Consider the following 72,089-nt stretch of genomic DNA (forward strand, 5'->3'; position numbering starts at 1 on the left):
GAAGAAGGATGCGTGTGTGTTGGGCAATGTATTAAAAGGCGAAGGCCTAGGCGTTCACCTCACTGTATCTAAAATTTTAGGCTAAATTGGATTAATGATTCCATGGTGATTGGTTAATAGGAAGATAACCCCCGTGGTGAAAAAATTCGGATTTAAACCCTTGTGGTAAAGTTTCATTAGGATTTAAACTCAAAATTAACATATCCGTTAACCCACTCCGTCTTTTTTCTAGATTACCCTATTAACATTTCTGAATAGTTAATTTACCCTGCAATTAACTATTAATCCAATTCAGTAAATTAATCATTAATTTGTTGGCTGGTTTTGTTAGATTAACATTTCTTGATTGGTTTTGTTGGCTGTAGAAATGATGAAATCTAAACCAATCGATGGGTCGGACTAATTCATTGAGAATCACACACCAATCAAGCAAAACAAAACCCAAGAAACATGAAAAGAGGAGTAGCAAGCAGACCTCATCATCATCCACTGAAGAATTATCTTTGTTTGAGGTTTGATTATTTTATCTCAAAAGAAAAAAAAATAATAACGAAGGGAAATTGAAGAGAGAGAGGAGAGAAAGGAACAGGACTTCTGAGGCATGTATGAAGAGAACAAACAGTGTTATGTTAAGCACGACATTTTCAGTCGGCTCCAGAATAGAGAGAGGTTGTGTACTTCTGTGACTTCGATCAGTAAAACTACAGCTACAATGTGGGCTCAACGCCCTCATAAATCTTTATTTCTCAGACTAATTATTTAAATTTGCTATTAATTTCTTTTATTTTGGAGCTGAAAAATATTAGTTAATTAACTTATATGTTCCATAACTATAACTATGACTGTATGATTTGGGTGCTAGGATGCAGATAAATATCCATTGGTTTGCTCCAGGCCGAAAATCTGGAGAGAAAATGAGATAGAGAGAGATGGGATGCTAAGAACCAGGCGGGGAGAGGCAGAATCAAAGAACCAAGGTGGAAATGTTAACAGAAGTTGACATCAATGTTAATTTTGGGCTTGGATCCTAACAGAACTTCACCACAAGGGTTTAAATCTGAATTTTTTCATCACAGGGTTATCATCCGATTAACTTATCACCACATAGACCATTAATTCCATTTAGCCAAAATTTTAATAAATATTGTATATAATTATATTTATAAAATAGAATACTTTGTAAAACAAATATAATTATAACTAAATCAAAGATAATAACATCTTCTTCATAATTAAGTCTAGTTATACTTAGAAACTATGTCATATAGTCTTAAAATGTTGTAATTATTTATTTTATTGTAAGTAATTATAGAGAACTTCAAGAGAAATAAGGCTGAGTGACCATAATTATAGGAAATTTCAATGAAAATAAAGGCGAAAATTCACAATTACAGGCAATTCAAAGGAAATAAATCTTAAGTGGAGCAATTATAGGGATTTTAAAATGAAATAAAGGTTGAGTGAAGCAATTATAGGAAATTTAAAATGAAATAAAGGCTGAGTGGAGCAATTATAGGGAATTTAAAATGAAGTAAATGCTTAATGAAGCAATTATTTGAAGGAATAGAATGACTGAATGGAGCAGTTATAGGGAATTTGAAGAGAAATAAAAGAGAAATATGATTATATGATGTTTAATTTTTTTTTTGTTGGACTGTTATGAGAATATCCATAAAAATATGCTTATCTATAAATAATAAACACAAAAAGATGCTTATCTATCTATCTAATAAATAATATAAAAAAATAAAAGTGAATAAAAAAACGATAGTGGGGTAATAAATATTAGCAAAGTGGGGACTATTTAAATTTTAAAGAGAACAAAATTATTGAAAAACAAAAAGTCAGGAGAAAAGAAAACTTCATCGTCTGTCTTCTTCATCTTTTCCCCTGGTATGGTTTTGCAACTTAGGTTCATAGTTGGGCATGGCTTTGGTTTTGGTATTTTTACAATAAAAAAAAGGAAAAAATGGGAAAATACAATGCTTGGACGCCCTAAGGCGCACTCTGACGATGCCTTACGCCACACCTGGAAAGCAAAGGCGGCAAGCTACCCACCCAGCCTTCAAGGTCGCCTAAGCGAGCCTTATAAAACATTGGTGTTGGGTTTACATACTAATTAGATTGGGATTTTTTGTAATTTTTCAATAATGTTTGTTGTTTTGTCTTTCTGTTTAAGATTAAAATAGGACTAGTATTATTAAAAAGTGTTGTTATTTTCATTCCAATGTCTTATTTTTTTACTCACTTTTTAATGAAATTTCAATTACAAGTTGACTGATAAGGACCTTAAAACATATATAATAATAATAATAGGTTGGCGCGAAAAGGTAACTAGAGCTTAGACTTATATTGGGTTGTGAAAAGAATGAAAAATGTAACTCAGATTCGCAAGAAATACATAAAGAATGGAGATAGAAGGAATTATAAAACGAAAATGTGTGGATGTCCCTTCACAATTAAAAGGTAAGAAGTGGTGGAGTTAGAAATTTACAATAATGGGGTCACGAACAAGAAACTTTTGAAAACTAAATATACTTCCATTTATAATTGGCAACAGCATGTTCTCACATTTTAGTAACGTCATATCGCAATCAATAGAATCAAATACATTTTTCATTGTATATAACCAAGTTATCATCCAATCATTAATTTCCACTCATTTTTATTGTACACAACCAAGTTATCATTCAACCATTGATTTCCACTCATTTTTATTGTACACAACCAAGTTATCATTCAACCATTGATTTCTTATATAATATGAATTGATCATTAGAAAAAGTCTCCCTATTTTGGAAAGGTTAGCGTTTTGTTATGTTTAATTAAAAAGAGATTAATAAATGGTCTGTCTATTATGCTTGCCTCAGCTATTATAAGGGTCATATATAAAATTTAAAGGGAAGATATTTGAAGTTGGGGTCAGTGGCAGCTATTATAATAGGATTTATGCTATGTAGAATTTGTGAGTTAAAGCATCGAAATTAATTTAGAAGCAATTAGGGTTTTTTAAACCCTAGAATTGAGAAAGAAGAAGAAAAAAACCTGGGATTTTTTTGCGGCCAAGCCGGGACCACACGCCACTCCGTTGCTGGCCATAATCCGAGTTGGCTGGCCTGCAGCCATGCCACTGCCTTGAGACGGCGTCGTTTTGACACCATGGACCACCGTGCAGTAGCTTCGTGGGCTTGCTGCTCTTGCACAGACAACCAGGCTTCGGCCTGGGTTGGGTCTTCCACGGGCCTAAAGCCTTGAGCCCACCAGCAGCCTTGTTGGACCGTGAAACTACCCAAAATGGGTTCAAGAAGTCTCTGGAAAAAACTACCCAAAATAGGTTCAAGATGTGAAGCTTTATCTTACTACAAAGAGTCTTAGAGCTACTATCGAGGAACCTATCAACAATGAACCCGTCGAAGAAGCTCAAAAAGCTACTGCTATGATCTTCATCAGTAGACATATCCATGATGCACTGCAGACCGAGTACCTCGTAAAGGAGGATCCACGTACCCTCTGGCTCACTCTGGACGATGGCTTTGATCACAAGAAATACATTTACTTTCCTGAAGCAAGACACGACTGGCAACATTTACACTTCCAAGACTTTAAGTCTGTGAATGAATACAACTCTGAAGTTTGTAGAATCCGATCACTACTTAAGTTCTATAAAGAGGACTTAACCAAACAGGATCTCCTGGAAAAGACATATTCTTCGACCTTTAATGCCACCAATATTGTCCTGCAACAATAATATAGGACATATAAGTTCACCAAATTTTCGGATTTGATATTTGTTTTACTTCTCGGTGAAAAGTAGAACCAACTTTTGATGAAGAATCATCAAGCTCTCTATTGGCTCAAACACTACGCCTGAAGTGCATGTGACCAATTCTAACAGCCATAACCAACGGAAACCTCATCGTGGCAGTGGAAATGGGAGACAAGCCCCACCACGGGCCTAAGGTCAACAAAACAAAGGCCCACCCAAAGGAGGAAATTTGACCCAAAAGCACCAACCTTTGCCCCTAAAGCCCCAAATCTCAAGAACAAGGAAAAAGATACTGTTCAATCGGCTTCTATTGAAATGGACATGTTTTATCGTTGTGGATCAAAGGATCACTGGTCATGCATATGCTAAGCTACCCCCGAGTCTATTGCCAAGTATCATTCCCGTCGTGAGTCTAACTTTGCGCTTGTAGAAAATTCTAAAGATACTACAACAACTTTGGAGGTTTCAGATTTTCAGAAGGCATCCACTCCTGTGGAAGAATAAAGTTTTATTTTTCTAAGACATGTTAGGGCGTTTTACACCCCTAGTGACCGAACCCCCCTTAAATTTTAGGACAATGGTTTAATTTTCGGACCATTTTTCTAAGACTTTGGAATTATTTGTTTGGTTTTGGTTTGTTTTGAATTATGGATATTATTTCTCGAATTGTTTAATTGAATGAATGGAATTATATTTACGTAAGTGACCGATTCAATTAATTTATTTCTAGGTATGACTAGTGGATAAGTTAGTTGCCTGGCTGATAGTGTCATCACACATACCATATTGCATGAGAAACACTATTTTACTAACTTCGTACGTAAAAATGCACCTCTGATAACCCTTTTAGGCCCATCCAATCTGATAGAAGGATACAGAAAGGCCCGTATTATGTTGTCCAATGGTACCGAATTAACCATTAAAGAGGCACTATATTCTCAACGTTCTAGAAGAATGTTGCTGAGTTTTAGAGATATTCGAGATAATCAATATCATGTTGAAACCACTGAAGAGAATGGTTCTGAATTTCTTTGTATCACTTCTTACGAATATGGCCAAAAGTGTATTCACAAGAAGTTGGAACATCTTATGAGTGGGTTATACATAATAACCATTCACGCCATTTTGACCCATCACGTGGCCGGCCCTATAGCTGGGTTTCAGAGCACTCTTCCGCTTTGGCATGATTGAATGGGACACCCCAGACGAGATATGATGTGCCGTATCCTTAAAGTATCACATGTGCATCACTTGAAATCTTATCCCGGTTATCCGCTTTGCAAAGCTTACTCATTAGGGAAGTTGAATATTCAATCCTCACTTACATAGATTATTCACGACCACCCTAAGTTTCTTCAGAGGATTCAAGGGGATATTTGTGGACCTATCCAACCAACATGCAAATCATTTAGATACTTTATAGTGTTGGTTAATGCATCGATGTGATGGTCACATGCTTGCTTATTATCCACAAGCAATGCTACATTTGCGAAACTCATAGCATAAATTATTAAGCTAAGGACTTACCATCATGATTATCCGATCAAGTCGATTCGACTGGATAATGCTGGAGAGTTTATGTCACAAAACTTCTGTTATGATTGAAGTTGAACATCCTGTACCCCACGTTCACACCCAAAATGGCTTGGCAGAAACTTTCATAAAGCGCATTCAAACGATAGCTCAGACTTTGGTTATGCGAACCAATTTGCCGGTATCTGCCTGGGGCCATGCAATATTGCATGCAGCTATGTTAATCTGCCTGAGGCCCACCGTTACCCCACCTCATTCACCATTACAGTTGGTTACTGGATACGAGCTTGACATCTCGCATTTATATGTGTTTGGGTGCGTAGTCTATGTACCAATAGAGCCGCCACTACGTACCAAAATGGATCCTTAAAGAAAAATGATAATCTATGTCGATTATGATTCGCCATCCATTATTTGCTACTTAGAGCCCTTGATAGGAGATCTCTTTACCGCACGTTTTGAGGATTGTCACTTCGATGAGACAATCTTCCCGTCGTTAGAGGGAGATAGGATCACTAACGTTCATGTAAAATGCCGCCAATTATCGTGGATTACTTCCATTATGTCTCATTTAGATCCCGGCACCCCTTCAGTCTGAAACTGAAGTACGACATACTCTAGATTTTCAAAGCATCACTCAAAGCATGCCGGACGCTTTTACTGATCTAGTAAAGGTGATAAGATCACATATACTCGTTGCAAACGCACCTGCAAGGATGGACGTACTTAACGTACGCCGTAACACCGCCTTAGAAGGCTGAACAGTCCCAGAAGGTGGAGCGGCCGCACTTCCCACGCGACCCGGTGCACTAGCGGCTAACCAATCACCTGCTCTTACCCTGAAGCGTGGTAGGCCCCTTGGTTCAAAGGATTCACAACCCCAAAAGAGGAAAATGGCATAAACTAGTGACCCTAGTCTGAATTAGACCATTGCTTACTCATTTGTTCCAACACATGAGGTTATTCTAGATTACCATGATGTCTTAGATGAGACATACCGGCCTCCCGAGAGTCGTGAGATTTCAGTCCATTACACAGTATTGGATAAGGTTTGGAATCGGAATGAGATCATTATTGATGATGCATTCGTGTATACCGTTGCTTTTGACATCATGCTTAGTAATGACATTGAACCACGTTCAATTGATGAATGTCGACATAGAGTGGATTGGTTAAACTGAAAATAAGCAATCCAGGTCGAACTCGATTCATTCGCGAATCGTAAGGTGTTTAGGCCTGTAGCTCCTACTCCACCACATGTAAAGCCCGTGGGCTACAAGTGAGTTTTCGTGACGAAGTGTAATGAGAAAAATGAAACAGTGTAATACAAAGCACGCCTCGTAGTGCAAGGCTTCCCTTAACGCCTTGGGATTAATTACGAGGAGACATATTCCCCAGTAATGGACGTTATAACGTTCCACTACCTTATCAATTTGGTAGTTTATGAAAAACTGAATATGCAGCTTATGAATGTGGTAATCGCGTATCCCTATGGGGATCTAGATACGGAAATGTACATAAAAGTTCCAGAAGGACTTCCATTGACTGGTTCAAATAGTTCTAAACCATGGAACACTCTCTCGATTAGATTAAGGAGATCACTTTACGAATTGAAACAATCTAGGCGGATGTGGTATAACTGTCTGAGTGAATATTTGATAAGTCAGGGTTATGTGAACAACAAATTATGCCCATGCGTGTTCATAAAGAAGTCACATTCCAAATTTTCGATCGTTGCAATTTATGTTGATGACATAAACCTCATCGGAACTCTCGCAGAGCTTGAGGAAATTATCGTTCACTTGAAATTGGAATTTGAGATGAAAGATCTTGGGAAAACTCGTTATTGTCTCAGCCTAGAGATCGAGCATTGTTCAGATAGAATCCTAGTACTTCAATCGAACTACACCCAGAAGGTGTTGCGACGTTTTAATAAGGATAAAGCAAAGCCTTCAAGTACTCCTCTGGTCATTTGAACTCTAGATGCTAAACTAGATCCATTCCATCCCAATGAGGATGAGGAAGAGATTTTGGAGCGTGAAGTTCCATACCTAAGTGCAATTGGTGCTTTATTGTACTTGACTCAATGCACTAGACCCGACATTTCATTCGCTGTTAATCTTTTGGCTATATTCAACAAAGCGCCTATAAGCAGACACTTGAATGGTGTTAAAGACATTTTTTCACTACCTCAAAGGTACGACAGATTTGGGCTTGTTTTACACCCATGAATCCTCGAGAGGAACCGCCGCCACCCTCAGTCATCAGGTTTGTTTATACCATATTTAGGGCCTCGTATATTTGGGCCTTGGGCCTTGTATTTGGGCCTCACACTAAAGCCCATACTTTGTAAAAGAGGAGGAGCCCCTTATTCTATAAAAGGGGACTCCTCCCCTCATTCTAGGGAGGCCTCACTCTCACTCTCAGAGGCCATTTCTGAAGCCTCTCACCCCCTCTCAAAGCTCCTCACATCCCCTAAGCTCTCTCTCCCTCTTCAACAGAGAAATATAATACAATCAGTGTGGACGTAGCCCAAACCTTGGGGTGAACCACGATAAATCTTGTGTCATTTACATTACTTGCAGATTCACGGTCGGATTTACGTTGTACCAAGACCATCCGGTTTTGTGCATCAACATTTGGCGCCGTCTGTGGGAATCGATACGAAAAGTTGTGTCGGTTCTCTTTCATTTTTTCACCTTCATCGTGAATCTGCAAAACCCGCATAGAAACACAAACTTTACACACTGTGTTATTTACTCTGCACGCCCATTCGATATCTTCACCGACAAGATCATCCACGCCGTCCTTGACCACCTAGACGACGACTCATTTACCATAAAGTTTTTCCCTCTCATCAGAGTCCGAGCGCATGGAAGCAGTTGCCCTAAAGTCTCATCCGCCGGAGTCTACCATCTCCGTCGAGATAGCTGGAAATTTACCGGAGCTCACTGACGAGCCTTTGCTGGAGTTTCCCATTAAAGAATAGTTGATTGAGGAGGTCACGCAAGAGCCCTACACGGAGATAACAACTACTTCTGATTGCTGCGCCAAAACATCTTCACCGGCAGCGACATTTCCGACGCCGTCTCTAGTGGTCGAGATGGGAAGAGCGAGAGCTGCAAGGCATCCGTTTCTGACCGGGCGTCAACAGTGATGGTCGGCGTCCAAAATACAGAAGACATGGCGACAGCCACGGTCTGTCTCTCTCCGTCTCAGAGATTGAAATTCAGATTCACACCAGGCGTCAACAGTGATGGCTTGCCTTCACCTCTTCCTCCTCCTCTCCTTCTTCCTACCCTCAATCTGCTCCACATCTTCTGCTCCCACCTTCACCGTTAATCAGTCCAAAGTCAAACAGATCTCATAGAACCCTGGTGCTTTCGTGTACGAAGATCTGCTGACAGACACCGAATGCTATCTTTTGATCTCTATCGCGAAATCGGAGCTGAAGAGATCTGTTGTCGTTGGTAACTTGTTCGGTCAGAGCAAGCTCATCGAAGTCCGGACCAGCTCCGGAATGTTCGTCCCTAAGGATAGAGATCCCATTGTTGCTGGTATTGAGGATAAGCTCGACAACAAGGGACTGATAAGATAGCTGTGCAACGGGTTCTCAACTCTGATGAGCGCTTCAGGTGTGAGCAGGATTGCAGGAGGGTTCTCGTTGAAGCCTAGGTTTCGCCAGCTATTGATCAGTGCACGCTGCTCGTTTTTTTTCTCTAGAATGACAGCTGTTTGGACAGACACCACCCTTTTTCTTTTATCTCTCTACTCCGAAATTATTACATCCACTTTCTGCAGGATAACATCCTCCATTGAGCCCTCAATCATCTCATCCACTTTCTCCCTCTGCTTTTCAGTCTCTCACTTCCTCCAAATTTCAGAAAAGCATTGATAAAGCTTATGAGGCCTGTGAAGACATAGTGGGATGTCGGCATTTAAATACAGCATTTCTAGCTCCTGATTATTTTAAACACCTTTCTCCTATCTGGGCCCGGTTTTACACTAGCACATGGTGGGACTCGGGGGAAGACATGGACCACTCCACGTGACATTGCGCTGGAGCCGAGTTGTTTGTCCCAAAATCCGGACCAAAAACTGCACCAAGCTTTGGATGGAAAAGTCCCAGAGCAGTCCTCCAGCTCGAGACTAATCAAACAGACCAACTGATTCCCGCGATTAGAGACGAGCATAATGTCCCAGAGTAGAGACGAGTAAGCAGTGTGGTGCTAACGTCATCCATGTCCCTCCAACGACGACCCATCCTCTGGTCCGTACGTCCTGGCGTCACTGGATGTTCCAGGAAAATGTTTTCTTTCGCTTCAAAAATTGAAGTTTCTCGGGACAGTGACGGAATTGGAAAAACCCAAGTGGTTAAACTGGAAGAGCAACCGACCTGCGATAGGGGTTTGGATTTGGATAGAAGATTGAGCGTTTTCGGTCAGAGAAACTGGAAATTAAATAATAGCTTATCTTCCTCCGCACTCGCGGCTCCCGGAATTCATCAAGACGCTTAAGCTCTCAGCACATTTTTATGTGTCCAGATGATATTATGACGGGTCAAAAGAGGTCTGCAAGCGATGCTCATGACGAGTCAAAAGAGGTCTGCAAACAACGTCAAATGTTCAGACAATCAATTGCTGTTCAAACCACTTGAAATGAAAAGCTGTCCATCAACAGAAAAGAAAAAGCAATGTCTGGAGAAAGAAAAATAAAAAATAAGATGCAGTGGGAGCAAAAGTAGAAAAGAAAAAGGGAAAGGAGGAAAGGGTCTGAAGAAGTTTGTGGAGATGGCATGCGCCAATTGCACACCAGTGAAGCAATCCAGCCATCATGTCACTAAGAAAGCAAAAGTAGAAAAGAAAAAGAAAAATGGAGGCTTTCCTCGAGAGCACATGGGGACAATGCAAAAGAAAAAGAAAAAAATGAGATCTTACTAAAGCCAAAAAAGATGCTCACACTTTCATCATGCATGTTCCTATTTTCTGAGAAAGCTACGGAAATACCTAGAAGGAAGATAAAGGTTTCCTTACATTAAAGTGATGTAATTTATTTTTCTTATCTTTCGGAGACATCTGTATAAACCCCATCAGAGGGTAATATATATAAACCCCATCAGAGGGTCAAAAAAAAAAAAAAAAAAAAAAAAAAAAAAAAAAAAAAAAAAGGCTGACATGTTGTGGAGAGCAAAGGCCTATAAGCCCAAAATAGCACCAACCAGGTCATCAAAAGTACGCCTAGTACTCCAAATTATACATGAACACTACTCATGTCATTCATACATAAACATTCATGAGCATCACTCATGACAATCATACATAAACATTCATGACCATCATTCATGTCAACATTCATGAGCATCACTCATGTTAACATTCATGAGCATCACTCATGACAACATCCATGAGCATCACTCATGTCAATCAACATAAACATTCATGAGCATCACTCATGTCAATCAGCTTCAAAAGCTTTATTTACAAAAGCTCCAACTTTGAAAGCTTCATTTATAGAGCTCCAGCTTCAAAGCTTCACTTGCAAAGCTTCACCTACAAAGCTTCAGTGCAGGGTATACAAATACCGCCTCCGAACAACCGCCACTTCGGCCCATACATGGATTCAATTTGAAGTCTCCAGCCAACAGACTCTATTGACCGAAGACTTGGGGGACTACTTATGTACCATATATTGGGCCTCAACTGGGCCTCATAAAAAATACTTGGGAGACTCTAGCCCATCACTTATGTATTGAGGAGTGAGCCCTTATTCTATAAAAGGGAATCCCTCACTTTCATTAGAGAGCACCCATTATTCATGTACTGAGGAGCGAGCCCTTATTCTATAAAAGGGACTCCCTTACCTTCATTAGAGAGCAACGCCGCCAGCTGAGCAACCGCCTTGCTGCAAACATCACTCCTAGCCCATCACTTATGTATTGAGGAGCGAGCCCTTATTCTATAAATGGACTCCTTCACCTTCAAACGCCACAAGCCGAGCCAACCAAGGGAATATAAGCCACAAGCCGAGCAACCTCGCAACATGTGACAGTTGAGCATCATTTCAGATTGAGCACCGCCTCATATCGAGCATCAATTACTTCGGCCCACACATGGACTGAATTTCAAGTCTCCAGCCAAAAGACTCTCTTGACTGAAGACTTGGGGGACTACTGTTTATACCATATTTAGGGCCTCGTATATTTGGGCCTTGGGCCTTGTATTTGGGCCTCACACTAAAGCCCATACTTTATAAAAGAGGAGGAGCCCCTTATTCTATAAAAGGGGACTCCTCCCCTCATTCTAGGGAGGCCTCACTCTCACTCTCAGAGGCCATTTCTGAAGCCTCTCACCCCCTCTCAAAGCTCCTCACATCCCCTAAGCTCTCTCTCCCTCTTCAACAGAGAAATATAATACAATCAGTGTGGACGTAGCCCAAACCTTGGGGTGAACCACGATAAATCTTGTGTCATTTACATTACTTGCAGATTCACGGTCGGATTTACGTTGTTCCAAGACCATCCGGTTTTGTGCATCAACAAGGTTAATTCTTGCCTCGTTGGTTATGCAGATGCTGGTTATCAGCCTGACCCACATTGGGCACATTCACAAAAGGGCTATGTCTTTACCGTTGAAGACACCGCTATATCTTGGACATATACCAAGCAAATGTTAGTTGCTACTTCTTCAAACCATGCTGAGATTCTTTCCCTGCGTGAAGCATCGCGTGGGTGCTTTTGGTTGAGAGCAGTCATGGAACATATTCGAAGCACTAGTGGTCTTACTTTCGTCATTAACCTTCCTACAACGATCTTTGAAAACAATGCAGCATGTATCAAGCAGTTAAGTAAGGGATACATTAAATGAGACAACATCAAGCACATAGTGCCGAAGTTCTTTTATTTTCACCTACAACAACAATATCAGAACATTGAAGTTAAGCAAATCCATTCCCAGGACAACCTAGCCGATCTCTTCACTAAGTCATTGCCCAATTTTACTTTCAGAAGCTCATCCAAGAAATCAGTATGCGTAAATTATCTGAGTTGAATTACTTGTAGTTCTCTTTTTTGTAAGTTATGTCTAACTCAGGAGGAGTATCCTGAAGCATATTCACTTGATCTTAATGTACTCTTTTTTCTATGATTAGGAGCATTTTTCCTACTGGACTTTTGCTACCGAACGAGGTTTTAATGAGGCACCCATCCTGAGATGATCATACTCCGTTGAGTTTACTACTTTCATCCTTTTTGACATTTGTTTTAGACATTATGCATACTTCTCACTTTTCTCCTTAGTTTATGAGTTTTTACCCACCTTAGGTTTTACCATAGCGAGATTTTGTGAGTTTTACTACTCATGCATACTTTCTTTTAAATTTGAGACTCATATTCACCCGTTGTGCTCTTCATCAACTGTTCTACCTTATCAGCTGAAGATCTTATGCGAAGATCTGATGCGATGCTTTGTTTGAGTATTTACACATTCAAGGGGGAGTGTTGTAGTTTATTAGATTAGGAATGTGATTGTGTAAATCCTAGTGTATCTAGGAGTATCTTGTATATTCCCTTTAGTAGTTTAATTCCTATTAGAGTTGTAATCCTAATAGGGTAAGGATTTAACCTTTCATACTGCTATAAATTAAGGCACAATTGGGTGATACAATACACACCTCATAATTACATCTCTCTCTTCTCTCTATGTTGTCGCCGGCCCCTCTCCCTCTCTGTCCTAAATACAGTTCAAGCAAATAGCCCTACAACACATTTTAATTTTTTAAGTTTTTATGGTGAGTGAGATAATAACATGAGTAAGGTGGGTCTAGCAGAGCTTTATTAAAATATGAATCTCACTTAATTAAAGTTTGGTGTCAATAAAAAGACTTAAATCAATACATATGAGATTGCTCACGTATTGTGATTTATACGTTACAGTTGATTGATTAAAAAAATTTATTTTAAATTAAACATTTGCAACATTAATTTTACAAAATAAATTATAAAATCTACAGTTGGATCGTAAACACAAAATCTCTGAATCTGTCAAAATATCTAAAGATTCCTCAAAATAACAATATAGGCCTCGTTACACTGCACGGCAACACCCGCCATCTTTAGTTCTTACCCGCTTCAAGCCGTCCCGTTTCAACAGCGTCGCAATCTACACAATCGTCGCAATCGTCGCAACGCTAATATGTTCCAACGTCCCAGGCCATCAGATTGATTCTCGGATTGGCTGAAGAAGAAGGACCTCAAACAGGTAAACCTAATTTCGACCCCTAATCCAATTCGCTCTCCGTTTACCACATTTCATCTTTAAATTATACGTTTTGTTCTGTTTGGCTGCTGGGAAAACCCTCAGGAATGAAAAGATTGGGTATTCCAATAACAATAAATTTTCCAGGAAAAGGGTTTCTCTCTATTTGAATGGATATGCGAAAGATGCGTCTTTGAATAAAAATTGGGTTTTGCACATAGGAGAAATGGACATAACATTTGAATTGCACTTTCTGGGTGCTTATAGTTTCTTCCTTGATAATTAAGGTTGTGTTTGTTGGACATGATTGGTTTGGATGAGATAAATCACTAGACTCGAAGCATGGTGGAGTAAATGGATGTCTAACTTCTGAATTTGGTCCTAGTTGAAGGTAGAAGATGAGTAATCATGAAGGTAAATTGTCCTTCCTAATCCCCATTGAAAATGGTAGGATGAGGACCGATAAATTTCATGAAACTTCCGTCTTCTACCTTCAACTTGGACGAATTTTGGAAGTTCGTCATCCGTTTATTCCATTAGTATGCCTGAATCTAGTGAATTCTCCCATCCAAGCTAATCAACAAAGGCAGCCGAAGGGTGCTGGCAATTGGGAATCTGAAGTAAACCTTCTTGTGGGATTTAAAGCTCCTCAATTGTATGAAATCGTGTTAGTCTCTGATGAACCAGAGAGTCGTTACTATTTAGTCTTTACTTGGTAATTGTTGGTAACTTAAAAACATGTTGGGTCTACATGGTGTTAGAAAAATATCCAATTAGTCACGTTGCCATATTAGAAGTCTAGAACAGGCATTTTGATGCCCCACAATAGCGAAATCAGTCCGGTTGTAAATTTTTATCCCAAAATTAAGAGGATATGATGAAGCACCGCACTGCAGTCCCTATTAGCCGTTTGAAGAACATTCATGTCGAAAGTCAAATAGTAAAAATCGTTTGAGCATCTGCTTGCAAAGTTGTATGTTGATCTTTAAGGGTTTGCTTGGTTTAACATGATATTCGTAAGTTCATAGATTTGCTGGTCTACTTATAAGATTTGTCATATGCACTGTTTTGTCTGATAGGAATAAAAGTATATGATCATAATGTGTGATTTCATGAGCCAAGAGACCATTGTTTTCTCAACATTTTTCTTTGCTTACATCCTCTTTTCTGTTTACTATTTCTCGCTTCTTTTTTTAACTTTATATTCGCATGTTTCAGAGTGAAAAGCGTACATCTGATCAAAGTTGCATTTGACTCATTACCCAAGAGAATGGCATCATTAGCTCAACCTCCATTCATGATGTCTGCCAATATTGTTCGCAGAGTCCACCCTGCAATGCAGAAATCAGTGAAAACACCAAATACAATACATATGCCCACCTTGTCTCACATTTGGATAAAACTTTCCCCTGTTTGCTGCACAAAACTGACTCGCTTGGAGCCCTCATCTGCCTCATACGCCCCCACGGAGAGTGCTGGTGACAACTTCTTGAATAAAACCTCCAACATATTTGAAACCCTTTCTTCTATTAGCAATGATGAAGCACCAGAAACCAACAGTGAAACGCATACTGATGCAAGTAATCAGACAAAAACGGAGTTTCAGGTCCTCAAATGGCCAATGTGGCTCTTGGGCCCTTCTCTTCTCCTCATCACCGGCATGGTGCCAACTTTGTGGCTACCAATATCTTCCATATTCCTAGGCCCCAACATAGCCAGCCTGCTTTCCTTGGTCGGACTTGATTGTATATATAATCTTGGCGCAACCCTTTTTCTACTCATGGCCGATTCTTGTGCTCGGCCTAAACAGCCAGAACAAGCCTGTAAAAGCAAGCCCCCATTTAGCTACCAGTTTTGGAATATAGTTGCAACCGTGTCTGGATTTATCGTTCCCCTAATAATGGCTTTTGGATCCCAAAAGGGTTTCCTCCAACCCCAGCTGCCCTTCATCTCATTTGCAGTTCTATTGGGTCCCTACCTTCTGCTTATTTCAGTACAGATTCTGACAGAGATGCTGACTTGGCATTGGCAGTCACCGGTTTGGCTTGTGACCCCTGTAGTGTACGAGTCTTACCGGCTGTTGCAGCTGATGAGGGGATTGAAGCTTGGAACTGAGCTCAGTGCACCAGCATGGATGATGCATACGATCAGAGGACTAGTGTCGTGGTGGGTACTGATTCTTGGCATGCAGCTGATGAGAGTTGCTTGGTTTGCTGGTTTCAGCGCTCGAACTCGTAAGCAGGAGCCGCCTTCTGCTGATGACTAGTTTCTGGTGATGTATACCCCATCTCGGAGAAGAAATGACTCTGGCCTTCAATATTGTTTTGTGTTGTAAGTGAAGGAATATTTGGTTTATCACCTTATCCTTTGCTTTGTTCATATTAATGTTATCAAACGTTAAAAATGAGATCATTTTTATTCCATGACATGACTGTATTCGCAAACCAAACGAATGTTATTTTGGACATACAGAAATAGTACGAATGTGATGTGTGCATAAAAAAAATAGCATGAATGATGTGTTTAATATCGATTTATTTCTCTGATTCTTATTGTAAATTTGTAAAACGTTGTACAAAAATAAATCTCTTCCCGTGAAAGTTCTGGCACAAGAATCATAAAGCGAAAATGCACATGAAAGGAAGGACGATTTTTTTCCTTGGGTATGAATTGATAGATTTACATATTTAAGGGTGCATGCATATCAAGTTACCATCTAGTTCTTGGTCTAGTAGTACTTTTTTTTTTAATGTTAAAATAGGCCCCCAATTTGAATCTCTATTTCATCAATAAGAAAAGAAGATTCAATTAGGGCTTTGGAAGAATTTTAGAAGAATGTAATCAGTTAGGATTTTAAAAGATAGTCTGAATTTTAAATGGGATAATGTTAGAGACTAAATTTTTAAATCAAATTTTGTAAACCAAATTATATGAATGTTGATGATTGAATTATTACGTAAATATTGATTGACGCGTTTATTTTTTATTAGTGACACATCATTTAATTTATAAGTTTAGTTTAAAATTTTGAGCTCCTAACATTATCCTTTTGAATGAGTTTCATATACTTGACAAAGACTTTTTTCTCATAGTTTTCAGGAGTGAGGTGCTTAAAAAAAAGCATCCATGAAAAAAAGCTGTGAGGGTTTTAGGTGTTTGGTAAACTACAAAAAAAAAGACTTATTTTGAAAGCTGCTGTGAGAATAAGCTAAAATCAAAGGAAAAAGCTGAAGCTGCTATTTGCAGCTTTGGAAAATTGGTTTTTTTTCAAAACACATGGAGCTACAATGCTCATTTACTGAAAAGACCCACTATCAGACTGCTTTTTTTTCCAAAAGCACTTTTACAAAAAAGTTTACCAAACATTCTGCTGATTTATTTCACAACCGCTTATTTTCACAGCACAACCGCTTATTCTCACATCAACTTTTTTTCAAAACACAACAATACCAAACCAACCTTCAGTGGAGTTGGTTTAATTTTATCAAAGAGTTTGATAAATTTTTGTAGATTTTTGTGGATTCGTACAACTTTTTAGTGGTGCATTTAATAATGGGCATTTTTATTAATTTTAGTAATTGAAATGTCGGGTGGGCCAGCATGTCATTTGTGCTGTTAATTGTGACCAAGGAAGAAAATATCGGTAATATCGGAAATATCAGTAGTCCGAAAACACGGAAATATCGATGGAAATATCGGGATAATATCGATATCGATAAAAATTACATGGAAACCACGGAAATTGTAAGAAAAACTTGGAAATTTTTAATGAAACTTTGTAGGATGTTTATTTAGTCAATTATCTATTAGAGCAAGTCCAACGGGACTTGCTTTGCCCAGCCCCCAGCACAAAAAACAGCCTGGCCCTCAGTGAAATTGCTCCAGCCCACAAAGTTGCCTAGCACCCAGCCCATGCCAGGCAACAGCCCAGCCCAATTTTGACAGACCAAGAAGCTGGCCTATTTGGCTGGCGCGTGCACGACAAGCGCGCCTGGGCGCGAGTAGCCGACAGGTTGCAGAGGGGCTGTCAGCCCACTTGTGTTCCGGATCCCATCAGCGACGTGGCATGCTCATAGCCGTTGGATTTCCAACGGTAAAAAAAATTTAAATTTTACTTTTAAAATAGACCGTCCGATCATAGATCAACGGTCTACGTTAATTAACTAAATTAAAATTTATTAAAAAATACAGAAAAAATATTAAAAAATACAGAAAATTTTAAAAAATTTATTTATTTTTTCTATAAATACCTAACTCTCATCTTCCAACTTACACCACATTTCAATATTTTCTACACTTTCTACCAAAGCTTTCATATACTTTTTGTGTGAAAAAAAAATACCAAAAAGCTTGTGGTTGAAGAATAAAGTGTATTTGATGAGTTTATGTAATTTCATTTTTATAGTTTATTTGATGAGTATGTAATTTTATTTTAGTGTGTATTTTTTTTTAAGTTTATTTGAAATTTTATCTGAAATTGGTTAAAAATCTTATCCAAAATAAACTTAAAAAAAAAAACACACCAAATAAATGCGCTGGGTGCCAGCGCATTTTTTTAGGGGTGGAGATGCCTTGGCCTATTACTGTTCACTCCAGTCTATTACTGTTCACTTGAGTGGATAAATGCGCTGGGTGCTGGCGCAAAGTCCTTAGGGGTGGAATTGCTCTTAGTTTATCACAAAAAATTGGAAGGAAATGCATTGCATGATGGATTTAACTGATTTAAGTTGATTATATAGCGAGCTGGCAAACATTGTGAGTGTAGAAAATATGTAGTAATTAATGAAAGAAGTTTAAACACACCATAATCATTTATATATAATTAATTAGTACAATATTTGGAGGTTTTATTTAGGATATTAAAAAAAAAAAAAAGGGAAGTGAATAAAATGATGAAAAATAATGTGCCGAATTTGACAATTTAAATTTCTTACACATAAGCATGCGTCTAGGCGTTGAAGTTCCAAATTATAGTATATCAATTAACGATTGAAAATCAATACATTGAATAAGATTAAACTTTAATTTGGATGCCGATTATGTTTTTTCAACTTGATATAAAGTAAAAGTATTGAATTTTGGAAGCTAGGAGTGTGTCAATTGAATTTTGGCTGACGTGCAAGGTATCAATCTCTTCGTCTCTTCGAGGGCTACAACTTTCCTTTTTGTTTCACTCAATTTCGTTGCGTATTGAAAAAGTTATACTCATTTGAATCTTACCCAGTTTCCGGCGACCTCAGTAGATTTCGAGGCAATTTCCGGCCAAACCACAACGAGTCAGACGTCGTGTGAGGTACCATTCTCTTCGTCTCTTCGAGGGCTACAACTTTCCTTTTTGTTTCACTCAATTTCGTTGCGTATTGAAAAAGTTATACTCATTTGAATCTTACCCAGTTTCCGACGACCTCAGCTACCTCAGTGACTTTCGAGGAATTTTCCGGCCAAACCACTACGATTCAGACATCGTGTGAGATACCATTCTCTTCGTCTCTTCGAGGGCTACAACTTTTCTTTTTGTTTCACTCAATTTAGTTGCGTATTGAAAAAGTTATATTCATTTGAATCTTACCCAGTTTCCGACGACCTCAGCGACCTCAGTGACTTTCGAGGCATTTTCCGGCCAAACCACTACTATTCAGACATCATGTGAGGTACCATTCTCTTCGTCTCTTCGAGAGCTATAACTTTTGTTTTTGTCTTGCTTGATTTCGTTGAGTTTTGACAAAGTTATGGCCGTTTAAAGTGGGTGTAAAATTTCGGCCGAAATTTTGATTTTTTCCCCATTAGGCGAGTCCCACATCGCCCATGCAAGGAAGTGAGCAATGAATTTTTCCTATAAAACTCACACTCCCCCGGTGAGATAACCAAAACTTTTTGGCCTTTGGGCCATGATCAAGTTAACTATGTGTTGAGTTTTCTCAACATATTTAAGTATTTTTTTAATAAAATATCGTGATATTGTTGATAATTTTGAAAATATCGCGATAATATCGATAATATTGTGATATTTTGATGAAAATAGGTTGGATAGTTAAAAAAATTTCGGAACTTCAAAAAAACGACAATATCGGCGATATTTCGCCGATATTATCGATTTTTTCCTCCTTGATTGTGACTGTGGATGTGATGGTGGCATGGCCGTGGCCGTGGCAGTGTTAGCTATGACAATGGTAGGATGGTGGTAGTAGACACGGTGTTGGTGGCAATGAAGGCTGGGATGGATCAAAGAAAAATTGCTTAAGTTCCGTTTGAAAATCAACCGATTTCATCATTTTTTCGTTATTATTCAATGAAAGTCAATGAATTTTTGAATAACTTAAAAACTTTCGTAGGTTCTATATAAATGTTAATTGAATACATTGAAATTTATGAAATTTTAGATGTTTTTAAAAGTTCGATTACTAAAGTTAATATACCCGAATTCTTATAAATTATTTAAAATCCTAATAGGTTTTTTTTTTAGGCTTAAAAATGAGATTAATTAGTGGCTTCGACAATGCACTATCTTGCAATTCATTAATATTAAAAATCGAATTTAGAATGTACTGTGTGAAATACAGGTTTAGAATTGGTTTCAACAATTGAATATTTCAGACTCTCACTCATGAGTGACATATCCTTGATTTTTGTCAAAAACGAATTTGAACCACATTATTGTCAACCTATTATATGACTAATTTAATTTATATTAGTATAGATAATATCATTTGTTAAAAAAAAGAAAAAAAAAAGCGTTGAAAATAGTAAGAACCAAAATGCCTTCTTCTTTTTGTTTGGTCAAAGTACATTGTCATTCATGACTTGGCCATTAAGTGATTCGATTATTTGTTTCTTCGGGTAATCAAAAAGACAAATCTACCCTTCAAACACCAATAAAAGTACAGCTTTGATCTGAACCGAAGGAGCCGGTGACAAACCAAAACCAAAACCGAGGTGACAGAAAGACAAGCCAACACAGTCCCACGTTGTTCCTTCCCCTCTCTCAAATCATCCGAATCTCTCCCTCTCTCTCCCCCTCTCGACCACTCCTTGCCACCGGAAAACCGCTCAACCCGCCGCAAAACCACCATCCTCTCTCTCTCTTCTCCGATCGCTTCCGATATGAGCACCGGCGAGCTTCTCAGCATCGAACCCCAAGAGCTCCAATTCCCCTGTACGCTCTCTCTCTTTAACTGCTTCTCCTTTACTTGCAGATCCGCCTTTTTTATTTTTTACTCTTTCTGATTTTTTAACTTTCATTTTTTTGATTAATTTCTTTGGATTTGAATGAAATTAGTTGAATTGAGGAAGCAGATCTCTTGCTCTCTGCAACTCTCCAACAAAACCAACGACTATGTGGCTTTCAAGGTAAAAAATTTTCACCCCTTTATACTTTTTCACCAGGGAAGTTAATTTTTGGGTCTGTTCAATTTTGACTGTTAGAGATTTGCAATCTTGGTTTTGGTGTAATATTGTGGTCTTTTAGGTAAAAACAACAAATCCCAAGAAGTATTGTGTTAGACCAAACACGGGGGTTGTGTTGCCAAGGTCCACATGTGATGTTATAGGTATACCCGCCACACTGTAATTCATTCTTAATGGCTAATTATTCGCATAATTACGATATCCCTATGTGTTAACATGTGAAATTTGTATGTGGGTTAAGTGACAATGCAAGCACAAAAGGAGGCGCCTTTGGATATGCAATGCAAGGACAAGTTCCTTCTTCAGAGCGTCGTTGCCAGCCCTGGGACGACCACCAAGGACATCACTGCAGAGATGGTAGTTATATGATTTCTATGTGGCTTTGTGTATGAGTTTTCGAGTTTACTTAGCTATATTTTTTGTGTAACTGACTTGTCGAAGTATATAACATGTGTTTGCGCAACTGGGTTTTTGTGTTTGTTAATTTTTAGTTCAATAAGGAGTCGGGGCATAATGTTGAAGAGTGTAAGTTGAGGGTTCTCTATGTTGCTCCGCCTCGGCCACCATCGCCGGTTCGCGAAGGTTCAGAGGAAGGTTCATCACCCAGGGCTTCAGTGGACAACGGGAGTGCAGCTGCTTCTGAGTTCAAAGCTGTGAGTACTTCTTGATGGATCATAAAAGAAAGAGAACAATTTGATTTTGCCTTTAACTGTATTAAATAATGATTTCGTGATTATTTTTGGTTTTAGGCTTCAAGAGCTTTCTCTGAGCAACACGAGCCTCAAGATAACTCATCTGAGGTATACTTTTTATTTTTAAACTAGGTGGTGTGTTGAGTGTTGAACATTAAAGGTTTATGTGGCTGTCAATTAATGTTGGTTGTTTTTGCATGATTTGCATCTGTGTTTATTTTACTAGTACAATACATCATTTTTAAACGTCTAACCCCATCCATGCGTGCGGCCTTTCATGTTTAGCATCCACTATAATTTGAACAGTTCATGGAACTCCTGATTTCTTTGATCATCATAGCAAAGCATTTTAATGCCCTGGCAGACCTGAGGGCGGGTGGATTAGTTGTATCTTATGAAGTTGTTTTCAGATATTTTAGCGTATAGCAGCGGAGAGACCCCTAAGACTTCCCTGGCTACTTTTCCATTAGATTTTGTTGTTCATAAAGCTCTATTTATAAGTTACCATTCCTCAGTTATGAATCCCTCCATTTACACAAGAAACTGAGATAAGACTCATAATTTCAGAATTTACGATGACTCAAGTAGTTTGCAAGTCTTGTATTCGTTCGTGTAGGTTGAAAATTCCCTTTTGGTGAATGCCCTTTTCACAATATTGTATGGCGAGCTTGAGCATTATTTCAATTGGATTATCCCTTTCAAGTTTCTCATTTAGACTCAATATTGCTGATAACCATTTTGGATGTCCATTGTCCTATAATTGACATTGTATATTTGTTTTTAATAGTGAAGGATATTTTTATCATGAAATGAATTTGTGGGAGCCTTGTGCACTGGGTACGACCTAATGAATTTGTGGGGTTGCAGAATATTGACGTTGGCGGTATAAGGTAGTTAATATAATTTTGTAATTGCAGGCAAGGACATTAATCGCTAGGCTGACTGAGGAGAAAAATTCTGCCATTCAGCAAACTAACAGGCTTCAACAAGAACTGGTGAGGAACTTTTTGCTTTGGTCATTTTAATGTCTGAGTGGAACATGGTAGTTAACATGACCTCTTTACAAAAGAACTAAAGATCATGAGAAGTTTTCAAGATTTTAAACCCTCACTAGAATACTAATTTGAGCTAGTTGAGCTTTGTTAATAGTGATGTGTAATTGGTGTACTAATTACGATCCAGGAAGCTTATTACAATCTGGAAAGCTTCTTAATGATATTTTAAATTGCATGAAACCTAGATGTTTAAAGATTTGACATCGTATAGCTGTTTTGTCAAATCTGATCTGTCAGTATTTGATAATTCTCAGAAACCATTTATGGTACATCACTATACCGCCAGTTTTGAATGTTAAAGCTGTGTTACAATTCTGTACAGACTTAAGCATCTAGGTGAAAGTGAAACGAGATTGTTGACTTGTGCTAATACTAATAAAACGTCATATGCAGGATGTTTTGAGGCGCGGGGCCAACAGGAGTGCTGGCGGTATTCCATTTATCTATGTTCTTCTAGTTGGCTTGATTGGCATTATTTTGGGGTACATTCTGAAGAAGACATGACCAGGCACCTAACATTCCCGGGGCACTCCCTTTGCTGGACAATGAAATGTAAAAAAAGAAGTAAAAAACCAGAAATTGAATGCGTGGTTGATTTGTGGCAACTTTTGTTTGTCGTATTACCAATCTGTATTGACATTAGAGAATGTTCTGAAACACATTAGACGTAGCATTTTCTCATTGTATTAGACACCTTAAAATTGGTTCTGTTATTGACATGTAAGTTGAAAGTTTTCCGTTATGCGGCCGCCTCCCTTGTGAAAATATTTGTGTTTTCTTTCCTGAATCGAGGATTGGTTTTCTTCTCCAATGTTGGACGAATTGTAGGTTCGATTTCGATTTTTCGAAACATGTTCTCAGGCCCAAGTGTCTCAAATGCAAGTTATTACAAGGTTTGCTTTCACACTGTCGAATTTCAACCAATGCAAGCTTTAACCTAACGGATATATACTCTTCATGCAAGTTATTATAGTTGACTATTCTCACAACACAGCATAAAGCAACTTTTGTAAAAAGCACAATACCAAACTAGCCCTTAGCCTATTGTTTACAAACTTCACAGAAATCTCTTTACTTGGTAAAATTCGAAATATCTATCGTCCCTGAGTCACTACTTACACCAAAAATTGGCTATTGACCTGTTCCTTTTCCATATTTGATTTGCTCTGGAAAAAAGTGTTGGAATGTAAGTTGTTTTGCAACCTTGAGGTTTCGAAGTAAGACCAAAGTGTTTCAAATGTGTAACGGCTAGTTTTTATTTAAAGTGCAAAGGCTAGTTTTTCATGAGAATGGTAGGCAGAATCCTAGTCACTTGTTAGGATTAGAACATGTGAATGGCTGAAATTTACACATCTAATTGTTGCCTTCAAGGCAGTGTACCTTTTGCGAAAATTGCAGATATAGAATGTTTGTCCAACGCTGATGAACGTTTTGCTTACTGAAATTCTAGCCAAATTCCTTTCGTTTTGTTTCCATCTTACATCATAATCTCTCCTTAAAATCCAAACTTAACATGGCATCAAAGCCTGTTTTCAATCTCTAGCTGGGCGTTATCGTGTTTGAGGGGAGATTTCTAATCTTGAAACCCCAGAAATCCTTGAAAAACAGAAACTCGAGCTCAAAACACTGAAACCTTCTCAGAAATTGTTCCGCTCTTACTTCAATGTCTATGAAACAACAATGGAGAAGTTAAAGTTCTAGTCTTTACAGGAGAACATTATGAGTTCTGGAGCATCAAGATGAAAACCATCTTCAAATCCCACGACCCTTGGGATTGCTCCAAAAAGGCTTCGAGACTTCCAAGGCAGAGGATGAAAATGATGAAGGTCTTCCCTTCCTCTGGGAAGGAAAACGTACTGAATGAGAACATGATCAAGGATGCAAAAGCCTTGGGAATCATATCTCCATCTCGAATCAAAATTTTCCAAGAATAGCACATGAGGAAACCTCAATGGGAGCTTGGGGCAAACTGCAAGATGAGTTCAGAAGTGACAAGGAGGTTAGAAAAGTTAAACTTCAAAATCTTAGAAGGGATTTTGAGTATACTAGAATGAAAGAAGGAGAACTTTTGAATGATTATTTCAATAGGTTTAGGCTGTTTGAACTTATGAACTAACTCAAGAATTTCTGATGCTAGGATTGTGCAAAAAAAATACTCATTGTATGGCACATTATGAATTTTATTGAGGAAACCAAAGACCCTAATACTTTGGGGATTCAAGAGGCTGTAACATCTCTCAAAGGCTTGGTAGGCATGCTGAAAACTTAACTAAGAATGTTGTCAAGGTCTGAACATTGGAAACAAAAGTAAGTACTCCAATGGACAGTCTTCAGGGAACCAAAATTTCAGAAACAAAAAGGAATAGAAAGGCAAAGGCAAGAAATGGGATGGAAAGCTTAATGTTGTACAAAATCAAAGTGTAGGAAATGGGGGAAATGAGACGTCAAACTCCCTGCAAAATTTGTGACAAGTTACATTTTGGGTCTTGTTTGTTCAAAGGAAAATCCAAGTGTTATAAATGTAACAGGTTTTGGCATCTTCAAAAGGACTGCAATGCAAAAGAAAATCAACTAGTCAACTTTGCAAATCAGGTTGAAGAAGCAAATGTGTTCTTTGCTCAGTGTAGAATGATAACTATGGAAAAGGCTAGCACTATCTGGTACATTGATAATGGATGCAGTAGTCATATTACTACACATGAGTCACACTATTCATAGGCATTGATACATCCTTCAAGAGCAGAGTGAAAACGGAAATGAAAATTTGGTTGACGCAGTTGGTAGAGGCACCTTAGTTATTAAGACCAAGAAATGGAAGAGGTACCTTAGAGAGGTTATACTTATGCCTAGACTTGATGAAAACCTACTTAGTATAGGCCAAATGATTGAGCATATATGTACTTTCTTCTATTTGGTGACTGTTGGAAATCTATGATGATGTCACTGTCCAACTTGGTGGCTTTAATATTGATGAAGAAAAACATCAGCTTTCCTGTATTCATGCATGACCTAGAATCAATTGCCATGAGAGCAAATGTTGTTGAAAATGATTGGTTATGGCATAGAAGGCTTGGCCATCTCAATTACCAAAGCCTTAAGAACTTTAAGAATCATGATTTGGTTTATGGACTACTTGAAATTGAAGATGTGAAAGAAGGATATGAAGGTTGTGCAATGGGAAAACAACACAGGGAACCATTTCCTACAATTGAAGGTTGGGGAGCAACTGAACCACTGAATTGATTCACAGTGATGTGTGGTCCAATGAGAACAACAACACTTGATGGGAATAGGTACTTCTTAACCTTTATTGATGACAAAAGTAGAATGTGTTGGGTTTACTTGCTAAGGCTTAAGTCTAATGTTTTTGTTGTGTTCGAGAAATTCAAGCATATAGTTGAGAGACAAAGTCGTTTTGAAATAAAAGAAGTTGAGAAGTGACCGAGGTGGAGAATACACTTCACTAAAACTTGATAAGTTTTGTGATGACATTGGTTTAGAAATGCAGTTGATAGTACCATATAACCCTTAACATAATGGAGTGGCTGAGAGGAAAAATAGATCAATAGTGGAAATGGAAAGATCAATTGTACATGAAAAAGAAATGCCCTATCATGTTTTGGAGAAGCAGTCAATATTGCAATGTATTTGTTAAATATAGGGTTGTGCTATTCACACATCTTAATCACTTTTCCCACACCTTTTTCATTTTTTAATACTTTATTCATATCTATAATTTGATTCCATATATGCCCTTTCTGTTTTTTGTACTTTGTCCTTTGGAATTTGTTTTTTTTTTATTTTTTATTTTATACTTTAACTCCTACACTCCTCACTTCTCCTCCACTTTTCCCCTGTCTCTTTTCTTGCCTTTAAACCTTTCTTCTTTTCTTTTGTGACCACTCATTTTTCCTATTTTCTCCTTTCCTTTTTTCCTTCACCCTTTTCCTATGTGCCTTCGCTCCCATTTCCAATCCATTGCGCTTCTTGATTACAACCGGTAGAAAAATCACAATGGATGACTTGAGAATAATAGATTAAGGACTCCAACAAATATTGGAATTGGCATGCAAGGAGAATGGCATGAAAGAAATTTTCGGAATTGATTTCTTCTCTTAACACTTTTGATGGCAAGTTTCTAAAGTATTTTCTCAAATTATTCAGATTGATTTTCGAATTTAGGGTTTTGTTCTTTTTTTTTTTTTGTTTGTTTGTTAGAATCTGAAATTGTTCTGTAGAATTTGGCAAGACAATTTTTCGTCTAAACCTACGACTATGAGACTAGAGAATCTCATTATTATTATTTTTCATTTCAATTAGCATAAAGAGCAAAGTTACTTCATGTTAACATGTTTTGGTGGCTGGTACTGAGACATAATTTCAATTAAGCAAGTACCTTTGAATGCAATGTTTTGGTATAAATTTGATAAAATTCATACAATGCTTTGGCATACATTTCATATATATATATAAAGTATATATTCCATTTATATAAATGTGCTGGTGTGTGATATATAGGAAGTTAATCAACGATTGATAAGCCCAATAAAATGCTTTCTTTGTTGGCGAAATGTTTTGAAAGTCGAGAAGACCTCATTGGTGAAGTTCGTAAGATAACATTAATGCAAGAGTTCATGATTGTTATTAGAAGATCCAAGACAAATACATATGTTGCTATTAGTTGTGACAGAGGTGGGGGTTATTAAGCATCTAAAACTTGACTAGATCGAAGAAAAAGAACTTAGGATCTCGCCCTATAAACTGTCCATTTGAAGTCAAGTGTTGTAAAAAAATGAAGAATTTTGGAAGTTAGAGATAAAAAGTTTGCTGCAAAACCATGAATTTTCGAATGACATGTGTAGACATCCTTCTTGTTGTCAAATTTCACAAGAGAAAATCTTATGGATTAAAGATTATGAAGGAGAGTCTAGCTGGGCGTCCAGTTATAATCAGATAGCTAAGATTATGAAGGAGAGTCTAGTTGAAACATCTATAATTAGATAGATAAGATTAAATTTTAACGGTCATGATCGCCTGCTTAGCAGGCTCAGATTTTAAGACTCAGAAGAGGATCATGATCCATTTTCATGTACTTTTTCTTATTTAGTTGGGGGGGGGTGGGGTGGTTGGGGGACGCGCGCTGGGCACACATGTTTTTATTTTATGATTTTTTTGGTCTTATAATTAAATAAAGTTATTAGATGTTTTTGGTTAAAATACAAAGTTTTGAAGTCATTTTCATTAATTTTTCTTTTTTAAAATCCATGCAAATCTAATTGTAGTCAATTGAGATTTTAATAGCTACCTTTGGAATCCATCCAAATCTAGGTGTATTAAAAAAATTAAAGATTTTGTAGGATTTCATTAATTCATGAATTTTGTAGGATTTGACAGCAAGAAGTATATATAACCAACACCAAATAGAATCCTACCTCTATCCTTAGGATTTCAAATCCAGGGACCTCTTTGGATGTCTGACTCTCTCTTCCTTTCACTACCTGCCAACCACTTTCTTTGTTTTATCTTCTCCCTTCACCTCTACAATTTTTTCTTCATCTCTGCAATTTTTCTTCGATTTTCTGCAATTTTGTGCAATTTTTTCTTCATGGAAGATGGGGAGATTTTAAACGACCTTAATTTTTCTTCATGATAGATCTCTAAAATAGGCACAACTGCACCCAACCTCCATCTATTGTGGTGGGTTGATTTTATAACTGTGTCTCCAATTCTTCACCTTGTGGAGTGGTGTTGGTACAACATATGGGCACATGCACTCTGGAATTACTAACATTCGAATCCAATCTGTATGGTGCCAACAAATACTTTGATGGATTTTTCATCCTCTTGCTTTTGTATGTTCATCCTATTTTTCCCTTAAGGATTGTTTTTTTTAACAATCCTACTTATATTACTGGACTTTAACCTGTCAACTAGTCAGAATGCAACTTCATTTTTTAGATTTATGACCTAGGTATCACCATTTGATTTATTTGACGGTCAAGATTTAGCTTTGCAAAATCTATCAAAATTCATAGAAATTTGTTATATGAATCTTCTCAAATCTTCTAAAATTCATATGGATTTTGTAGAAGTCTACATAATCCAATGAAATCTATCACTTATCAAAATCTATTAAACTCCTCTGAAATCCTAGGACATACTCCAACTCTAGGAGTAAAACTCAAATTTTAGGTTCAAAACCTATCCTAACATGCTCCAACCCTGGGGCCAAATATGAGTTTTAACCCAAAACTCATTTTTGGGACAAATTTAGTTCAGGATTCTCCCTGGGTTAGTGAATTTGCCCACCATGTATGTGTATTTTTTTTAGTTTTATATTTATAAATTCATTGAATCCAATAGCTAAAATCTAATATGATCAAATATAATGGTAAAAATAAATAAATAAATAAATAAATCTAATAGTCCAAATTTAAATCCAACGACTAAAATAATTAAAAAAAATTATTTCATGTGTTTCATATTCTTTTATAGTGCTCCACGAATTTCATAGTGTCGGTTTATTAATTTTTCAATATTTATCGGAATCTAAATATTTTTTGGTTAAAATGTTCATAAAATTGAATTAGCATAGTCTATGTGGAGCAAAAAATAATCAAGAAAAATATGGAGGCAACACATGGACTTTTGGGTGAAAAAGACAAAATTACCCTTGAGGCACACTAGGACTCCCACGCGCATGCAACAGACAATAACGGCTCAATCGAGGTCAAAGGTGATCAAAAGGGTATTCTTTTAAACCCTTTCATCACTCCTCATCAAATCCTCACCCACAAAGTAACTCCTAATTATCCTTTTCAAATTGGGATGAATTACCAAAATTAATTGATTAATTTCCTAATTGATTGCAAGATATTATTTGACATAATATCTTGCAATTAGAGCCAAGAAATCACCATAAGTGGCCGGTCCCTATTTATCCAAATAGGGCCAGCCACACCCCTATATATACCCCTTTATTTCTCAAAAAACCTAAGTCCAATTCCCTTCTAAAACTCTCTAAATTTCTCTGAACACTTTTCCCTCAAATTCTAACTTTGGCATCGGAGATTCTTCGGCCAAAGCCCCCCCATTCATTGTGGGCACGTGAGGTTTTTGGCCTTAATCTTAGATGTTATTATTTTGCAGGTGCATTTTCATCAAAGGAGAAGGCGGCGGAAATTTGCATCCACAAATTGGTGCTTTCATTGAGAGCTTGATTCACACGCTCGAAGAAGACTCTTGCATTCAACGTTTCTAATTTTTCTTCATTTAATCGTAGATTTACCCACTTTCCTACTTCTAGAATTTTTTATAAATTCTTTGAATAGCCCTGGGGAAGAAATATGATGACGGAAAAATTATGAAACAACAACAAAAGGCGCTCCCTACAAATTTGGGTTTTCACCCACTTAATGGATCACAGAGCAACAGTGGCTGCCACCACCCGCTGCCACTACCGTGGCCCAATCATCCTTGTTTTAATCCTACTGCAGCAAATCAGAAAACCAGCCCATGTCGGCCCAATCCTAATGTGAGTAGCCTTTGCGGCACATCCAAGAGAAGTCCACGCGGTGCATGCCCAAAGCTCTAGGCCCGCAAGTTGATTCATGCAATAGATCCATTAGCGCAACTCTAGCCAATGACTAAGCCAAACCTGGCCTCCAACGCACATTTGGAAGCCCAAAGCGCACGAGTCCAAAAAGCAATAAGCGACAACAACGAGCCCAAGCCCCAGCATGCATGCCTCATCCGTGTAAGCTCAACGCCAGTCTTCCAAAGGCCTATTCAGCGCGAGCCACGCTCCAATGCATTGAGACCTCCCATGTTCTAGCTTGCAGCCACGCGAGCCAGGCTACATAACCCAATCCAGCAGTACCCGATTGGAGAATCAAGTTGGCAGGTCTTAGCGGCCCATTTTCTATACTCAGCCGCGTGCCCATGACTAGATCTGTGACTCCTAGCGCCCATACAAGCCTATTTTTTGCTATCTCAAACCATTTTTTACTTTCCGAACCCATTTTTTGATGTTTCGGACCCTTTTTTTTGTTTTTTTTAATTGCAGATTTGGCTCATTGAAACTCAAAATCTAGTGTCTATAGTCCATTACACTTCCACTGCTCAAGGTGACGCATACCGTCCAAGCTCTTCCAACCCAAATGGTGAACAACACTTGTCTCGACAAGTCATAAAGTTAACAAACGCCCTCGCACAGCAGACGACCTTAGTGAATCAGCTTTTACAGCACACCAAGATGCAACGTGTCCCAAATGAGGTATCTTGAAGTAGGATAAGGGCAGACGACGAACCTCTCCAGCAACGTTCTAGCAAGCAGCCACTTGACCAGTCACGAATCAAGCATTCTGACGGTGTACACTCTTGACAGGGCCCCCAAGATAACGTATACTCTCGTCTTAGTGCGCATTCTCGATTAGTCACACATATGAGCATAAACTCACAGTTGGGGTCACACTATGATAATCAACATGAGCAACCTTCCAGACGAAGTGTTCATTCACAGTTAGGCCTGCAAGAAGCATCCTTCACCTCATATCGGAGTAGGCATCACGACGGACGGAGAGAAACAGTCACTTAATCCGACTCAAATTCAACTAGCAGCCTACGAAGAACTCGCTCGTTTGTTAGGAACGTATCACATGCACTGCAGCCGTGGCATAGACGAGCCGAACACATGGAAGAGCAGCCTAGACTGGCAAGTCACGGCTGAGGGTAGCCGAGAGCTCTAAGACCCCAACAAAGGCAAATTCAGGAAGAAGTAAGAAGGATTTTGAATGAGCAATTGTGCGATTTCTAACATAAAGTGGTCACTGACGAGGCACTATGATGGGACATGATAACCATAAGCAGGTCGCCCTTCACAGACGAGATCGAGCAAACAGAGCCTCCAAGCAAGTGTAGCATGCCACATTTCACATCCTTCAAAAGCAATAGAGACCAAGATATACACTTGAAGCACAACAGAAGCGCAATGATCCTCTATCAAGACAACGATGATCTCATGTGCAAGATATTCGCCATCACTCTATAAGGCAAGGCGCAAGATTGGTTTTACATCATGCTGCCACAATCCATTCGGAGTTTCAACGAACTTTTTTTGGTTTTCACCAAAGAATATTCACCCTATCGCTCAATCAAGAAGAAGTTCGGCCATTTGTTTAACGTCAAGAAGAACCCAAATGAGTCGCTTCGTGACTATGTGAAGAGGTTCAAAGTAAAGAACAGATGCAATGACTCAATAGCTATAGCAGCCTTCCAAAAATGACTTCCAACAGAGCACCCGCTATTTGAAAAATTGATCATGAAAGAAAATCTAACTTTGGCAAACTCTTTCGCTTTGGCAGAGAAGCATGCACTTTGGGATGAGGCTCACTGATGCACATTCAAGGCAAGTCCGAGCGATCTTGAATATGAAGTCCCCCACTACTCTGAACGTGATTCAAGGTCTGACCAGACAAGGACCTATTCACATGTTTAACGGTATCTGAAGTAGGAATAAGCTCTACCCTTATACAAGAAAAGCTGGGGGCCCAACTACCTATATTTCACAGTTCAAAAGCTCTCCTCGATGTGAAAACCAGCTACCAGAAATTCAAAACCTAACTTTAGCAATAGTTGTTGCAACCCGGAAGCTTAAGTTATACCTTCAGACGCATGCAGTCATCCTCATGTCGCACTATTCTGCCCAATCTAGACTCGCAACGATAAAGGCACAAACACTGGGGGTGTAAAGTTTTTTTTACGACCGCAACAACTCAGCCTAAAAGGTGTGCCAAGGGTAGACGAACACTAGAAGGACATACTCAGAAGCAAGTTTTGTCCTCGTCGCCCTAAAAGATTCTACACAGAAGCAACATGTATCAATAGTTGAGCACCACCTCCTATTGCGCGTTACACGGCCCCAGGCGACCCTTGCTCCGTAATTCAGCTCTAGAGTGGCCCAATACTGGCAGTTGCATCTCTTGCTGCATGTAACATGGCCTTAGCTTCACGATTCCCTACTACACCTTCACGCCTAGCCTATGCGACGCAATAGAGATACCCAATGATGCCTCAAAGGCAATCGAGCACACCTTAGCCAAGCCTGCTTCACATGATGAAGACTTCTGGCATTTGCACGTTGACGACTCATCTAACTACAAGGGCTCGGAAGCAAGCGTGGTCCTTGTCACCCCAGACGGTTCGATGCTCGAGTAGGCAATCACTCTAGGCTTCAAAGCATCCAACAATGAAGCAGAGTATGAAGCCCTACTAGTAGGCATTCGAATGGCAAAAGACTTGGTGATGAAAAAGCTTGCAATTAATTCTGATTCCTAGCTAATCACCAGCCATACTACTGAGGAGTACACGAAAAAATATCCGAAGATGGCGCAATACCTAGATAAGGTATGAAAGCAACTCGAGGTGTTTCAGACCTACACCTTCACTCAAGTTTCGCGGGCAGACAACGCTTACGTGGACACACTAGTTGGCCTAGGCTCCACCCTCAACTACCAATTCAAATGTTCTATTATGGTGGAGTATCTAGACAAGCCAAGCATAGAGGCGGAGCCAGCAGCCGATGTGTCATAGGTTAGTACAACTCCAAATTGGCAAGATTCCATTATAGACTATTTGATCAATGATACACTCTTTATGGAAAGATTGGAGTATAGAAAACTCCAAATAAAGGCGGCACGCTACTACATGTGAAACTACATTCTCGTCCGAAGATCCTACACTGGACCACATCTCCGCTGCCTAGCGCCTCCCGACGACCTAAAGGTTCTAAGCTCAATCCACGAAGACGTTTATGGAAATCACTCCAGAGGCTAATCTTTAGCACAGAAGGCCCTTAACGTTGGTTACTATGGACTACTATGCATCAAGATGCTAAGGAGTTAGTACAAAAGTGCGACCACTGCCAACGCTATAAGCCGGTACCAACACTGCTTGCCAAGGAACTACACCTGCAAACGAGTCCTTAGCCGTTCATACAGTGGGCAATCGACTTGGTAAGGCCAACGTCACACACTAGTGGGTGCAGAGGCATGATGATCGTGGCAATTGACTATAGAGATCGGATAAGCCAATGCATCCGCTTTAATCTTATTTATCTCATATCTTAGGAGCAGCCCACCTTTCTCCCAACGAAGAGGACTAAGCAGCCAACGTTATTCACAGTACTCAGCAAGAGAGCTCGACCCATGCTGGCTTTTCCCTCATTTTTTTTCTCTCGAACCAGCAGGCAGGAGGCTTGCATGCCCAGCATTCCAGCAGCACATGAAGCCCGTGACCTTCTCATTTTTCTCAATCACCGACCTAGCCCGCGTCAGATCCAAGAGCCCAAAGGACATGAGCCATGCGGTTCACCTAGCATTGTGCCTTAACGCCTCAATTTGTGGCCCTAACAGCACAACTGCGCTTAGCTCTAGCCAGACTGAGTAGCTTAAGCAGTGGTCCCAACTATAACACTCTCGGCCCATGCCAAGTCGATTCTTGGCCTCTGCTAGCCGATGTGCCGCACCATCCCGACGGTTGCTCTCCGACAACACTATCTAAGAAGAAGACAAGGAAAATTAAATTTTTCTTACCTCGGTGCGGAGCAGAGAAGACAAAGAAGCAACGAAATACAGTTATTTGCACAGGCAAGTGCAGAAGATTGCTAGGGGAGGGGGAACAAATATCATCTAGCTTTCTTTCTCTTGTAGGGTAGAATAAATTGCTCCGTGAAGTTGATTTAATCATCTACTTAAGGTAGACTTAAATAGACTTTAGAAGTGATTTATTGCCCTTTCCTAGAATGATCTAATTTCTAATTAAAGAGGGAATCTACGCTAAAATAGGAAACAATCCTATATTTCCTAAAGCAAGAAGATCTCTACACCTGCTACCCTTTCCTGCAAGCAGCCCAACATGTGTGAGGGCATTTGTGGAGCCAAAAATAATCAAGAAAAACACGGAGGCGACACGTGGACTTTTGGGTAAAAAGACAAAATTACCCTTGAGGCACATCCGGACTCCCACACACATGCAATGGACAATAATGGTTCAATCGAGGTCAAAGGTGATCAAAATTGTATTCTTTTAAACCCTCTCATCACTACTCATCAAATCCTCACCCACAATGTAACTCCCAATTATCCTTTTCAAATTAGGATTAATTACCAAAATTAATTGATTAATTTCCTAATTGATTGCAAGATATTATTTGACATAATATCTTGCAGTTAGAGCCAAGAAACCCCATAAGTGGCCGGTTCCCATTTCTCCAAATAGGGTCGACCACACCCCTATATATACCCCTTCATTTCTCAAAAAACCAAAGTCCAATTCTCCTCTAAAACTCTCTAAATTTCTCTAAACACTTTTCCCTCAAATTCTAACTTTGGCATCGGAGATTGTTCTATCAAAGCCCCCCCCCCATTCATAGTGGGCGCGTGAGGCTTTTGGACTTAATCTTATGTGTTATTATTTTGCAGGTACATTTTCGTCAAAGGAGAGGACGACGGAAATTTGCATGCACAGTCTACATGATCTTGTTTAAAAAAAAAAATTACTTTACGAAAAAAAGTATCCTAAATTTATTTTTTAATAATGTTGGGGTAAAAGTTTAATCTAAAAATGTAATTAAAAAATTTTAGATTTTAACCCAAAAATTGAAGATAGTTTAAGTGGACTACACCTCCTAAATATTTTAATTTCATTCTTATATATTCATTTTTTGTAAGAAGCAATACTCGTGAAAATAATAAGAAACAAAAATAGGAAAGAAACAAAAGAAAACCAAGTCCTCGACACGACCGCCCCCTTTCTACATCGGTGGCGCGGGACTCTCTGTAATACCCAGACAATCGCAATCGACATGCTCTTCTTGTTAAATCTCAGCCTAGCCTCCAATCCCTAATATATCTGACCACCCCCCAATAAATTCCCAATCCCTCATGGCAACGACGTCGTATTCCCAACTCCACCGGTGCACTCCACTCTCACTCTCCCTCCCTTCCCTTTGCTCTTGTCCCTGCCGTCCCTCGCCCTCCAGAACCCTAGTATTTACTCGTACGTCGGCCAAATTGGGTAATTTCGATCTCTTTTTCGATGGGAATAGACGTCCTCTGGGGCTCGGCCGGAATGGAATTTTGGCGCGCCGCCGTGCACTTACGGCCGTGGCTCGGGCGGAGCCGAAGAACCTTGGCGATGACAATGCCAACCAGGTACTGGAGAAAAAGAAACAAAACACACGATTTGTGATTCATTTTTGCTGTTAGTTTTTGGTTTTGCTGTGATTGGGAGTGGCATTTTGGTGAATTGGATTCAAAATTAAGCTGGAGGTGAATTTGATTGTAAGTTGTGGTTTTGGCGCTTAAAAGGACCTTGCTTTAGTGGATTAGATTGGTTGGTAGTAATAGGAATATTGGAATTTAGAAAATTTTGCGGAGTGCAATTTTACTCACCACCCAAGTGGTGATATCACGTTGATTGTCGTTGGATGAGTGTGATTTAATCTGTGTAATACATAAATCTCGAAATTTAATAAGCAATCAATGTGGTGGCGAGCAAAAATATTCCTTCTTTTTGCACCTTATTGATGATTTTGGGAAATGATCGGTCATAATAGTATTAAGACAATGCATGCTAAGAACTTTAAGGTTTTGTTTTCATGGGTAAAGTGATGAATGTGAAGTCTTTTGAAGGGTATTGAACAATGAAATACACGGAGTAGGAAGTTTTCATGCAGTGTTGTGGTATATATGTGATTTCAAAAGTGATCTAGAAATAGTTTTGTAGTGTTGGTGAAATTATTCTCGAACTCAGCTGCTGGGGGGTTCTGCTTGATTGAGTTTTACGAACACATTTTAGTTTTCTTTTGAGATGTTGCATGTTTTATTGAAGGAATGTACTGAAATGGGTATGTTGTAGGAAGTCCACAAAGGCCATAAATTGTCATCGAATGAGGATGTAGTCTCAGAGCATCAACAGAAAGCAAGTCAGTTAAAGAAAAGAATTTTCTTTGGACTTGGTATTGGATTATCTGTTGGCGTTGTTGTGTTGGCTGGAGGATGGGTGTTTGCAGCAGCTGTGGCGGCAGCTGTTTTTGTTGGTGCACGTGAGTACTTTGAATTGGTTAGGAGTCATGGAATCACTGAAGGAATGACACCTCCACCTCGATTTGTATCACGAGTTTGCTCTGTAATTTGTGCTCTCATGCCTCTAGTAACCTTGTAAGATCTGTAATCTCGAGTAGGGATTTTTTCTTTATAATACTTTATCACTTTCCATGTGTTGATTTTATACATAATATTAGGAGTCATGGAAATAATGCTTTTTCATTCATCTTTGTTTCAATTATGTTAACTTTGAATCAAAACATTTGTCTTAATATGTAGGCATGAACTTCTGTTTGCGATAGGTGATCACTATTGATTTATGATTAGAATTTCCGATGTGTGGGCAGGTATCGCGGACAGATTGATGTTTCTGTCACATCTGCTTCCTTTTTTGTTGCTATGGCGTTGCTTTTACAGAGAGGAAATCCTCGCTTTGCACAGCTTAGCAGCACTATGTTTGGGCTCTTTTACTGTGGTTATCTTCCATGTTTTTGGGTTAAGCTTCGATGTGGTCTAGCAGCACCAGCCTTGAACACTAGTAAGACATTACGCTTACATATTTCTAAAGAAAAGTTGAGCGATGAATTTTTTTGAAATGGGCACTGAGTTTACCTGTTCTACGTCAAGCTTTGGTTCTTATTTAGTTTGTTCTTTGGTAGGAATTGGAGCAGCATGGCCCATCCTTCTTGGTGGACAAGCTCATTGGACTGTTGGTCTTGTGGCAACCTTGGTTTCTTTCAGTAGCATTATTGCAGCCGACACTTGTGCCTTTTTGGGTGGCAAGGTATCTATGCAGCACATCCATCTTCTCTCTTGTTTTATTTTTAATATTTTAAAGTTAAGGAATATATCTTCCTTATCAAGTTGCTTGTAGAACTGTTGTTATTGCATTTGGAAATTTTATTTAAAAGGTTGTGCCACAGTTATTTAAGGAACACATATTTAAGGCTCACCTTGAAATAAAGTTCAACAATCAGAACTCTCCATTTTGAAGGTTTACCTGGCCATCCATGCAAAAAATCAACGAAATCAGAAGGGATATAACCATTTAAACTTTGATCATTTCAGTGTTTATTTTGTCCTAATTAGATCATTGAATTACAGTGTTGAGTGGGCCCCACAAAGTGTCCCTCAAAAGAGCTTATATGTGGGGATCCCTCAATAGAAGGGAACTCCAGGTATTATGGCCTCCAATCATATGCAATCACCAGTCATCATGTAACTAAAGCTTAGTGTGGCTTTTGTTAGCACTCTGAACAGATTGGTACATAACGACTCCTAGGTGTTTGTTGTCAACAAGCAGTTATAAATATCCCGGTGACATATTGTGAAGGACTTCCTTGTTTCATGGTATTTGTTGGTCCCATGCCTGTGATAACATCTTGATATAGCTCTGTACATGCGCAGGCATTTGGTAGGACGCCCCTAACTAGTGTTAGTCCAAAGAAGACGTGGGAAGGAACTATTGTAGGCTTGGGTGGTTGTATAGCCACTTCTGTTGTGTTATCGAGGATTTTTTGCTGGCCAAAATCTTTGCTAAGGTATTCAGTTTTATCTGGTGAAATCTCTAGTTCTGTACAGTTTTAAAATATGTTTAATGTGCATTTGTTTTGTTTTTTGGATTGTTTTCAGCGCTATAGCTTTTGGATTTCTCAATTTTTTTGTGTCTGTCTTTGGTGATCTTACTGAATCAATGATCAAACGTGATGCGGGTGTTAAGGACTCTGGGTCTCTAATACCAGGACATGGTAATACCCTTCAGCTCATGATTAGTCTTGTGCTAAAGCATTTAACTTTTGGAAGTTTTTGAGAAAATGCATTATCTGTTAGTTGATGCAATACATACAATATTGTTCCTTTGAGAGTTGAAAACATAATTTGAGGATTTGGGCTCTTTATTAGTTCACATATGGACCGATGAGATGCAAATTAGTTTATACTGGGTGACATACAACAACAACAACAACAACAACAACAACAAAGCCTTTTCCCACTAAGTGGGGTCGGCTATATGAATCCTAGAACGCCATTGCGCTCGGTTTTGTGTCATGTCCTCCGTTAGATCCAAGTACTCTAAGTCTTTTCTTAGAGTCTCTTCCAAAGTTTTCCTAGGTCTTCCTCTACCCCTTTGGCCCTGAACCTCTGTCCCGTAGTCACATCTTCGAACCGGAGCGTCAGTCGGCCTTCTTTGCACATGTCCAAATCATCGGAGCTGATTTTCTCTCATCTTTCCTACAATTTCGGCTACTCCTACTTTACCTCGGATATCCTCATTCCCAATCTTATCCTTTCTCGTGTGCCCACACATCCCACGAAGCATCCTCATCTCCGCTACACCCATTTTGTGTACGTGTTGATGCTTCACCGCCCAACATTCTGTGCCATACAACATCGCTGGCCTTATTGCCGTCCTATAAAATTTTCCCTTGAGCTTCAGTGGCCTACGACGGTCACACAACACGCCGGATGCACTCTTACACTTCATCCATCCAGCTCGTATTCTATGGTTGAGATCTCCATCTAATTCTCCGTTCTCTTGCAAGATGGATCCTAGGTAGCGAAAACGGTCGCTTTTTGTGATCTTCGCTAGATTGCTCCGGTCATTAGTGTGGATAAGTATATAAATGGATAGAGATAGGAAAGCAAACACAAGATGTACGTGGTTCACCCAGATTGGCTACGTCCACAGAATAGAAGAGTTCTCATTAATTGTGAAGGGTTTACACAAGTACATAGGTTCAAGCTCTCCTTTAGTGAGTACAAGTGAATGATTTTGTACAAATGACATTAGGAAATATTGTGGGAGAATGATCTCGTAATCACGAAACTTCTAAGTATCGGAGTGTGGTGTCGTCTTGACTTGCCTTATCTGTCTCATAGGTAGATGTGGCATCTTCTCTGAAAGTACTCTTCCTCCATCCAGGGGTGGTATCTTTAACTGGTGGAGATGCACAAGGTAATGTATCAATTTCACTTGAAGCTTACTTGTAGTCTCAGGCTTGGTCAAGCGCGATACAAACCATGTAGTAGGAGTCCCCCAAGTCGCCGAGCTAGGGGGTCTGCTGAAAGAGGTGACAGACAAGGTAAGCAATCAGAGCTCCGACTGATTGTTCACCTTCTCCCCATCTTGCAGCAGCATGAAGGATAAAGAGAAGAAAAATGAGAAGAGATGATATGAGATACTTTTGCTTTTGAAGAAGTAACTTTCCACAGGCTTATTCTTGAACTGAGCTGGAGGGTTTTCTGGTTTCCTCCAGAGTATAAGGCCGACTGAAGAATTTGAGGGTCAAAACAAGTCCATCAAATCTAGAGTACGTTCCACCCTACTGATATGGGATACTTTTGCTTTTGATAGAGTAATGGGTGTATCGGCACGTGTGCTGTTACGCTTGTCTCCACATGCTTCCTTGTATCCTTCGCACTTGCCCTATCTGTTCCTCAAGCAGATGCAGAATCTTCCCTGGAAACATAAGATGTTGAAGATGAGTACTCGAGAGCAATGCCAGGTAAGTAATCAGGTAAGGGGTTCCAGGCAGTCAGTTCCTGGCTGGAAGCTTGATTCCAAGTGCTGACTGATTGCTCTCTTTCTCCTTGTCTTGCAGGTAAAAACAAGGCCAAAGGAAAAGACAGGGAAAAAGCATGATATGAGATACTCTTGCTTTTAACCCTGATGATATGAGATATTCTTGCTCTAGTATAGCTTGTTTGCAGAGGTATTATCGGGGGGAAAGAAAGCTGAATATTTCGAAAGGCTTCGTTGGGAGTGCCCTCTCAGATATGATGAAGGGTTGAGCATTTTTGCAGGTCTGCCTGTCCGTTGGGGATGGAGGTCGACATATATAGGAGTCTCCCTAACAACAAGTAGTAATGCTATTCCTTTACCCTGCTTGGTCATAGCACGGTAGTGGGAGCTGCCAGTTGCAATGGTACTGTTCTTTTACCCTCTCTTCGCTTTTGAGAAAGTAGTCATGTTGGGAGTCTGGCTCTCGAGATTCGGAGGACGGTGCCTCTTCGATTTTGGAGCAAGCAATCTTGTTGGGAGTGTTTTCTCGAAAGTGAGTAAAGGTTGGGCATGTTTGCTAGTCTACCTTGCCACGAAGCACAGAGGTTGACACACAAGGACTTTCCAATTATCCAGCAGTGGTACTGTTCCTTTACCCTTGTGGGTAATAATATGGTAGCTAGACCTTCAACATTTATGTGTCTAAACTTTGTTAGTGCTGTTTCTTTGCTATTCTTTTACCTTTCTTGGTCAGAGCGATGTAGTGGGAGCTGCAAGCTTCACGTGCTCAACTTTGGCAGAGAACTTTGGCAAAGTTATCTGTGGTACCCATGAGCTATTGTTGCGTGTGGGAAGTGGGTGATTGAACAGTAAGATTCATGTGCTTTCTACTTCACCAGAAGTCTTCGACAGAATGCCCATAATTTCTGCAAAGCTGAGTGTGCGTGTGACAGGTGCTGACAAGGCTAGAAAAGTAGGTGCCTCTTCGATTTCTGAGATCGGCCCTCGTGGTCTCTGAGCAGCCCAGCTTTTGAGAAAGCGAGCGCCTCTTCGATTGATTCGGAGAACGATGCCTCATCGATTTTTGAGAAAGCAATCATGCTGGGGGTCTGGCTCTCGAAGATTCGGGGAGCAGTGTCTCTTCGATTTTTGAGAAAGTAATCACGTTGGGAGTCTGGCTCTCGAGATTCGAAGGGCGGTGCCTCTTCGATTTTGGAGCAAGCAATCTTGTTGGGAGTGTTTTCTCGAATGTGAGTAAAGGTTGGGCATGTTTGCTAGTCTACCTTGCCACGAAGCACAAAGGTTGACACACAGAGACTTTCCAATTATCCAGCAATGGTACTGTTCCTTTACCCTCTCTTCGATTTTTAAGAAAGTAGTCATGTTGGGAGTCTGGCTCTCGAGATTCGGAGGACGGTGCCTCTTCGATTTTGGAGCAAGCAATCTTATTGGGAGTGTTTTCTCGAATGTGAGTAAAGGTTGGGCATGTTTGCTAGTCTACCTTGCCACGAAGCACAGAGGTTGACACAAAGGGACTTTCCAATTATCCAGCAGTGGTACTGTTCCTTTACCCTTGTGGGTAATAATATGGTAGCTAGACCTTCAAAATTTATGGGTCTAAACTTTGTTAGTGCTGTTTCTTTGCTATTCTTTTACCCTTCTTGGTCAGAGCGATGTAGTGGGAGCTGAGTGTGCGTGTGACGGGTGCTGACAAGGCTGGAAAAGTAGGTGCCTCTTCGATTTCTGAGATCGGCCCTCGTGGTCTCTAGGGAGCCCAGCTTTTGAGAAAGCGAGCGCCTCTTCGATTTCTGAGATCGGCCTTCGTGGTCTTTGAGCAGCCCAACTTTTGAGAAAGCAAATGCCTCTTCGATTTCTGAGATCAACCCTCGTGATCTCTAAGCAGCCCAGCTTTTGAGAAAGCAAACGCCTCTTCGATTTCTGAGCAGGCGCCTCTTCGATGTCTGAAGCTCCGTCGAGTGCAAATTTTTATAGAGGCTGACATTAAGTTCCAAAGCACACTTGAATCTCCACCAGTAGAAGCTTCATTCTTGCACTTCTAAGATCTTGATTTGTCCGACCTCTTCTCTCTTCAACACCTTTGAAAATGTCTGGCCCCTCCGACCGTCGTTTTGACTTGAACCTTGTTGAAGAGGCAGCCCCGCCTTCTCCAGACAACATATGGCGCCCATCCTTCGTCTCCCCTACTGGTCCTCTTACCGTTGGGGATTCCGTGATGAAGAATGATATGACCGCTGCGGTGGTGGCCAGGAACCTTCTCACTCCCAAAGATAACAGACTACTTTCCAAACGGTCTGATGAGTTAGCTGTTAAGGATTCGCTGGCTCTCAGTGTTCAGTGTGCAGGTTCTGTGTCTAATATGGCCCAACGCCTATTTGCTCGAACCCGCCAAGTTGAATCCCTGGCGGCTGAAGTGATGAGTCTCAAACAGGAGATTAGAGGGCTCAAGCATGAGAATAAACAGTTGCACCGGCTCGCACATGACTATGCTACAAACATGAAGAGGAAGCTTGACCAGATGAAGGAAACTGATGGTCAGGTTTTACTTGATCATCAGAGATTTGTGGGTTTGTTCCAAAGGCATTTATTGCCTTCGTCTTCTGGGGCTGTACCGCGTAATGAAGCTCCGAATGATCAACCTCTGATGCCTCCTCCTTCTAGGGTTTTGTCCAGTACTGAGGCTCCAAATGATCCCCCTCCGGTGCCTTCTCTTTCTGGGGCTCTACCGACTGCTGAGACTTCTCCTAAGCAACCTTTGTGAAGGCTCCGTCTTGTGTGTTTATTTTGACTCATGTATATGTACATATTTGTAGCTGATCGGGGATATCAATAAATAAGCTTTCCTTCATTTCAACGTATTGTGTTAAATACACCAAAGCCTTCTTCGCTAAGTTCTTTGAATTTTCTTTTGTTGAAGCTTGTATGTTGAAGCTTTCTGAGTGGAGCATGTAGGTTGGGGTAGTGTTCCCTTAATTTCCCGAGTGAGGAAAACTTCTCGGTTGGAGACTTGGAAAATCCAAGTCACTGAGTGGGATCGGCTATATGAATCTTAGAACGCCATTGTGCTCGATCCTGTGTCATGTCCTTCGTTAGATCCAAGTACTCTAAGTCTTTTCTTAGAGTCTCTTCCAAAGTTTTCCTAGGTCTTCCTCTACCCCTTCGGCCCTGAACCTCTGTCCCATAGTCGCATCTTCTAATCGGAGCGTCAGTAGGCCTTCTTTGCACATGTCCAAACCACCGTAACCGATTTTCTCTCATCTTTCCTTCAATTTCGGCTACTCCTACTTTACCCCGGATATCCTCATTCCTAATCTTATCCTTTCTCGTGTGCCCACACATCCAACGAAGCATCCTCATCTCCGCTACACCCATTTTGTGTACGTGTTGATGTTTCACCGCCCAACATTCTGTGCCATACAGCATCGCCGGCCTTATTGCCGTCCTATAAAATTTTCCCTTGAGCTTCAATGGCATACGGCGGTCACACAACACGCCGGATGCACTCTTCCACTTCATCCATCCAGCTTGTATTCTATGGTTGAGATCTCCATCTAATTCTCCGTTCTTTTGCAAGATAGATCCTAGGTAACGAAAACGGTCGCTTTTTGGTATTTCTTGATCTCCGATCCTCACCCCTAACTCGTTTTGGCCTCCATTTGCACTGAACTTGCACTCCATATATTCTGTCTTTGATCGGCTTAGGCGAAGACCTTTAGATTCCAACACTTCTCTCCAAAGGTTAAGCTTTGCATTTACCCCTTCCTGAGTTTCATCTATCAACACTATATCGTCTGCGAAAAGCATACACCAAGGAATATCATCTTGAATATGTCCTGTTAACTCATCCATTACCAACGCAAAAAGGTAAGGACTTAAGGATGAGCCTTGATGTAATCCTACAGTTATGGGAAAGCTTTCGGTTTGTCCTTCATGAGTTCTTACGGCAGTCTTTGCTCCTTCATACATATCCTTTATAGCTTGGATATATGCTACTCGTACTCCTTTCTTCTCTAAAATCCTCCAAAGAATGTCTCTTGGGACCCTATCATACGCTTTTTCCAAATCTATAAAGACCATGTGTAAATCCTTTTTCCCATCTCTATATCTTTCCATCAATCTTCGTAAGAGATAGATTGCCTCCATGGTTGAGCGCCCTGGCATGAACCCGAATTGGTTGTCCGAAACCCGTGTCTCTTGCCTCAATCTATGCTCAATGACTCTCTCCCAGAGCTTCATTGTATGACTCATTAGCTTAATACCCCTATAGTTCATGCAATTTTGTACGTCGCCCTTGTTCTTGTAGATAGGCACCAAAGTGCTCGTTCGCCACTCATTTGGCATCTTCTTCGTTTTCAAAATCCTATTGAAAAGGTCAGTGAGCCATGTTATACCTGTCTCTCCCAAAAGTTTCCACACTTCGATTGGTATATTGTCTGGGCCTATTGCTTTTTTATGCTTCATCTTCTTCAAAGCTACAACCACTTCTTCCTTCCGGATTCGACGATAAAAAGAGTAGTTTCTACACTCTTCTGAGTTACTCAACTCCCCTAAAGAATCACTCATTTCATGTCCTTCATTGAAAAGGTTATGAAAATAACCTCTCCATCTGTCTTTAACCGCGTTCTCTGTAGCAAGAACCTTTCCATCCTCATCCTTGATGCACCTCACTTGGTTTAGGTCCCTTGTCTTCTTTTCCCTTGCTCTAGATAGTTTATAGATATCCAACTCTCCTTCTTTGGTATCTAGTCGTTTATACATATCGTCGTAAGCCGCTAACTTAGCTTCTCTGACAGCTTTTTTCGCCTCTTGCTTCGCTTTTCTATACTTTTCACCATTTTCATCGGTCCTCTCCTTGTATAAGGCTTTACAACATTCCTTCTTAGCCTTCACCTTTGTTTGTACCTCCTCATTCCACCACCAAGATTCCTTTTGGTGTGGGGCAAAGCCCTTGGACTCTCCTAATACCTCTTTTGCTACTTTTCGGATACAACTAGCCATGGAATCCCACATTTGGCTAGCTTCCCCCTCTCTATCCCACACACATTGGGTGATTACCTTCTCTTTGAAAATGACTTGTTTTTCTTCTTTTAGATTCCACCATCTAGTCCTTGGGCACTTCCAAGTCTTGTTCTTTTGTCTTACTCTTTTGATATGTACATCCATCACCAACAAGCGATGTTGATTAGCCACGCTCTCTCCTGGTATAACTTTGCAATCCTTACAAGTTATACGATCCCCTTTCCTCATTAGAAGAAAATCTATTTGTGTTTTTGACGACCCACTCTTGTAGGTGATCACATGTTCTTCTCTCTTCTTAAAGAAGGTGTTGGCTAAGAAGAGATCATATGCCATTGCAAAATCCAAGATAGCTTCCCCATCCTCGTTTCTCTCCCCAAAACCATGGCCACCATGAAAACCTCCATAGTTGCCTGTCTCCCTGCCCACGTGTCCATTTAAATCTCCTCCTATAAATAACTTCTCCGTCTGAGCAATTCCTTGCACCAAGTCTCCAAGATCTTCCCAAAATTTCTCCTTCGAACTCGTATCCAACCCTACTTGAGGTGCGTACGCACTAATCACATTGATAAGTTCTTGTCCTATTACAATCTTGATTGCCATGATTCTATCTCCTACCCTCTTGACATCTACAACATCTTGTACCAAGGTCTTGTCCACGATGATGCCAACACCGTTTCTCGTTCTATTTGTGCCCGAATACCAAAGTTTAAACCCTGAGTTTTCTAGATCCTTTGCCTTACTACCAACCCACTTAGTTTCTTGTAGGCACATAATATTTATCCTTCTCCTCACCATAACTTCCACTACTTCCATAGATTTTCCCGTTAAGGTTCCTATATTCCACGTTCCTAAACGCATTTTGCTCTCTTGAACTCTACCCTTCTGTCCTAGCTTCTTCACCCTCCCCCGTCTAATAGGATCAAAGTACTTCTTTTGTGTGTCCCGGGTAAAGTTGATAGGAGCATATGCTCCCAAACAACTTTGAGTGGAGTCGTTCGAAAAGAAGTTTCTATGGCCCCCTTGCTCATTTAACACTGCATCCGGGTGCCGATGGAGATACAGCGACCCTTGCTCACTTATCACTGTGCTCAGGCCACACAGCGCGCCACTTACGGGTGACGCCCTAGCTTTAGCGCGATTTTGTTCTGGATTCATTTTCATAAGGATTCGACGTGATCATGGAGTGCCGGCTGTCGACTACCTGACGCCCTCCCCCTCCTCCTTTATCCGGGCTTGGGACCGGCCATGTAAGACATAGGCGGAGTTGGCTTTCTTAATTCCAAGCAATTGAATTAAATACAATCAATTAAACGCGTACGGTATCTACAGACACTACCAACTTATTATTCCACCAATTGAACAAAACGTGAAAATGCAAAGCAAAAGCAAGAAATAGTTGTAAATGCAAAACATCTAACTATCGAGTTTAGTACATAATCAATAATCAGCACCATTATCTAACAATTCAGGATCAATACACACTTACAAATGAAACAAGTTACCAACAAATCTGTTGTTTCATTCTCAATTTCATAGATATGCAGTTGAGTTTAAGTAATCTCACCTCCTGCTGTCCCCCAGCTATGCGGGTGTACTTCTTGTCATGGCTATGTAAATAAATACCAGTGTCAACATGCTGAAGTCGAACCCTTTGATCTTGCTTCCAAGTCTTCCCGCTCCCTTCAATTGTAAGCCTCCAGTGATCACCAGTATCAGATTCATTTTATACTGGGTGACATGTCTTTACAAAATTTGTATATGATCTAAAGACCAATACGGAAGTCCTCAAGTAGGGTCCTTAAAGGAGGGCCTGTTTGGCAGCTGCTACTTGTTAGATCATGTCTGGATGACTTGAAACTCATTGAGATGAATTTCCCTCATTTTGTGTCTCAGTCCTCTGTTAAGAGCCTTGCATAAGACCTTAGAACCCCGAAAAACTCTATCAAGAGCCTCTGGTAAGAGCCTTACATGAAACTGTCCTCCATTTTCATCCCCTGCTCAATGCTCTTCTTCTTCAACTTGTCAACCCCCAATGTTATCACTTTTTAATATGTAAAATAATGGTTTCATTTATATCTCTTTACCTATTTGGGATATATGATTTATACCCATCATCTTCTACAGTTGTAATTGTCGCCTAGAATATGGGGCATGTCCTTGAACTGTCATTCTAGAAAAAGTTTTTACCTCAAAATCTGTGGGCCGTCTTTATTGGTTGCATTACATATTCATTCATGCTGCTGTGTTGATTCAAGCGGTGTTGCTGTGCAATCTTTCTATGGTCTCCTGAAAAAGTAATCCAGTTGCCAACCATGACAAAGCCTTGTATTGATACAACTACTGTTTGTCTTTTGCATATTGTGGTTTTACGTGATATTTAGGTCTGGCATGCAGTCCATGCTTTTATGTTTTCCGTCGACCCTTGAGTAATATCACTCTCTTGAAGTTCGTGATGGCATGCTGCTCATATGATCTTTGTCATTTTATTTTATTTCAATACATATTGCAGTATATATTATATAGCTAGCATGAAAATGTTCATGGTCCTATTAATAATTATTTTATCAACCAACATCTAATGCAGGTGGAATACTAGATAGAGTGGACAGTTACATGTTCACAGGTGCACTTGCATACTCCTTTGTCAAAACCTTCTTGCCAATGTATGGAGTTTGATAGAAATATTTTGTCATCGCTGATTGAGATTCCAAAGGAAATTATGGCCATTACAAAGTGAAACTGAGGTTGAAGAGTTTTGGTTACCATCCATGTGCTAACCTGCAGGCTGCAAGCTTGTTGGGGGGACGATTTCTTCCCTTTAATTATCTCAGAGACGGAGCTTGAGATTTTCCGAGTCTTAATTTTATTCTGATCTAGATGCATTCTAAAATCATGTTCCTCGTCAGTTGTAAGGGACTTGAGGTTACGTTGCCCGACTTAACCAGGTCCTGATAGTCCTCACCGTACTGCATGTTTTGAGTTACACGGCGTCGCTTGTACTTCAATCTAGTTACCCGGAGTCGGTGGTAGCATGGATCGTTGTCGACGCCTACAGTAGAGATGCTTTGAGCCATTGACACTAGTTTCTCTTCAACAGTGGTTTATTTTAATTTTATTTTGTATATTTATGTCGAATAAGGCTTATTATGATTATTTTTGAAGTGTACTGCTGTTGTGAAAAATAAGATAAGTTGCATCATTCTATAGAATTCAATTTGTTAGTGTGTACTGACTCTCAATTTTATATGCACCTTTACCTTGCGCAAACAACCGCGTTTGTACTTTGAAATACCTGGCATGCTGATGGTAATATTAGCGTACTACTAAAGCGTTCTTCAAACGCCTAAATGACATTAAGGATAAACATCGTGCCTTGAACGCATGACATTGTATATAATTTCATAATCCAATCCGCACACAACTTCATAATCCACTCCGCATGGAACCAATGCATGATTTTAAATCCAAGATAAAGGAAAACATGCAACAATATTTACGTACTCATACTGCCATGCTTATTACATACACAAAAACTACTTGCTAGGGCATTGAAAATTCCCTACCTTGCCTCCAACTCAACGTAGTAAACAACCAACCACCGTCCATAACTGCCACATGGTGGTTCAGTGGTAGGGGAAGAATTTCTGATCTGTATTCCACATGACATGTTCCTGACGCTAGTGAATCGCACGATGGTGGGCAGGAGGAGGCTAAAATGCATCTGTGAGTCTTCCCAACTCACGAACGGCTAGACTACTGTGACGAAGCAACCAATTAGTCTCCTTTTTGAAAGAAAAAAAAAACACAAAGACCATCCATGTAAAGTTTTGATAACATTCAAATTATGACAATTTATACTTTTTCTAAAACGAATGCAAATCCCTAATCATTGAATTTTTGGCCTAGCAATAGTTGTTAACCCATAATTAAAATCTTTAATTAATCATTTCTAAGTTGAAAGTAATATAGCTTAGATCATCAAAATTTGTCAAACTTTGTTCTTATATTAGAGAAAACGAAAGGCTTACTTGGACAAGGCCCCTTTCCTAGAAAATAAAATCCCACCATCACACACTACATTCTTAGTTTAATTCTAACTGAATTATAATTGATAGCTGGTCAGCATTTTCTACGACGCGTGAACTATATATAATAGAAAACAAAAAAAGTCAATCTCTTACCGTATATCCCCAAGAACCCTAATAATTGAGGAAAAGTTGTCATCCATCAGTCCAAGTTGCCATCCACCAGTTCAAGATATATATATATGAGTATCCCAACTGATATTTATGGGCCGGGCTTATATGTTTGTGTCTTTTATTGTTGTACAATCCTCAATTTTTGCTTTATTTGAGAATGTGTTATTAGGTTAAAATTTTATGAACGGTGATTGTTTATAAAAATATTTTCAGGATTGGAGAATGTGTTACTCAACAATTATAATGGTATTATATATATCTTTTCCTTTCAAAATTTTAATTATCAAATGGCTGAATTGTTATAGACAAATGTGAACGAGTGAAAACTGTGATGTAGAATTTTGGAAATTGGTCTCCCTAGTATTACCCCTATAGCATTATATACTTGTTGCACTTATGACTTGCATATCAAGTTTTTGTCAAATATAACTGTTTACTCAACCGTGAGAATTCACGTAGAAAATTACAAACACGTGCACATGTGGATGCATGTGATTCAAATTAATTTTTCATTCATTAGAAACGTTTGTAAATTAAACACAAAATTTTATTTTAGAAATTGCATATATATGATTTTATATAGAATTCTACTGATATAACAGAAGAATTTTATGTGGTCATTAATTTAGAATATTAAACCAAATCAAACCTAATTCAATTTGAAGAGATAACCCAAATAAATAGCACAAAAAAATAAAGCATGAAATAGACGTGAGAAGCGAACAACGTTGGGTTGACCTAGTTGGATGAGATTTCCATACAACTAGAATGATGAAGGGTTGTAGTCAACTCATCCATGCAAAGGTTTGTGGAGCCAGAACACCACCAAATATATGAGAGAGAGAGAGAGAGAGAGAGAGAGAGAGAGAGAGAGATGGTAATGCATGAGTGTTTTTCTTTTATTATTGATATGGCCTACCATTTAGTGGCTTTTGACAATCATATGAGTGCTTACTTTTGAGGCTTGGGCACGAAAGAAAATGTGTGGGATGCAAAGAATGCGTTGTATCCAAGCTGACTAACAACAAAATAAGAAAAGAGATAAAAGTAGAAAACAAAAGAGTGAAGATTTAAAAGGGAATTGTTATTGGTACTCCAAAAATTTTAATTTACATTCTAAATTTTCTATATTTTGAAAGAAAAATATATTTGTAAGGAGTGTAGAATGAAATTTTTGGAGTGCCAATAACACTTCCTGATTAAAAACAATGAAGGAAAGATCACGGGAGGGTATGCAAAGAATGCGTTGTATCCAAGCTGACTAACAACAAAATAAGAAAAGAGATAAAAGTAGAAAACAAAAGAGAGAAGATTAAAAACAATGAAGGAAAGATCAAGGGAGAGTTGGAGGAGATACGCATGGTGGGCAGGCATCTATAAAAGTTAAGAGAAAGAGATAGAAGCTAATAACATTGTCTGATTTACAAAACCCTAACTTTTCTACACACACACACCTTCTATGCATACATCTCAAACCCCACTCCATCTTCCACCTCATACCAACTTTTGCTTTTCTTTTCATTACTTTTCTTAGCCATTTGCCTTGGATGCTCTCATGGTTTTGTCATTGGGTTCTTGTCTTCTCTTACATAAATTTAAAAGAAAAATCTTTTTAGTTCTTTTTCCTTTCTTATGTGCAACCCTATTTTGCTTGGAAATATAGGAAATGGTCTTCAGAATTCATCGCTCAGTTCATTTCTTTGCAACTAAGGAAATATCAATTTGAAGAGATTCGTTTAGGAGCCGTGAATGACATAATTGGTGCAGAAAGCTTAGGAATATGCATGCAGAAATAACCAGAAGAGAAAGGTGATTTGAACTGTCATACTATTCATGATTTAGAAAAACATCTAAGTTTTGGAATATGATTCTTGAAAGCGATCCCTAGTAACTTATTGTTAACCATTTCCTTTGTTTTTTGTTCTTAGTTTTATTATTTTATTTTTCTAGGGGAGAAAACACATTGGAGAAAGGATTCATATGGAAGAAATGTACATGAAAAGATACACAAAATAAAAACTAAAACTCAAAAGAAAATGTTATTAACACTCTAACATAGTCGTTGTACACTCATTTAATTGCAGCTCTCAAGATCAAAATGTGAAAACCATCTTAAGTTGGTTTTAATTTCAAGTCTTTGTTTCATAATTTCTTCCATTTAAAGGTCCTTCCTCCCTTCATCATTTTTTCACTCCTATTTTTTGATGATATATCTCTCTATCTCTAACCAAAAAAAAAAATGACAATGAAAATCTAAAACCTAAATTGTACTATCAACATTTTTTTTTTTTAACCAATTTCAATCCCATTTGAAGAGGAACTGTATGTGATTGAGATATATAATTCTTGTTAGTACACAGTCAACATAATTTTTAACCATCTACATGTTTTTTTTTTATAATAACCTCTACAAGATTTGATGGTGGCTTTGTATTGATTGAAGATGCATATGCATGGGCTGTTCAATTAAGCTTTATGTTGTGTCCTACGCAATTTATTTTGAACTTTGAAGAGGACAAAAGCTGCCAAATGACTTTAAGAAGGGTGGCTTTAGCATATCATTGTTCTTTCAAAATAACTGAAAAAAAAAATCCCTCACTCCTAGTCCTAGGAGGAGGCTTCTCCAAGACAAAAGTGCTTACACCAATTCCTTAATAAAAAGTTGTTATCATCATTATACTTTCCAAAGGAAGGTCGATTTTCTTTCTTGTACAACAAGAAAAAAAAGTGTGTTGCTTTTATGGGCCTCCATATCTAGGAAGATGCTTAGATGGGTCTCTCTCTATCCTTCTATCTTTGCCTCCCTTGCCTCGCTCTCATGGAATCTGCTTTCAGCTGTTGAAGTGACATGGGCAACAATGGAGGACCGGCAGGTCCATCCAAGAGGGGATTGCATTTGATTTTAGTGAAGATAAAAATGATACATATCAAAAGGAAGGTACTTTCCACTATTACATGCTTGTGGTCTTTCCCTTTCTTCATCCAAATTGGGCCAGATAGAGACCTAAAGATCAGGACCATACTTGCTTAGTTGTATAGATTTTGATATTTTCATTAAGGGCATGCTTGTTTTGCATTAGAACTCACCATGCAAAATGCCCTTTAAAATCTCACTTAACTTATAAAATATGAACAAATAATTCTGAATTAGTAAACGTCGGTCATGGTTTTATTTGGGTTGAAAACAACTCATAGCTAGGGCTAAACTTTAATTTGTGGGGCTGCCCTAATTTGTGGAAGGCGATACTTCCACCTCTTCTCTAAATAATTGACAAGCTAATCCCTAATAAGTCTGAAAATGACTATACTTTGTCTTTTGTAAAAGCCTATTTCATGGATGAGAAATTCCCATTGTTCCTCGATTATTCCTAGTTCTTGAAAATATCTTTGTTCCCCCGACTAGCCTCGCCCCTAAATTTTTCTGGACAATCCAATTTTGATCAATAAGTATAGAATTCAGTTCTTCTGCTGCCTCGAGTTGAAGCATATAAACAGAGATGTACACGTGAAGAAAATGAATGAAGCTGATGAAATACAACAATAACAACAACAATGAAGCTAATGAAATGTCGAGAGAAAAATCAATTTCTTGGATCACACAAGGGACTTTAAATCTCCGTCATCATTCACATAGAACTTTTCCATAGTAAGAAATTGGAATCTCTTATTTGATGGCAAGGAAATACTATATATATGCACGTAAAAATAAATTTAGAGCGGGGAAATAGAAACTTTTCTATACCCACCCTGGGTAATGCTTGGGAGATTAAATGAGTAGACTAAATTTTGTAAACTAAATGACATGAAAATTTATAATTGGATTATTACTTAGTGTTGATTAACGTGCTTATTTCTAATTGGTGATATTATTTAGTTTGCAAATTTAGTTTACAAACGTAGTCTACCTAGCATTACTCATACCCACATAGACTTGAATGGGGCAATGGAGTTTTGCTTCAAACAAAGTAAGAAACAAAGTGAATGCAGTCATCATGAAGAAGAAGAGAGCGATTGAGAGAATCCTACTGTCAGAACCATGACCTTGGATTTTTGGTCTCAAGGACACTACATGTTAGACAAGTAGAAACGTAGTTGGACTCTATGTATAATTATAATCCTAGTTATAGTTGTATTCCTAACTTGTAGGGATAATTTCTTGCTAACCAAGTTTTGTAATTGTATATATTTGTGTTTCACGTATCAATGAAATATACTTCAAACTCATATATCTTTTTCTACATGGTATACAGAGCAGGTTTCAAAACCTAGCCTTTATTTTATTTTTTTCGGTAGCCTTCTGTTGCCCTTCTTGTTCTTCCAGCATGGGAAACAATGATCACAGTCACCCTTTTTTTCTCCACCATTCTGATCACCCTAATCTTGTCCTTGTCTCTAAAAAGTTAAATGGAGACAATTATACCACTGGGCACGTGGAATACAGATTTCTTTAAGCGCCAAGAACAAACTTGGCTTTATTACCGGTGACATTGAAGAACCATCCTCCTCCGAGGATCCTGATACGTACGTAGCTTGGCGCCGCTGCAACGATATGATTCTTTCATGGCTTCTTCACTCTTTGAAGCCTGAGCTTGCCGAGTCCGTTCTCTTCTCCACCACTGCCCAAGCCGTCTAGGACGACCTTCGCTAACGGTTCTCTCAAAGCAACATTCCCCGCATATTCCAACTCAACCGTGAACTCGCCACCATCTCCCAGGGTACTTAATTTGTCTCCGCCTATTTCACTCGTCTCAAAGGTCTTTGGGATGAACTTACCTCGTACAATGAACATTGCACCTGTTCTTATGGCGCTAAGAATGACCGGCAACAGCTTATGCAATTTCTCATGGGACTCAATGAGTCATTCTCCGTTATTCGGGACCAAATCCTTTTGATGAATCCTCTTCCCACTGTTCGCAGGCTTGTTCCTCAGTCTCTCAGGCAGAAAAGCAGCGCTCGTTGGGCTCCCTCCGCTCTGCAGATCAACTTGCTGCTATGGTGGTCCGTGGCTCCTCCTTTCATACATCCTCCGACCGTCCCCCTCTTCATTACACCTATTGCAACTATGACTTTCACACCTGGGATAATTGTCACAAACTCCATGGCTACCCTGTTGGTCATCCCCTCCATGGGCAACCGTGGCGGCCACCCAGTCGCCTACACATCCCCTGCCACAACCAGTTCTTCACACGGCACTGCGCGCAACAACAACAATAAAGGCACTTGACCCACCACCAATCTCCAGGCCCACCCTCCCACCGTCCCTCCCTCAGCCTATCATGTGCACGGCCCACCTACCTTGCAGGATGTCCAAGTTGCAATGCCACACCTTTCTACGGAAGAACACTCCCGTGTCTTTGCTGTCCTCACTACTGTTGCCGACCCTCCTTCGTCTCCTCAGGCTCATGCCGTTTTTAATAATGACTTTGCCAAAGGTTTGTTACCTGTAACTTCCCGTCTTGGTCAATGGATCCTTGACAGTGGAGCTACCGATCATATTACTTCTTCAGCTTCTTGTTTGGTTAATAGTTCCGCTTCGCACTTGCCACTTGTTTCTTTGCCGAGTGGTGCTACTACTCCAATTACTTTAACTGGCACTCTTCGTTTAAATTCCTCCGTTACTTTAGACGATGTTTCATGTGTCCCTAATTTTAAAGTGGACCTTTTATCGGTTGGTAAACTTACAGACGGATTATCGTGTTCCGTAACTTTTTTTCCCTCTTGGTGTGTTTTGCAGGACTTGGTTTCAAAGGCGATGATTGGTGTGGGGAAGCGACGTGGCGACCTATATTACCTAGTGGCACTTGCCTTCTCTCTCCCCACCCGTCACCCTCTTTGCAACGCCATCAACATCCCGTCCTCCCTATCGCATAGGCGCCTTGGTCACCCTTCTTCAACTTGTTTGCAAGCTTTAGCCTCCAATTTTCTTCATTGTTCTTTTGATTCTAGTCATGTTTGTGATGTTTGTCCTTTGGCGAAACAAACTTGTCAACCTTTTGGTTTAAGTTCTATTTCAACAACCTTTCCTTTTGCTTTAATCCATTGTGATATTTAGGGCCCGGATCGTCAATCTTCTCTTTCTGGGGCTCATTATTTCTTAACCATTGTGGATGATTTTTCTCGCTTTACATGGGTATTTCTCATGAAACATAAATCCGATACTCAACAACTAATCAAGGATTTTTTTTCTTATGTCACCACCCAATTCCATACTAAAATCCAATGCATTCGTACTGATAATGGCGGTGAGTTTTTTTCTCTACGCAATTTTTTCTCCGATAATGGGGTCCTTTTTCAAACTTCTTGCGTTTATACCCCTCAATAAAATGGCGTCGTTGAACGTAAACATAGACACCTTCTCGAAACCGCCCGTGCCCTTCGCTTTCAATCCCATCTTCCTCTCAAATTTTGGGGTGAATGTGTCCTTACCGCTACTTATCTCATCAATCGCCTCCCCACCTGTCTTCTCCATAATAAAACTCCTTTTGAAGTTCTTCATAATAAACCCCCCACCTATGACCACTTCCACGTCTTTGGTTGTCTAGCCTATGCCACCTCTGTCATTACTCCCACTAAATTTTCCCCTCGGGCCCATCGTTGTATTTTCCTTGGATACCCTTATGGACAGAAAGCCTACAAATTATATGACCTTGACACCCATTGCACTTTGACTAGCAGGGATGTCATATTTCATGAAAATTCCTTCCCTTATGCCGTATCTGACACCCATTCCCCATCCCCCACGCCTACATTACCTCTCCCTTTTCCTATGGACCTTTCCTACCCACCAATTACTGACACCACCCCACTTTCACCTCCTGTCACTTCACATGCACCCCTTCCCACTCCCACCCTTTCGGCCCCATCTGCTCCTTCACCCACGTCCACTTCCACCATCCCTTCACGTGGTATTACATCCCCCCTCCATCCTCCCCCTACTACCCTCTCTGCTCCACTTACCGACATCATCCCAAATTCCTTCCCACTAGTCACGGACCCCCCCATTTCCTACCCTACGCGTCCTCCTGACCTTCCCCCAACCCAACTCACTTCTTCCCGTACCCATAAAACCCCCTCCTATTTAAAAGACTACGTTTGCTGGCAGATGATTCTGCCACCACACCAATCCTCCACTTCGAAACCTAGTTATGCAAAAGGTACGCAATATCCTCTTTGTGATTTTCTCTCTTACCACCGTTACTCTCCCACACATTTTTCATATATTAATTCTGTCAGTCGGAATGTGGAGCCATCATCTTATGCCGAGGCTGCCAGTGACCCCAATTGGCATCGCGTCATGACTGAGGAGCTTACAGCTTTATATGACAATGGTACTTGGACTTTGACTACCTTGCCCCCTGGCAAATTTCCCATTGATTGTAAATGGGTGTATAAGCTGAAGTATAATCTGGATGGTTCAATTGAGCGTTATAAAGCTCGTTTGGTTGCTAAAGGTTACACACAGTATGAAGGTATTGATTATCATGACACTTTTTCTCCCACTGCTAAGATGATTACGGTGCGTTGTTTACTTGCTCTTGCTGCTAGTCAGTCTTAGTCTCTTCACCAGCTTGATGTTCATAATGCTTTTTTGCATGGTGACTTACATGAGGAAATTTATATGTCTGTTCCTTCTGGTCTTCGGCGACAGGGGGAGAATCTTGTGTGTCGCCTCCACAAGTCTCTTTACGGTCTCAAGCAGGCTTCTCGCCAATGGTTTGCCAAATTCACTACTGCCATTCTTTCCGCTGGCTTTCAACAATCCAAAGCTGACTATTCATTGTTCACTAAAAAGTCGGGTATTTCCTTTACAGCCTTGCTCATTTATGTGGATGATATTGTGATTACAGGCAATGATGTTTGTGCCATTAATTCTCTGAAGTCTTTTCTCCGTGATCATTTTCGGATTAAAGACCTTGGTGATTTAAAATACTTTTTGGGCATTGAGGTTTCTCGTTCCAAACAAGGGATTTATATTTCATAGCGCAAGTATGCATTAGAGATTCTCAAAGATTATGGTTTTTTGGGAGCACGGCCCATTACTTTCCCTATGGACGACACAAAATTATCTGATAAGGGAGAACTTCTCAAGGATCCTGAAAAGTATTGCCGATTAGTAGGACGGTTGATCTATCTCACTATAACTCAGCTGGACATCACCTATTCCATGCATGTTCTGAGTCGTTTTATGCATGAGCCAAGGATACCTCATATGGATGCTGCGCTTCGTATTGTTCGTTATTTGAAGGCTACTCTAGGTTAAGGCTTATTATTCCGTTCTGACAACCATACCAAGTTAACTGCATTTTGTGACTCTGATTGGGCAGGTTGTCCTATCACTCGCCGTTCGACTACTGGGTATTGTGTATTCTTGGGCAATTCTTTGGTTTCGTGGCGGACAAAACGGCAGAAAACTGTTTCGCTTTCTTCAGCAGAAGCAGAATATAGGGCTATGGCAGGTGCTTGTTGTGAGTTAATTTGGCTTCGGTTTCTATTCAAAGACTTGAACATCCCTTTCGATGGTCCTTCTGTTTTATTTTGTGATAATCAAGCAGCATTACATATAGCAGCTAATCCTGTTTTTCATGAGCGAACTCGTCACATTGAGATGGATTGTCACTTTATACGAGATAAGATTGCAGATGGCACTATAGAAACCAAGTATGTTGGTACGACACACTAGTTGGCGGATTTGTTCACCAAGCCTCTCGGGAAAGACAAGTTTTCGACTCTGTTACGTAAGTTGGGAGTTCTTTACATCCACTCTCCAACTTGAGGGGGAGTGTTAGACAAGTAGAAACGTAGTTGGACTCTATGTATAACTATAATCTTAGTTATAGTTGTATTCCTAACTTGTAGGGATAATTTCTTGCTGACCAAGTTATGTAATTGTATATATTTGTGTTTCACGTATCAATGAAATATACTTCAAACTCATATATCTTTTTCTACACTGCAAGCATTCAAATTGTAACCAAAAGATGTACAACATATATCTAAACCGAATCCAAGAGCAATGAAATCCACTCAACATACTTTGCAGTCCGAAGCATGCCCATATGCTTCCAATGGCTATAATTAATACAATATCAGTAGGGATGTCATATCCACACATCCCTTTTTACTTTTCTCACACCCTTTTAATTTTCGGCCGTCGGATCAGATGAATCGAAGAATATCAAATGACAGAAATTAACAAAGGGTGTGGGAGAAGTAAAAAGGGATGTGTGGATAACACACCCCTATCAGTATATGTAAATAAGTACTATTCACTTTTGTTGGTGAAAGGGAAAAAATAAAAACCAAGTTAGTTAGTCAAATGTTCACTGAGAACTAATGAAATTTATCAACAAACTTCAGCTTCTCTTTGATCGGCTCACACAGAAAGACACAAGGGCATGACAAATTAAACATTTTTTTTTTCTGTTCATGTTTCTATGTGTGTGGGTTAGTCTACGGTACTTCGAAAATAAAGGGCACTGATACTATTAAGTTTTTTTTTTTTTTTTGAGAAACTGGATAAATTCATAACCAGGGCCGGAGCCAAAACACAGGGAAGCCTACCAGGAGGCAACAACCAGAGAAAACAAACAGAAAGCAATGAAGAGGGGAGCAAAGACTAAAGACGCAGCACCAAGTGCCAAGCGTCACCCCCTTCACCACCAAACTACAAATACGGAGGACATGGGAGGCCATCCTTGTTCAAAATATGCACCAACAAAGATGGGGGATGGTTAAGCCAAGTATAACCGCACATCTCCGAGTTAGTTTGAACAATGATTTTGTAATGTAATCACGTCCATACATGCCTCACAATTATTAAGTAACCGTTCACAATAACTTTGAAGATTATAGTGTAACTTTACCTTTATTGTAATTTAGATGTTGAATTATACTTCTTGTTGGAACATCATTAAATGTGAAGCTAGGGAGCTCAAAAGTTAAAGAACGAGAATAAGAAGAACAAACTGATTACCAACTTTGTTTATTATTCTCTTAACTAAAAAGAAGAAGAAAAACGTCATTACTTACAAAATGATATCAAACTTGCCATTTATGATAGTCAAACCGAAGATATCCTATTTACAAGTGAAAAAAAAAATCATTAAATCGTAGTTTAATACCTCCTCCCCTACATCTACTATACAAAACAATACTACACTTAGTAGACCATAGAGGATAAAAAAACTATGGTTCACCTTAAGTAGTTAGAGGATGATTAGACATGTGTTTTGTTTTACCTGAAGTTCCGATTTTGGAGTTGCTTCCAATCTTCCATGTTAACGGGAAATTTAGCAATGCCTCATGAACTATAAAACGTATTCTACTTTTACCTCTAAACAAATAATTGGTTTCTCTACTTGAAGTTTTGGAAATAACCAATTTAAATAAAATTAAAAACCTTTATGAAGTGAGGCTGGTGGACGACACACATTTAATGGTTGTTTATTTTATTTTATTCACAATAAAAATGATTGAACAAATAATGCTTGATTTCTTCTAATAATCTTTACACGTTCAATTTAAATGAAAGTACGACAAATTCTCTAGTGAAGAGTATATTCTAGGAAGTTTTGAAAGTCTAATGGACGCAAATTATATTGTTATTTGATGAAATACGACGTAAATTTCATCTCGAACAGTCAGACTACTATTTTTGCCAAAATGTGTATAAAACTACTTGCATTCGTTGGATGAGTGCTGCTATTATATCTATCACAATACTCAAATATAAACTACTTAATAAAATGACATTCAAATTTTTTAAACAACCCATAAAGCCGTCACGACTCTCTTATCTTCCAAGTGAATGAGTCTCTGATACAACTGCTGTATATGGCATGACTACACATTATAAATGTGATATCTCATTAATGTGGCGGCCATGACTAAGACTTTCCCCTACCAAAGAGGCATTGTTCTCATAGTTGTGCCTCATACAGGAGATTGTATGGGAAGTTCGATAAGTATGTTGCCCCTCATATTTCTCAATATAATAAGAAAAGAAATATCACTAACCAAATAACTACTAGTTCAATTGTACAGGAACTCATGAAGTTATTTTCCCAAATTATGACAGTAAAACCAATGAACTTATTCCTCCGAGTTATGTTACGTTTATGGGGATTGTAGATTTTCCGTATGAACCAAGTAGAATAAAAGATTACTTGCCCGAGTTGGAGCCAACCACTGTTGGGTTTCTTTATGCAACATGGCCTCATCTTCTAATTTTATTATATTAAACAAAAGTAGTTTAATGAAGTGTTTCCAAGGTGCTAAAAGGAAAGATTCTAAACATCATGTGAAGGGTCCAATAAAACACAACCCATGTGATTTCATTAGGGTAGCCAAGAAAAAATTAGTAAACAACAAAACATTGCAATGCATAATACACAAGGCTGACATATATATGTACGATAGACAATACCTAACATATTTAGATATAGTTAAGGGAAAAGGTGTGGTGAATTTAATTATCTAGTATACCTACCATATTGACACTCAACCAAAAATATCATAAGTTTTTTTTTTTTATTTTTTTTTTATTTTTAACAAACGATATTATCTACACTAAGGGGTGGGGGAGTGGGTTAAGCTCCCAATAGGCTAGCAATAATGCAGTTTAAATTCATTTTTGCCGAGAATTAAACCTAAGACTTCTCACTTGTAAGTAAAAAGTTTAAATTCACCTTTGCTGAGAATCGAACCTAAGACTTTCACTTAAGTAAAAAGAATACTACTAGACCGTAGTAGTAAGTGGTTATCATAAGTTTTTTTGAATTCTCAATGCTGGAATATATATACGATAGGCAATACCTAACAATTTTAGATATAGTTAAGAGAAAGGTGTGGTGAATTTAATTATCTAATATACCTACCATTATTGACACTCAACCAAAAATATCATAAGTTTGTTTTAATCAAACAATATTATCTACACTAAGAGGTGGGGGAGTGTACTAAATCTCACAATAGGCTATCAATAATGTAGTTTGAATTTATCTTTGGCGAGAATCAAACCTATTTCTCTCACTTACAAATAAAAAAGATACCACTAAACCGTAGTATGAAGTGGCTATCAAAACCTTTTTTGAATTCTCACAAATGCATATATTTATCCTAAAGCCAATTTAATTAGGAGATAATTGAATATCCATCCTTTGAGATCCTTGAAAAAAAAATTGAAAGAGCGCTTTAAATAACAAGAGTTATAACTGAATTAATACAAAATTTGGAGCACCAACCAAAATTTTGGGGAAAAAAAGAGTACCAACCAAAAATTTACCACTAACAATTTATGGTTAATTAAATAATCATATTACTAAATTAATTGTAATAAAGTAATGACGTCGTTTATGTCAAAGTTTGATATATTATGCAAAACTATTTAATAGGCTAGATTAGTTGATCAAGAGATTTTGTTCATCCCCTTAAACAGAAGTGATAACGGACTTATCTAATATTGTTTTCTCCACTGGAAAAAATATTGTAATTTTCTTATATACCTACATATTCATTTCAAATAATGAAGATTTTAACTAACTAAAACAAAGAAGTATCCACTTTCGACCGAAAAAAAAAAACAAAGAAGTATCCAATAAAGAAACACACTTAGCACATGGAGATTTATCTACATCATCTTTATCATATTATGTGATTTTGTCTTCACTTTTATATATGATATCGTGTATATAAACATGTTTCTTTTATTTATTTATTTTTTTTTTTTTTGAAGATTTCTTTGTGAGTTTGTCTTATTATCATTCTAAGGTATTTTAGTCAAAATAGTCCCTGAGATTGGTATAACTCTTCACTTTGGTCTTTGAGATTTAAAATCGATTGAAGTGGTTCCTGAGTTTGTTCACCATTAATCATTTTTTACCTTTCATAAAATAATCTCTGCTAAATAAGGACCAAAATGACAAAATTAACCTCAATTTAATAAACAATGAGCCAAAATGATTTGACAAAATTTGAGGGTATTTTCATCAGTTTTTTCTTAATTGACGAATATTTTCCACTAAAGGACGAAAATGATTGATGGTGAACAAACTCAGCCACTAGTTCGATCAATTTCAAATCTTGGGGACCAAAATGATGAGTTATGTCAATCTGAGAGACTATTTTGGCTAAAAAGCCTTATTCTAATATAAGTGATATACTACATTAAGTTACAATAAGGAGATGGATGGTTTGTACCTAAGATACAGTGGGTTGAAAATAAAGGTCATAAACTAAACTCCTAATTTGTTTATACTCTTTCCTTTTTTTACCAAATTCGAATCTATATCTTTGTAAATTATAGTAGTTTAGAGTATCATCTTATAATGAATGTGGTCCAATATTCTGTAGACAGGGTGTTGGATTTCTATCCATGTGTCTCAAGTTCGAATGTCCCCCTTCCCCTAAATTATGCAATAGTTTCGAACTCTCCCTCTCCCTCCTCTTAATAATTGTAAAACTTAAAAAAAAAAACAAAAAGAGTATATTAAATTCGAAATATTTGATAATTATCTACATATTATAGATATTATATTAACGTATCATTGTGTAAATCCTAGATAGATATTTTTTTTTTTGAACAAACAATATTATCTACATTAAGGGGAGGGGGTGGGCTAAGCTTCACAATGGTGATTCGAACATAAGACCTCTCACTTACAATTAAAGAGGAATACCACTAGACCATAATACTAAGTGGCAAATCCTAGTTAGATTTGGTTACCAATTATTATTTCCCTACTAGGATTGTATTTACTTGGAGTACAAGTAATTCCTGTCCTTTTTACTACTATAAATAATGGCACTATTTATGAGGGTATAACACATCTCATACACATAGAGAAATCCTTACACTTTCTACACTATCTCTCTTGCCGCACCCCTCTCTCCCTTGTCAAATAAATTGGCCACAACACATTATCCGCACGGTCCTCCGTTGCGCTAAGGAATTTGACGTGAAATTTTTTGCATCAAACCAGTTCATCAACATCATCACGCAATCAAGCTCTTCCAAAATAACGGTTTTGATCTAAATAATATTTTCAGCCCTGATAGAATAAACATTCACCATAATGCATGACCCAATTTTACGTTTACAAATTTTAAATTCTACATCCACCATTATAACTAAATTGAAATTGAAAAAAAAAACAAAAAAAATTAGGGTTTTGAAAACCACAACAGGCCACGACTTCTAACCGCCGAGCCGTCGCAACCCGTGAGCAACGAAGGTCGAAAGCCTAGATAACCAAATGCACCGTTTGGCACCATCGTCCCCAAAACCAAACCATCAACCTGAAGCCAAAACTAACCCGTCAAAATTTTCAATGAAACAACAACCTACAATCATGTGATTTTGACAAAACTTATCGTCTTCAATGATGATCTTTGAAATTCCAGAACAATTTCATGAATTTTTCACGGGATTCACAACAAATCCCTTCAATTCTCACACCCACTGATGTCAAGACTCTCCCTCTATTGAAAACCTCGATTCCCCGTTGAACCATGGGTTGCCCCGGCCAAGGAACACCGCCTGAAGCAGGGTCGTTGAATTTTTGTCCTGCGGATTACCATACCCCGCATCGCTGGGGTGACCTGTAGTACCAACCCAAGCTCTAATGGGCCTCGATTTCCTTTGGCCACACAACACAACACCATTTTGGGCTTACTTATGCTTGCTGCCTTGACCTATATCACTAGCCCTCTGGGTTGAGGTGATTTCCTAGTCGACGAGCAACACTAGCCCACGTGGGGCTTTGGTGTTCCCTCCTACACCGCACCACACACGATCCTAACCCATATGGCTGGTACATCGGTGTCTGCGATGCACCAAGTTAGAGCTCATTTTGGGACTCTATTTATGGGCCTACATCTACAGCTCGTTTTGTCTGCCCTGACCTGCTGCTCAACATGTGCCCACCCCAGCCCAATTTATTATGCTTGGGATAAATAGTTTACATGGTTTTCACCACTAGGGCTTTGGTTTAATTTTTTGGGCCACCAAGCTTTAGCACCTAACTTTTTAAGGCCTATTGGGTATATAATTGTTTTGCCCACTTTAAAATTTGGACCGAAGTCCAATAATTAATTCAACTATATTGTAGGCCCCAAAGACCTACATGCATAATTTGTTGCATATTTTGCTGTATATATTGTGTTTGCTTGTAGGAACCCATGAACCTAAAGTTCATAAACTTTTTCAAAACCTGAAGTTTTTGAAAAATATGCCTTTGAAAACCCGAATTTTTTCATGAAAATTTAAACCAATACATGTCTAATAAAATCTGAATGTTCTACTCATATGTGAATGGATTGATTTTGTCTCCATTGTACTAACCACAATCTTGTCCATTTATTTTGCGACAAAGTTATGTTGAATTTGAACAAACTCGACTTTACCACTTTAAAGGTTTCCAAAAGAAACTACCTCAAGTGGGTCCAAGATGTGAAATTCTACCTCACTACTAAGAATCTCAGAGTATCTGTAGAAGTTGAGATGGATAACTCGATTGAAGAAGCTGAGAAAACCATTGACATGATCTTCATTCGAAGGCATATTCATGATGTATTGCAAACCAAGTGCCTCGCTGAGGAAGATCCACAAGCTTTGTGGGTCGCTTTTGTAAATCGTTTTGATCACCAAAAAGACATCTTATTGCTTGAAACAAGACACGACTGGTTGCATTTCCACTTCCCGGATTGTAAGTCTGTGAATGAATACAATTTTGGAGTTTGTCGAATCCGATCACTTCTCAAGTTCTGTAACGAGGACTTGACCGTAAAAGATCTCTTGGAGAATACCTATTCAACCTTCTCTGCAACCAATATTGTCATGCAGCAACAATATAGGGCACATAAATTTACTAAGTTTTCGGATTTGATCTTTGTTTTACTTCTGGATGAAAAGCAAAATCAGCTATAGATGAAGAATCATCAAGCTCGACCTATTAGCGTGACCGCTATGCTTGAAATACATAATAGCGAGAAACGACACTCAAACTGTCATTTTAAGCATGGTAAGTGAGGCCAGAAGCCATGTAACCAAGGCCAATAGAGCCAAGGCCCATCTAAGGGAAGAAATCGAGCCCATAAGTGTTCTAACATCTTTCCCAAGGCCTCGAACTTCAAGAATAAGGCAAAGCACCTGACACCATGGATGCGGATATGTGCTAGTGCTGTGGTTCAAAGGATCATTAGTCCCGTGTTTGCCAAGCTTCTCCCAAGGTCGTAGCTAAGTATCAATCTCATCGTAAGAAGTTTGAATCAAACTTTGCTCAATTCGATGAACCACATAATACAAAAATAGAGGTTTCTCACTTTTAGGAGGACATTGCCACAATGGAGATTAGATTCTTGGACATGGGCCCATATTTTGCCAAATTTTACCCCTTGGGGCCGAATTCCACTATGTGGCTAAACCCCTTTTTGTCTTCTTTTTTTTTTTTAAAAAAAAAATTTTTGAACAATTTCCTTTATGTTTGGATTATTTAATTTTGGATATTAAATTTTATGAGTTATCTTCTCGAATAATTAATTGAATGGAATTTATGTTTTCGCACCTTTTATGCATGTGACCAATTCAATTAATTTATTTCTAAGTATGACTAGTGGGGAAGTTAGTTACCTAGCAGATAGTGCAACCGCGCATACTATTTTGCGTGAAAGCACCTATTTCACTAACTTCGTACCTAATAATGCGCCTTTGAACAACCCTGTCAGGTCTATCCAACCTAATTGAAGGATACGGATATGCATGTATAGTGTTCTCCAATGCACTAAATTGACCATTAAAAAGGCACTTTACTATCCACGTTTCAGAAGAATGTTGTTGAGCTTTAAAGACATTCGAGACAATAACTACCATGCTGAAACCTATGTAGAAAACTGAGTTAAATTACTTCCTATGAATATGGCCAGAAGCGTATTGTAGAGAAGATGGAGTGTATCTTGAGTGGTCTGTATACTACATTATACACCCCATTGAAAACCACTATATGGCCGGCCCTACCTCAGGGACTGTACACAAAGTTTTACTTTGGCTTGATTGTTTGAGACACCCTAGTCGAGTCGTGATGCACCGTATACACAAATCTTCACATGGGCATCCCTTAACTAGAAGCTTAGGCACGATCCAGAAGGATATCGCATGCCAAACCTGCTCAATAAGAAAGCTCATTATTCAGCTTTCTTATGATGAGATCAGTTCGAATCATCTTGCTTTTCTACAAATGGTTTAAGGATATATTTGTGGACTAATTCAACCACTTTGCTGATCATTTATATACTTTATGGTATTGGTTGACACTTCCACACGTTGGTCACATGTGTGCTTGTTGTCCACCAGAAACGCTGTCTTCTCCAAACTGTTGGCTCAAGTTATCAAGCTCAGGGTTCATCACCCTGATTATCCAAACAAATCAATTTGATTGGTTAATACTAGAGAATTCATATAAAAAAAACTTTCGATGACTATTGCATATCGCTTGGGATTGAAGTTAAACATTCATTACCCCATGTTCATACCTAAAACGGCCTGGTTGAAGCTTTCATTAAGCGCCTTCAAATTATTACTTGATCATTGGTCATACGTACCAAGCTCCCGATCGCTTCTTGAGGCTATGTAATATTGCACATAAACCTGTTGGTGATGTGGTATAAACTAACACACAAATTAAACCCTTTAATTATGGAATCGTAGTATGAGTAAGTAGGGATCGTTCTATTTCGGGGATTAGAAAGGATGCTAATCAATACAAATTAAACTTATAAAACTGAAAACTAAGTTAAACTAACAACAAAACAATGGCTCGGGGAATTTTGGATGAATTTAATTAAAACAGAAGTAAATGGTAGCAAGTAAATTAAGTTGTGAATGAAATATGGATGAAATGATAGCTAAAGGATTCTTCTCCACATATGAAACATATACATACAAATCGATTTCTAGTTATTTTTCCTATAAACAATGAATGACAATGCCCCAAATTAACAGTGAACATCACTAATAACTATCAAATTTTCCTAAGTTCATTGAATTTGACTCACTGACACAACCAAATTATTCTTCTCAAGCTCCCTAACTATGAAAAGAATGATAGAGATACATCTCGATGATCATTAAGTTATGTGAAAATCATAAGAATTGACAAAGCATTTGTAACTATGAAAAACATGATACTCCTGCCAAGAATTTATTTAACTCAATCATGACTAGTGACTTTTACTACTTACAAATTGTGCTACCCTTACATAATAAAATGGGTCCTCAGAGAAATATGGGAATCTATGTCGATTGTGATTCTACTTCTATTATTAGTTACTTAGAACCCTTGACAGGCAATCTCTTTACCACTCGTTTCGCGGATTGTCACTTCTATGAGACAGTCTTCCCATCGTTAGGGGGAGATAATAACTGAAGGAAAAAATTTGTCCTAGCTAAGAACAAGTATGAACATTTGAATACACATGCAAGCTATTAACACTTTAAAGTAGGCATGCATCAAAAAACAATTCATAAAACCCATGACTTTCAAAGCCTAGTATATGGTGAACCAAAATAAACTCTTTAACAACATTAAAGAGAAGTAAAGATTGGGAGTTTCTTTACCCTTGAAGCTCATCCTTGTTTACACAAGGGATTCACCCAAGTAGAGGGCCTTCAAGTCACCTCCAAGCTCCTTGAATCCACCTTGTGTTTTCCTCCCTTTAGTGCTCCTTTGAAGATTTGAGGAAATAAGGATTTGTTCTCCAAAACACCAAAAGCTTGATGTCTCTAAGTCCCTTCACCAAGGATGTATCTTGTGAAGATGATATGGATGACTTAGGGAAGAAAAGATTGCTAGATGTCCCTCCCCTTAGTGGCCGGCCTCTTAGAGAAAAATGAGAGAAAATGTTTCACCCAATTTCAACAAGAGAACCCCTATTGAGAAAATTGCTATAAAGTTGCTTTTATAACATTTTCTTTGGTGAGTGGCAAACTTGTAATTAAACAAACTTGCCCATTCACCCTAATGGCCGGCCTCTCCTTGTTATTGGGCTAATTTGCCCATTTTGTTTTTGTTATCATACAACTTAAACATAATGGGCATTTTGGACCAAAACGCTTTTGGGCCCCGAAACCCAAAACCAACATATAAGCCCAATACGAACCTTTCGTAAAATTAATTAACTAATTAATTAATCTTGACCATTCTTCAATTAAACCATTTAATTGCTTATCCATTTCATATAATTTCTTCACATACATCCTTACTCGGTGTACGATCCATTAGGTTCCAATTAGCGAGGCAGTGGGCGATGTTACTCTTAACTATCGATTGTGAATTGAAACCACATTTCAATTCTCCCTTTAATGATTAGTGTTACCTAATCATTTGGGCTTCCACAAACCATGAGTGACACCTAGCAGTATGTCATGGTTACCCAAGCTAAGTAGAATTGGTTGGAGAACCTATCCAGTTACAACTACAATGCAATACGGTCATTCTCTAATACAATACTCTTAATCACATTGTTTAAGTGATAGTTTGTTTCATGTCTACTATCCAATGTGATACTTTCCTATATAATTCCCTTGAATATGATTTGGAACAAACTTCCTAAGTCATATTCATTTGCTTTGGCCAAAGACTTTAGAATCATATCTTAGAGTATTCTCCCTCCACCATGGAAGGTTAGAGATCCCTTGTTGTGCATTCATATGCCTACATGACTAGATAGCTTGACCCCAACAATGCCGTGGACACTCCAAAGGAATGCCGTTGACATGATCAAAGATCAAGGACCTAACCATTAGACATCTATGATGCCTCAGGTCAAAGGACTACTTTGCATATTGCAACCTTAGAGTTCATACATGACATGTATGTTCGAACTCTCTTTTGATCGTAGTTCAGTGTACTCGAGTACTCTTTCGAGCACCTATGTGTTTGTCTTAGTGTCCAACACCAAATGACTTGAGACTAGTTATACTCACGATTGAGTCAACATAACACATACTAGCCTTAGCGGATTGTCAATGCCCAATTAGCAATCCTATGGCTAAGAACGTTTTAGGAATGAACATAAGAGAAAGGTCTCAATAATCTAACTCATTAGATCACTTATCTCTTAATCAAATACATTCCTTGGATTCCCTTATTGCTTAAACACATGATACAATAAATAGTGATTAACAATAAGATTTGCCCTCCATTAAACATATAATAGTTTAACACAATAAGTATTCCAAAAAGCTATTACATCAAATGAGTGGCTTTGTGGGCATACTTCCAACAATCTCCCACTTGCACTCAAAGCCACCTTCCCATGTATCTAATACCCATCTTTTCCGTATGACGGTCAAGCTGGTTCTAAGACATTGGCTTTGTCAGTGGATCTGCTACGTTATCGGCTGAAGCAACTTTGAGGATGTTGACTTTCCCCTCGGCAGCATATCTTATAATGATATTAAAGCGTCTGTCAAAATGCTTGTTCTTTTGATGTGCCCTGGGTTCCTTGGCTTGAGCTATCGCCCCACTATTATCACAGTACAAAGTTACTGGTGATGTAATGGTTGGAACCACCCCAAGTTCAGTGATGAACTTCTTCATCCAGAACGCTTCTTTGCCGGCTTCAGCTGCAGCGACATATTCAGCCTCTGTCGTGGAATCAACAATTACACTTTGCTTCTTGCTTTTCCAACTGACAGCCCTACCATTCAGAGTGAATACATATCCGGAGTTGAAACTTCTATCATCGACGTCAGATTGGAAATCTGCGTCTGTATAGCCTTCCACTCGCAACTCTGATGCTCCTCCATACACGAGGAACATGTCCTTAGTTCTTCTTAAGTACTTAAGGACCGTCTTGACAGCTCCCCAGTGTTCTGATCCTGGGTTAGATTGATATCGACTAGTAATGCTCACAGCATATGCAATATCTGGCTTTGTGCATATCATGGCATACATGAGACTTCCTATGGCTGAGGCATAAGGAATACAACTCATTTTCCGTATCTCTTCAGGAGTTTTAGGTTCCATGGATTTAGAAAGGTGAATTCCATGTCCAACAGGAAGAAAACCTTTCTTAGATTGTTCCATCTGGAACCTACTTAGCACCTTATCAATGTACATAGATTGGGATAATCCAATTAATTTTCTGGATCTATCACGATAGAGCTTTATCCCAAGTACATAAGATGCATCTCCCAAATCTTTCATGTGGAAGGTTTTGGACAACCACACTTTTACAGAAGAAAGTACTGCAGTGTCATTCCCGAATAGTAATATGTCATCTACATATAACACTAGGAATACAACTGCATCCCCAACGACCTTTTGATAAACACAATTGTCGTCTTCGTTTTGAGTAAAACCAAACGTTTTGATCTCAGTGTCGAAACGAATGTTCCAGCTCCTGGAGGCTTGCTTAAGTCCATAAATGGACCTTTGAAGCTTGCATACCTTAGTCTTTTCAGACTTGGACACGAAACCCTCGGGTTGAGTCATATAGAGCTCTTCCTCTAGGTAGCCGTTCAGAAATGCCGTCTTCACGTCCATTTGCCATATCTCATAATCATGGTACGCAGCTATCGCAAGCAAAATCCGAATGGACTTAATCATGGCTACAGGAGAGAAGGTTTCTTCATAGTCAATCCCTTCTATTTGCCTGTAACCCTTGGCTACTAATCTAGCCTTCTAAGTCTCCACGTTCCCATCAACGCCTATCTTCCTCTTGAAGACCCATTTGTTTCCAACAGGTACAATACCTTCTGGAGGGTCTACAAGAGTCCAGACCTGATTTTGATACATGGAATCCATCTCGGATTTCATGGCCTCTTGCCATCTCTTTGAATCAATGTCGGACATTGCTTCAGTGTAGTCTCTAGGGTCCTCCTTTGTTTCATTGTCACCTAAAAGGTACAATTCATCAAAGTCATTGTCTAAGCCATACCTCTTAAGTGGCTTACTAACCCGTTCAAATCTACGTAGAGCTAGGGGTCAGGAACATGATTGTCAATATGTCGAGTGCTCGTTTGTGGTTCATTATTAATCTCATTAATTTCCATCTGTTTTCTTATAGTTCCTTTGAGAACAAATTCGTCCTCTAGAAACTTAGCAGTTCTGGCGACAAAGACTTTCTGGTCGTCAGGATGGTAGAACTCATATCCCATAGTTTCTTTAGGATATCCCACAAAATAACATCTTACTGATCTCGCTTCAAGCTTAGTAGCTTCAAGCTTCTTGACATATGCTTCACAACCCCAAATCTTAACATGTTTAAGACTTGGCTTTCTTCCATGCCATATCTCATAGGGCGTTTGTGGAACTGACTTGGAAGGTACTCTATTAAGCAAGTAAGCTGCTGTATATAGAGCATATCCCCAGAATGTTACTGGTAGATCAGCAGAACTTATCATAGAACGAACCATGTTCATCAAGGTTCGATTTCTCCTTTCAGAAACTCCATTAAGTTGTGGAGTTCCTGGAGGAGTCCACTGTGATATTATTCCACACTCTTTGAGATAATCTAGGAACTCATTACTCAGATATTCACCCCCT

The 72,089-nt window shown here is 39.0% G+C and overlaps 3 protein-coding genes across 3 annotated transcripts; all 3 read left to right on the plus strand.

Annotated features, from left to right (window-relative positions):
* Positions 1–13,321: 13,321 nt before the first annotated feature.
* LOC114826032 (uncharacterized) lies at positions 13,322–15,977 on the plus strand. The gene is made up of 2 exons (XM_029105621.2): positions 13,322–13,554; positions 14,770–15,977. The coding sequence occupies exon 2, from the start codon at positions 14,822–14,824 to the stop codon at positions 15,815–15,817; it is 996 nt and encodes a 331-aa protein (XP_028961454.1). The 5' UTR covers positions 13,322–13,554; positions 14,770–14,821; the 3' UTR covers positions 15,818–15,977.
* Positions 15,978–19,427: 3,450 nt separating this feature from the next.
* Positions 19,428–23,444, plus strand: LOC103404504 (vesicle-associated protein 1-2). Its single transcript, XM_008343426.4, has 8 exons — positions 19,428–20,704; positions 20,828–20,898; positions 21,017–21,098; positions 21,197–21,312; positions 21,447–21,608; positions 21,705–21,755; positions 22,565–22,642; positions 23,096–23,444. Exons 1-8 carry the CDS (start codon positions 20,653–20,655, stop codon positions 23,204–23,206), a joined length of 723 nt encoding a protein of 240 aa, XP_008341648.1. The 5' UTR covers positions 19,428–20,652; the 3' UTR covers positions 23,207–23,444.
* An 11,974-nt stretch (positions 23,445–35,418) lies between these two features.
* On the plus strand, positions 35,419–48,555 carry LOC103432084 (phosphatidate cytidylyltransferase 4, chloroplastic). The gene is made up of 7 exons (XM_029105623.2): positions 35,419–35,913; positions 36,620–36,921; positions 37,155–37,345; positions 37,467–37,591; positions 38,215–38,348; positions 38,440–38,555; positions 47,931–48,555. The coding sequence occupies exons 1-7, from the start codon at positions 35,644–35,646 to the stop codon at positions 48,020–48,022; spliced, it is 1,230 nt and encodes a 409-aa protein (XP_028961456.2). The 5' UTR covers positions 35,419–35,643; the 3' UTR covers positions 48,023–48,555.
* Positions 48,556–72,089: the final 23,534 nt, after the last annotated feature.

This window comes from Malus domestica, chromosome 07 (genome assembly GCF_042453785.1).
Source record: "Malus domestica chromosome 07, GDT2T_hap1".
Lineage (NCBI taxonomy): Eukaryota > Viridiplantae > Streptophyta > Magnoliopsida > Rosales > Rosaceae > Malus > Malus domestica.

What these genes read in the sequence shown, in the direction of transcription:
- LOC114826032 (XM_029105621.2), top strand. Translation starts at nt 14,822, where the DNA reads ATGGCATCATTAGCTCAACCTCCATTCATGATGTCTGCCAATATTGTT.
- LOC103404504 (XM_008343426.4), top strand. Translation starts at nt 20,653, where the DNA reads ATGAGCACCGGCGAGCTTCTCAGCATCGAACCCCAAGAGCTCCAATTC. An exon ending in GTCCACATGTGATGTTATAG is followed by an intron (nt 21,099 to 21,196) that starts GTATACCCGCCA and finishes ATGTGGGTTAAG; the next exon opens with TGACAATGCAAGCACAAAAG. An exon ending in ACAGGCTTCAACAAGAACTG is followed by an intron (nt 22,643 to 23,095) that starts GTGAGGAACTTT and finishes CGTCATATGCAG; the next exon opens with GATGTTTTGAGGCGCGGGGC.
- LOC103432084 (XM_029105623.2), top strand. Translation starts at nt 35,644, where the DNA reads ATGGCAACGACGTCGTATTCCCAACTCCACCGGTGCACTCCACTCTCA. An exon ending in GTGCCTTTTTGGGTGGCAAG is followed by an intron (nt 37,592 to 38,214) that starts GTATCTATGCAG and finishes GTACATGCGCAG; the next exon opens with GCATTTGGTAGGACGCCCCT. An exon ending in TGGCCAAAATCTTTGCTAAG is followed by an intron (nt 38,349 to 38,439) that starts GTATTCAGTTTT and finishes GATTGTTTTCAG; the next exon opens with CGCTATAGCTTTTGGATTTC.